Consider the following 68,483-nt stretch of genomic DNA (forward strand, 5'->3'; position numbering starts at 1 on the left):
ATAAAAGCTAAACGTGTATTTAATTTTTGCAGCGCAAGAGAAGTCTCACTGCAAGGGTGGATTTTTAATTTCCTCGGAGTTTGGCTTTAACAGCAGAAGCAACAAAGTACTTCAAATCTTTCTCCCAGCAGCTGAGCTCACCCTCCAAATATTGATTTAACAGCCTTCCAGCCTTGTAATTTTTGATGTAAGAACAGAGCAGAAGCTCTGGCAGCTGGAGCTGATCTGCTGGGAGAATGACTTGAAGAACTTCACCTAAATTACATCGAATACAAGAAAACGACATCACATTTCAATGTGTAAAAGTTAAACCATACAAACATGAAAAGTAAAATAAAATTTTTATTAAATATACTGTATAACTGAAAAGAGCGTAAACCAATATATTTTATTCGTCATCTTCCTCCTCCTCTTCTTCTTCTTCCTCCTCTGCCTCTTCAGCAGCAGCTTCAGCCTCTTCCTGTGCAGCCTTTAGTGCTTGTTCCTCCTCTACAGTGGGGTCCACTGCCTCTGTGATCTCAGGTCCACTAGGGAACTCTGCCTGGGGTGGAGGAGGAGCAGGGGGGCTGTATCCTTCAGGGCTGTATTTCATCCCCCAGCCAATGTAGATGTTTTCAAATTTCCTGTGAAGAACCAATATGGAAAGGCTTCTTTACAGTAAGAGCTGTTAAAATGTGGAATACTCTCTCTTAAGAACTAGTTCTGGCCAGCTCAGTGGATGGTTTCCTAAAGGAAAGTATAACTGGATAATAATTTTTAGAGGCAATAACCATAGGGTTAGTTGATCTAGGGAATATCTGATTGCATCCTGAAGAATCAAGAAGGAATCTCCCCCCCCCCCCCCACTGTAGCAAATTGGTTCATGCTTTCTTGGGGTTTTTTACCTTCCTTTGGATTAACTATAAGTATAGGATAGTGCATATTAAAGTTTTCTATTTGTGTGTGTTTTTTTTAATTGGCTTAAATAGATTAGTGTCCTCTTTAACCTGAATGACTATGTAACAATTAGGCAATTTGATTCCAATTCTACCTGGACACTGAAATATTACAGTAAATAAAGTGCAACACTTTTTTTGTGTGATCTGAGCAGTAACACAGTGTAAGTGCTATGCAGTTTTTATTAATATTGCTCTTTAGACAGATTTCCCTTCCTACCATCTTTTACCTTTAAAAACAAAAAAAAATCTTAATTTTCACTTGGGAGTTTTTGATTTTCCCCTTGGGGGTATTTTTTTAGCCTGATCTGAAGGCTCCAGTGTCAAAGGTAATCCTTTTCATTTTAACCTCTATTCTGGGGCTGGTCCTCAGTGATGCAGAGAACATTGCAGAGGCAATCTGCATAGTTGTGTGACATTACGATGTACCCCAAAAGGCATGTTCATATTGTCCAGTGCTCACAGGACACAGGAAGTGAGTTCAAGGATTCTGGGTGTCATGCAATTTGTAAGAGGAATGGTGCTGGACCACATAGCAGTGAATCTTGGAGGACAGCGCTACAGAGGTGAGCATTGCAGCAACAGCTGCTTTTTTTTTTTTTACAACAGGTGGTGTATCTATTTTTCAAAGGCCAATGTCAGAAATTAGGCAAAATCTATCCTTGTAGTAGGGTCCCCCCTGCACTGCAAGAGTTAGCTACTCATTCAGTATAGGGCTAATATGTGTAAGGAAAAAAAAGAGTAATACTCACCTTGTTCCATGCTCAAGCAGGGTCCCTCCAGCAGAGTGAGGGGTCACATGAAACATCCTCTCTAAGGCGCTCCCAGCCACAGTCACTCTCCTAAACTCTCCCATTCAAAGTAGGGTTAATAGACCTCACTGTATCTAGTGATGGCGATGAGCTGCCTACAGCTCTGAGTGCCAGATGGAGAGGAGAACATCAGTTGATCCAACCAGAGTGGGGGTTAAGGTAAGTAATTCAGTGCCTTCAGCTACCCCTAGACCTAATGAGCATTCAACCCTTGCCATTACACCTCTCCCCCCACCATCACCACCGCAAGGGTAAAGTTTGTGTAATTTCTAGAGTTGGGCTTTAAATGAAAAAAAAAAACCTGGATCTGGGATGACAACACAGTTATATACCTTCTCCTCTATTTTGATTGGCTACTGTTTACTTTCAGTCAGGCACAAGGGCACATTTAGACATTTGAGTGGGTTGTTGAATGAATGACACAATGCTGCTGGAAAGAAACTGCTGTGCAGATACCAAGACCTTATAAGCAAGGTGTCAGTTTAGCAAACATTTTACCAAAGCTGCTTTTCTCTCCAAAAGCAAGTGTTGGGGGAATGTGGTCCCAGGCAGGGGCGGACTGACAACTCATGGGGCCCTTGGGCAATAGGGGATCATGGGGCCCCTGTGTCCTTGCCCAAACTCAAATAAGCCTATGAAAAAGGTACCAGGGGCATCTCATGGGGCCCCCTACTGACCCCGGGCCCTTGGGCAGTGCCTGAGTTTCCAAATGGTCAGTCCGCCCCTAGTACCAGGGCAGATATCACTCATACATTGGTCCTTCCTGCCAACTCTGTATGCCCAGTTACTCTTGGTAACAAGCACCATGGGAGCTTTTAAGCTACATCTGGAATCAACACGAAAGCCCTAGACTGGCAACGCTGGTCATTTTAAGAAGGTTGCAGGATGAGACAACATACTTGGAGCTGGAGATGGTGAAGGCTCCCGGCCACAGATTGGATCGAAGAACTGCAAGAGCATATTGAGGGATGAGAGAAGATGAGGGTGAGGCTGTCCATGGTGGTGTCTGGTTAATTTCTGAAAAAAAAATATTTACCATAAGTCCATTCATGAGAATATGATTAAAGAGTAGAACTATACTGACTGCCATAGAAGATCTGTGTATAAACCTTCATCTAATATCAGCTGAGCATACGTTTTTATGCACACTGCAAACACTTATGGTGGCATATTAATTTCACCAACAGTGTGATGTTGGGAAAAGCAAAATCATGTGATCAATTTTTCCCTCTATAATTTTTAGCCACAGCATGTTTAAAAGGGTCACAGAGTCTCCACAGACAATTAATTATTTCCTCATCCTGTTGCAATTGGCTAGATTAGAAGATTACTATCTTGTGTCTTTTTATAAGGGAACAGTACTGAGAGAAATACAGAGGCTGACACTGTTCTGAAAGTGCTAGCAATCTGGATGTCATGCTGATCCTATGGTTATACTAATATTCCATATAGATATGGGAAAAAAGAATAGCAATATATAATACATCTCATAGGGAAAAGATAAAAAAGTTGTGTATTTTTGTATAACCAAACCCTTCATGTTTAGTTGTTGGACATTTGGCATATTTTCATTCAGTTTAAAGCATACCTGTTCTGTTTTATGCTTTAAATTCTTTAATATACCCAGGGATCCACTATTTTTTCAAAGAACAAAGAAAAAGAAAGAGGAGGGTGCCACCATATTAGTGCAGGTTTATTGCCAAATTTATTGATAAAAGCTTTGACAAAGGGGCGTTACTGTCCTGAAACACAGTGCTACTCCCCCATGAGCATGTCATCAGCAGCCACTACAGAGCTCCAGCCACTTCTCTGTTTCGGTCTGCCTGTCACAGCCCACAGAGACCTAGCAAGCTGTGGTCCAGCTGTGGCTAGCACTTCCTTGCTCCACTCTGTCCCACCAGGCAGCTTCCTTGATGAACTCTGTGGATGAACACCTGCTTCCACACATACAGCAGATTATCTGATCTTAGGAAAGTCACACTGGACCCAGGCTGGACATTTTCATATTTATCACAGTGAGTGTTTATATACAGTACGTGTATTTTTTAGCAATAAACCTACACTTAGATGCTTGTGTCCTCTCTTTCTTTTTCTTTGTTCTTTGAGATTACCAGTAGGATCAATCAAGTTCCTACCCCAGAGAGGTGCTGCAGCTGCTACAATTGTTTTTTCTTCACAATATTAGACTTTTAAGGACTTAATTGCTTGCCAATTAGGGCTAATGCTACCAAGCAGGTAGATCCTATAGCGGGGAGATTTACTAAAACTGGAGAACTCAGAATCTGTGCACCTGTGTATGGTAGCCAATCAAATTCTAACTTCAGCTTGTTCAATTGAGCTTTGACAATAAAACTGGAAGCTGATTGGTTTCTATGCAGAGCTGCACCAGATTTTGCACACACCAGTTTTAGTAAATCACCCCCTATGTGTTTATCCATAAGACAGAGAACACATGTCTAAAGACCAGGACAAGAACGAGGAAGGCATGAAGGATTCCTACAGATCTGTGTTCTGCTTTATATAACTGGTTGTATACAATTACATTCAATGGGAGCATGGCAAGGCTTTGCTAAACTAATGCAGGGGCGGCCTGCATACTCAGAATATCTAAACATGACTAAACCAAACTCTTTTTAACCAAACCTGTTTGTAGAATTAATTTAAAAAAGGGTGTGAAAATTAAAACAGGGCTGGTAGGTAAACTTCACCCATCTAAAATACCTTAAATCTCAGCTCCAAGAAAATTAAAAAAAATCACCCTTGTAGTGGGGCCTCCTGCAGTGTAAGGGTTAAATGCTTGTTTAGTCTAGGGGTAGAGGATTGGGGAGGAATACTTACATTATTCCTCACTCCAACAGGCTCCCTCCAGTGCTGTTACTGGTCCATAAGCAGCTGGTCTGTAAGCTGTGACTGCCTCTAGTCGCACTCCAGCCTCCCAAGCTTACAATACAATGTCCCATTATTGTACATGATGGCACCAAGACTCCACCCACAAACCAGAGCTGTGGCCAGAATAGGACAGTGCTGGAGCCGGGGTGCAACATAAGTAAAGCTTCTTGTACAGCAACCCCTAGGCACAATGAGCAATTACTCTTGCAGTGCATGGGGCCCCACTGCAAGGGTGTCATTTTAAATTTTCTTGGCATTCAACTTTATAATCTCCATAATAAAAATAATAAAAAAACACATAATTTACTTTATCTATATGCCACATTTACAGCATATTATTTTCCGCAAGTCTACAGGTGCCTTTTAAGGACACAAAAGAGCAGTACCAGCATCCTCAGAGAGAGGTGTGAGCAGAGGAGGGCCCACTTCAGGCTCTGGTTCCTCTTCATCCTCTTTCTCTTCTTCCTCCCCCTCTTCTTCTTCCATCTCCTCCTCTGACTTTACAGCCGTGTTATACCAGACACAACGTCCCTATGATAGGGAAACAAGGCATATATGTGAGAGCAAACAACCCGATGGTAGGACCAGGACCTGTGTCTGAAAAGTCACTCCTCTCACCTGTGGTAATATGTGCTGGACATGGTGAACCCAGTTAGACAAGCTGTCCACCAGTTCACTTACTGGAATGCCCTCAAATTCAGAATTCTCTTCGTATGTGTCCCTTACAGCCCCTTCTTCCTCTTCTTCTCCTTCCTCTTCCCCAAACTGGTAAAAACCAAGAGGGCTGACATGGGTTCCCGCGGAGATGCGAGCAATCTGAGCACGCAGGAGGTTAGCCTCTGTTCCTGGGAATGGGGGGTAGGTAATAACTGGAGCTTCAGGTTTTCCTGAGAAGAGATGTCTGATCTGTTGATATAAAGATTAAATAAATATCAGTTGACTGAAAAGTAAAAGAAAGAAAGGGGGGTTAGGTACTGTAGTGTTTTTGAAACATGAACGTTAATGATGGGTATGCTTCTCCCCCATCCTATTTGCACATTACTATGGTAGTATTAGGAGATTATACTCATAAAGAAGTAGGCATGATTGATACAACTATTATCTTGGAACAGTAATGGTGGGCATACAGCTTCAACAAACGATCTCTTCTAATACTTCTATAGTCGACAACTCATTTGATCCATATCAAATGGAAGAGGATTTCAAATCTACAGTTACAATTGTAACTTATGATCGTACTTTATTGATTGCATTTCTGTTTCCAACATGTAATCCCATGAATTGATCAAGTGAACTACAATCATATTCACGAGCAACGTATCTCAGTACCAAAGCACAATGCCAAACAATTATTTTCCACCCTTGCCGATCAACTCAGTTTGCTTGAAGCCATCCCAAATTGAGTCTTTTCCAATCAGAAGGGAAGTTATGGCTACTTGTTTGTTGAGGGATTAAATTTTTTTGTTAAAATTTCACATTTGTTAAATAAAAGAATTAGAACGGTGTGGCGAATGTGACGAAGCATGAGGTGAGCTATGCCACTGGTTCTTTGCAGACTGGTCTCACTTACCTTCACCTTGTCAGAATCTTGTTGCTATGATCTCCAAACTTTTCTACTACTTAAAGTCTGACTCCAGCCCAAATTCTTGGTTTTAGTTTGGACAGAGTGGGGAGTAGTTAAAGTATAACCAAAGGCAAAACTTTTTTTTTAGATTTGGATAGAGTGGAGAGGGATTAGAACGCTTGTCAGTTTTTATTTCAGTCTATGCCCCCATTAAGGAGATTCACCCTCTCTACTTGTCCTGTTTACCATTATCATCGAAAATGTAAAAGTAAAAGAAAATCCCAAATTTTGGGTTGTCCCCAGAAAAGTAATAGAGGGGAACTCTTCCAATGAGGACACTGGTGTCTGGCTCTGGTGGGCTGGTGGGTTCCCAAGAAACTCCCTTAAAATTCAGGGATTTGCTCCTACTCCCTGTTTGGCTATGGGACAGGACGTGAAGGTAAATCTCTGCAATGGGACACAGATGGCAAAAAAAAAACATTTCTCAGGAGTTATAACCCTCCCTTGCTCTATCCAAAATGAAAAAAAAAAAGTTTTGCCTATAGCTCTACTTTAACAATACTGTCAGGTTGGTATCTATGTTTATGACCCCATTAAGGAGATTTTTCCTCATATCTTAACTATGGGACACCTGTACAAATAACACTGGGATGTGGCTATCACCAGAACAGAAGAGCAAGAACATTATCTGAAGGTCTTACACTTCCACAATCTATAAAAAAAGTTTGTTCTGCTTTATGCCCATGTCCCCAATGAAGAGGTTTTCTGTAACTTCCTGTCCTAAAAGGAAATAGACACAGGCGGCAATAAAAAAGACTGACAAGGGCTCCTACCCCATAAAATATAAAATGTTTTAACTGGGATTAGGTTTTAAAATAGAAATTTGGGGGTTATTAAAAAAACAAACATACACACTCACCTCCATGCTGCAGCATCTGTGTGAATAAAGATGAGCTCAGGTGTGTTTGCATCCTAGTTTGAACACACCTGAGCAAGCCCACCAGGAACCTGTTATTGCACTGTGACAATTATAAGCATTTACCACCCCACAGCCCCACATATACAGTATCTCACAGAAGTGAGTCCACCTGTCAGGAATGGACTGGCCAGCAATGGTGGGACTCACCTGCCTTATGAGCTGCAGTACCAGGGCTGGCCAGCGGGTGCTCCCGGCAATCAGAGACTCAACCTTGCAGCCAGTCAAACACTTGAAACTGCTTATGCTGGTGTATTTAAGGGATGGCCACACCTGCAGACTCTGCCTTGGTGTGTGTTTCTCCTGGGCCCTGTATCCTGTTCCTGCTCCCTGTTCCTGTCTGATTCGTTGCTGACCCTGCTCTGATCCCTGGCTTTGTCTGACCATTCTCCTGCTCCTGATCCCTGGCTTGTCTGACCATTCTCCTCTGCCTGACCCTCTGTACCACGCTGCCCGCTACCTGCTGAACCTGGCTTGTGACCCCGACCATTCTCCGCTTGCTTCCCCTGTACCTACCTGCCCGATTGATATTGACCCGGCCTGCCTGACGCCGCTTGCATTGTATGTACTGTCATCTGTGGGTGGTTGGTTTGGTTTGTTTGCACTGTGTTATGTTTTAGTATTGCACTGCGTTTATGTTTGTATTGTTAGTGTTAATAAATTATATTGTTTATAACATATCTGAAGTCTGCGTTTCCCTGCTTCAGTCACACACCTCTGGTCATACCCGGGAGCCCTGACATTACACCAAGGCCAATCCTGACCAGAAGTGGCTGCACAGGGAAGCCATCTTGGTTTGTTGATGGGAAGGATGGATCTTGATGAGGTTGTGTATTTATATCTGCTAGTGTTTGATGACAGAGAGTATGCTTATCAAACTCTGAAGGAGTATACCCGGGATAAACTGCTAGAATGTATATGGCTCGCTGATGTTCTAGTAGATCAGGGCACAGAATTCTCTGAGGTGCAGCCATTGATTCAGATTTGTGCAGAGTTGGTTTCATCTGGTACCCCCGAATGCAGGGATGAATTTTTGCCGCCATTTAGTGCCGACCAGGTAGAGTCCCTGGTATGGTTATTAGAGGATGATGTGGATTGCTTCTTGGAGCATTATGCTGCATGTTCACCACAGATACTAAGAGATTGCATAAACGCAGTGCAGTCTTTGGTCAGACAGGCTTTGTGTAAGCTCAGCTTTGTTCAACCCATACTGCAGACATGGACAGATTTGTTGCACCCAGCCTCAGTCAGCCTACAAAAACCCAGTCCTGCTTCTAATCTATTTCCTCAAAGCTCTATTCCTGCATTCCCAACAGCTCCTCCTGCCCTGCTATCTACCGCATGTCAGTACCCTGTTCCCACTCGCTGCACCTATCCTGCCTTTAACCCTGTAAAAAAGCCCTCTGTAGCAACTGCTCCCTCCCCTGTTCCATCCTCCAGCTCTTCTCTGTCTCCAGCTGCTCCATTCGTTTGCAGACCTGCGTTTACTTGCAGTGCTCCAGTAGTTAAAACCAGAAAAAAGCGAAAATTCTTTCCAACCAATACCATCCTGCCAGTATCCAAACCGGTGAGCCTGCTGTCTGAGAACCTGCCTTCCGTGGTTCAGCCTGGTGCCTCGGCACCCGCACTTCAGCCTGAGGTCTGTACCCAGCCTGATGCCTGTACCCAGCCTGATGCCTGTCTTCAGCCTGATGCCTCTACTCAGCCTGATGCCTCTACTCAGCCTGATGCCTCTACTCAGCCTGATGCCTCTACTCAGCCTGATGCCTCTACTCAGCCTGATGCCTCCACTCAGCCTGATGCCTCTACCCAGCATGATGAACTGATCCAGCCTGATGATCCTATTAGGCCAGTTGACTCGATGCCCGCTGTTGATCCAGATGATCCGGTACCTGATCCGGTGCCCGCTGTCATGCCAATTGACTCAGAGCCCGCTGTCGTACCTGGTGACTCGGTGCCCACTGCCTTGCCAGATGACGCGGTGCCCGCTGGCGAGCCAAATGACCTGATGCCTGGTGACCCAGTGCTCGCTGTCATACCTGGTGACCCGATGCCCGCTGTCGAGCCAGACGATCCAATGCCTGGTGACCCGGTGCCCGCTGTCGTGCCAATTGACTCAGAGCCCACTGTCGTGCCGGGTGACTTGGTGCCCACTGTCTTGCCAGATGACGCGGTGCCCCCTGTTGAGCCAAATGACCTGATGCCTGGTGACCCGATGCCCGCTGTCCAGCCAGACGATCCAATGTCTGACCCAGTGCCCGCGGTCATACCAGTTGACTCGGAGCCCACTGCCTTGCCAGATGACGCGGTGCCCGCTGTCGAGCCAAATGACCTGATGCCTGGTGACCTGATGCCCGCTGTCCAGCCAGACGATCCAATGTCTGACCCAGTGCCAGCGGTCATGCCAGTTGACTCGGAGCCCACTGTCGTGCCTGGTGTCTCGGTGCCCGCCGCTCCGCCTGGGGGCCCGAGACCTGTTGCTCCGCCTGGGGGTCCGGCGCCCGCCGCTCCGCCTGGGGGTCCGGCGCCCGCCGCTCCGCCTGGGGGCCTGAGACCTGTCGCTCCGCCTGGGGGCCTGAGACCTGTCGCTCCGCCTGGGGGCCTGAGACCCATCGCTCCGCCTGGGGGCCTGAGACCTGTCGCTCCGCCTGAGGGTCCGGCGCCCGCCGCTCCGCTTGGGGGCCCGAGACCTGTCGCTCCGCCTGGGGGTCCGGCGCCCGCCGCTCCGCCTGGGGGCCCGAGACCTGTCGCTCTGCCTGGGTGTCCGGCGCCCGCCGCTCCGCCTGGGGGCCCGAGACCTGTCGCTCCGCCTGGGGGTCCGGCGCCCGCCGCTCCGCATGGGGGCCCGAGACCTGTCGCTCCGCCTGGGGGTCCGGCGCCCGCCGCTCCGTCTGGGGGCCCGAGACCTGTCGCTCCGCCTGGGGGTCCGGCGCCCGCCGCTCCGCCTGGGGGTCCGGCGCCCGCCGCTCTGCCTGGGGGCCCGATGCCTGTCGCCCCGCCTGGGGGCCCGATGCCTGTCGCCCCGCCTGGGGGCCCGGTGCCTGTCGCCCCGCCTGGGGGCCCGGTGCCTGCTGCTCCGCCTGGTGGCCCGGTGCCTGCTGCTCCGCCTGGTGGCCCGGTGCCTGCTGCTCCACCTGGTGGCCCGGTGCCTGCTGCTCCGCCTGGTGGCCCGGTGCCTGCTGCTCCGCCTGGTAATCCGATGTGCCTCTGCCCGGAGTCCAGCCCGATGTGCCTCTGCCCGGAGTCCAGCCCGATGTGCCTCTGCCCGGAGTCCAGCCCGATGTGCCTCTGCCCGGAGTCCAGCCCGATGTGCCTCTGCCCGGTGTGCCCCTGCCCGGTGTGCCGCTGCCCGGAGTCCTGCCCGGTGTGCCGCTGCCCGGAGTCCTGCCCGGTGTGCCAGTCTTTGATATCCCGCCAGTTACCAGACCCGGGCGGTGGAACATTTTGCCCAGCTAGGACTGTTTGGAGCGTCCTGAGGCCGCTCCTTGAGGGGGGGTACTGTCAGGAATGGACTGGCCAGCAATGGTGGGACTCACCTGCCTTATGAGCTGCAGTACCAGGGCTGGCCAGCGGGTGCTCCCGGCAATCAGAGACTCAACTTTGCAGCCAGTCAAACACCTGGAACTGATTATACTGGTGTATTTAAGGGATGGCCAGACCTGCAGACTCTGCCTTGGTGTGTGTTTCTCCTGGGCCCTGTATCCTGTTCCTGCTCCCTGTTCCTGTTCCTGTCTGATTCGTTGCTGACCCTGCTCTGATCCCTGGCTTTGTCTGACCATTCTCCTGCTCCTGATCCCTGGCTTGTCTGACCATTCTCCTCTGCCTGACCCTCTGTACCACGCTGCTCGCTACCTGCTGAACCTGGCTTGTGACCCCGACCATTCTCCGCTTGCTCCCCCTGTACCTACCTGCCCGATTGATATTGACCCGGCCTGCCTGACGACGCTTGCATTGTATGTAATGTCATCTGTGGGTGGTTGGTTTGGTTTGTTTGCACTGTGTTATGTTTTAGTATTGCACTGCGTTTATGTTTGTATTGTTAGTGTTAATAAATTATATTGTTTATAACATATCTGAAGTCTGCGTTTCCCTGCGTCAGTCACACACCTCTGGTCATACCCGGGAGCCCTGACACCACCCCTCACATTTTTGTAAATATTTTATTAGATCTTTTCATGTGACAACACTGTAGAAATGATACTTTGCTACAATGTAAAGTAGTGAGTGTGCAGCTTGTATAACAGTGTAAATTTGCTATCCCCTCAAAATAACTCAACACACAGTCATTAATGTCTAAACAGCTGGCAACAAAAGTGAGTACACCCCTAAGTGAAAATGTCCAAATTGGGCCCAATTAGCCATTTTCCTTCCCCGGTGTCATGTGACTCATTAGTGTTACAAGGTCTCAGGTGTGAATGGGGAGCAGGTGTGTTAAATTTGGTGTTATCACTCTCACTCTCTCATACTGGTCACTGGAAGTTCAACATGGCAAAGAACTCTCTGAGGATCTGAAAAAAAGAATTGTTGCTGTACATAAAGATGGCCTAGGCTATAAGAAGATTGCCAAGACCCTGAAACTGAGCTACAGCACGGTGGCCAAGATCAGACAGCGGTTTACCAGGACAGGTTCCATTCAGAACAGGGCTCGCCATGGTCGACCAAAGAAGCTGAGTGCATGTGCTCAGTGTCATATCCAGAGGCTGTCTTTGGGAAATAGACATATGAGTGCTGCCAGCATTGCTGCAGAGGTTGAATGGGTGGGCGGTCAGCCTGTCAGTGTTCAGACCATACTCCGCACACTGCATCAAATTGGTCTGCATGGTTGTCATCCCAGAAGGAAGCCTCTTCTAAAGATGATGCACAAGAAAGCCCGCAAACAGTTTGCTGAAGACAAGCAGACTAAGGACATGGATTACTGGAGCCATGTCCAGTGGTCTGATGAGACCAAGAAAAACGTATTTGGTTCATAAGGTGTCAAGTGTGTGTGGCAGCAACCAGGTGAGGAGTACAAAGACAAGTGTGTCTTGCCTACAATCAAGCATAGTGGTGGGAGTGTCATGGTCTGGGGCTGTATGAGTGCTGCCGGCACTGGGGAGCTACAGATCATTGAGGGAACCATGAATGCCAACATGTACTGTGACATACTGAAGCAGAGCATGATCCCCTCCCTCCGGAGACTGGGCTGCAGGGCAGTATTCCAATATGATAACGATCCCAAACACACCTCCAAGATGACACTGCCTTGCTAACGAAGCTGAGGGTAAAGGTGATGGACTGGCGAAGCATGTCTCCAGACCTAAACCCTATTGAGCATCTATGGGGCATCCTCAAACAGAAGGTGGAGGAGCGCAAGGTCTCTAACATCCACCAGCTCCGTGATGTCATCATGGAGGAGTGGAAGAGGACTCCAGTGGCAACCTGTGAAGCTCTGGTGAACTCCATGCCCAAGAGGGTTAAGCCAATGCTGGAAAATAATGGTGGCCACACAAAATATTGACACTTTGGGTGCAATTTGGCCATTTTCACTTAGGGGTGTACTCACTTTTGTTGCCAGCGGTTTAGACGTTAATGGCTGTGTGTTGAGTTATTTTGAGGGGACAGCAAATTTACACTGTTTTACATTGTAAGTGTCATTTCTTCAGTGCTGTCACATGAAAAGATATAATAAAATATTTACAAAAATGTGAGGTGTGTACTCACTTCCGTGAGATACTGTACATGTTCCCTTGTAAATGTGCATTTGAAGTGTGGGAAATCCCCCTGCTGGGGATCATTGGCCCAGTACAGGTGACAGCTTCCTAGCAGGATCGCTCAGGTGGCTTCACACTAGGATCTGAACATGCCTGAGCTCATTACTACGTGTGGCACAGCAGATGTCCCATGCCAGCTCTAAGACCCAAAACTGACTTACATGACCACAGGTCAGTCAGTTTTTGATCTGCTTGCAGCAGAGATTGGAGACTGTTAGTCACCGCTCTCTGCTTTTCCAGTGCTCACTGGAGAGACAGGCTGGGGAGACAGCAAGCATGGCTGGCTCCGGCAATCAGCCACACACACTGAGTGGCAGAACCAGCTGTCAATCTGCTAGCTGGATGGATACCAAAAATATTGTTGGGATCCGTCCCGTTCTACTCCATCAACTGATAGCAGGCAAGAGCCCCCTAGCAGCTGACTTTGTAGCACAGAAGTACATTAGAAAATACACTCCAGTGAGCCAAAAGGGAAATATATAGCAAAAAAAAGGTTTGAATATACTTCTCAATTACATAGTTGCCATGGCATCATGCATACACAAGATGAGGATTAATGGAGTAATGAAAAATGTCATAACTGAGCTGGGCCTGTCTTCCCTAGGCGTTGCAGCAGAGTGGTAACTACAGCATGAGAGGTGTACATTAAGATACCTTTCTTGCTGCTGTAATCTGTGCAGGGGTTACAAAAGGCAGCCGAATCCATTCCGCACCAGGTTCTGAACACACAAAATAGACATATTTATTGGCTCCCGTGCCATTCTCCTCACGGGGCACCACAGGTGGAGGCCGGTATGTGGATTTGGGGGGCAAATCTTCTGCTTCTTCTTTTTCCTCCTCATCTTCTTCTTCTTCTGCTGCTTTTTCTTCTTCTTCTGCCCCTTCCTCAGCTTCATCGTCTTCACCTTCTCGGAACTGCACCTCTGCCACCAAATAGCTGCCATGAGTACCAAGGATTTTGCCCCAGAATCGGCAGCGTTGCAGTGGACGAGTGTCAATGAGCCGTTTCAAGGCAAGCGATATACGCACTGTTTCATCTCGCCCTAGACTCACACCTCCTTGCTGAAGCAGGTGAGCAAGATCCAGGAGATTGGGGAGAGGAGAGTCCATCTGTCGAAGAAAAAAATATGGGATCTATATTTTAGTAATGATATTATTTGTGGATGTGTTAACCATAAATTCCCTCAGCGGTAAATTGACTAGCTGAATCCTAGAATATTAATGGCAAATGACCAAATACCTACCTTACTTTTAAATTATTGCAATGGTTTTACACAAGTTAAAATGCACATTTTAGGCATGAAGATTAATTAAACCCCAAACAGTATATATTTTCGGAAAGCAGAGACCCTGGAGAATAAAACGTGGTAGTTGTAATTTTTTGTGTCACATGATATTAGTGCTCATGTTTATCAAATGTAAACATTCAGTAAAAGATATATTAAAGATAATTTTAGTGCACACAAACACAATATATCACCGGAATAAAACAGGAGGTTCAGATGAATGAATACATACTAATCATGGCAAGCCTTAAAATTGCATATGCCTGTAAAACAGAGACAAACTTTGGTATACAAAATTGCCTGTAGGCGTTGCTTTAAAAGCTTTGCCAGGTTATCTGCTTAGAATTATCCATGAATGTGGCTGCAGAATTATTCCTCTCACTCTGACTTTAGCGGCGATATGCAGTTTGTGCAACACAATTGTCGTTTACCTACATAGGCTCACCCACCACATATGTTTACATTGGGGCGGAAGCCTTTAAATTTTTTGTTTGTGTTTTTTAATTCTTTGTTTACAATTAACTTAATTGCTATTACATAAGAGGCTAATAGTTCCCTATGTGATATCAAACTGTAATGACAGATTCTCTTTACTGAGACCTCAGGGGTCCACATACCCACTCATAGACATGGCAGGGGCAATCAGGCGGGAAAGGGTTGGTGGGTGGCATTACCTTCGGCAGGCTGTGGAAGTGATTGGGTAGCTTTGCAGCTGCCCATATCACTTCCACATGAAAACCCATCCACCTGCTCTACATATTTAACCACCTCCAGAAGGTTTTACCCCCTTCATGACCAGGCTCTTTTTTGCTATTTAGCACTGTGCTACTTTAACTGGTAATTGCGCGGTCATGCAACACTGTACCAAATCGAAATTTCTATATTTTTTTCACACAAATGGAGCTTTCTTTTGGAGGTATTTGATCACCACTAGGTTTTTTTATTTTTTTTAAATATAAATGTAAAAAGACCAAACAGTTTGGAAGAAAAACAATATTTTTTACTTTCTGTTATAAATTATATCCAATAAAAATAATCTAAAAAAATCTAATTTCTTCATAAACTTAGGCAAAAATGTATTCTGCTACATGTCTTTGGTAAAAAAAAAATTCCAGTAAGTATATATTGATTGGTTTGCATGAAGGCTATGGCGTCTACATATATACTGGAATTTATTTTTATTTTTTTTTATACTACTAATGGCAGTGATCAGCGACTTATAGTGGGACTGTGATAGTACTGTGAGCAATCTGACACTAACTGATAATGAATGGGAACTGACTAACTGCCACTGACATCACCAGTGACATACAGTGATCAGTGATAAAACTATACATTGTCACTGTACTGACACTGGCTGGGAAGGGTTAACATCTCGGGTAATCAACGGGTTAAATGTGTGCCATACTTCAGCTGCTGCAGCAGATGGAAATGTGTTTAAAATCCCTATCTAGCAACCACCATTTATAAACAGTGCTGGTAGACAAGTGTTTAAATTGTATCTCTTTTTTGGGGGGATATACAGTAGTATAGGGTCAACCCTCTGCAGGATTTATTCCTGCCCAACTCCCCACTGGGGCGATCCACCCCTCTATTTATACTGGTGACCTATATTACAGCAAAAGCAGGCCAGGTGAAAAACCATAATTTTAGAGCTTTCCCCAGAACACAGGGTGAGAGGAAATCTTCCAACGGGCACACCTGTTATGGGAAAAACTGTCTAGGGGGAAATTCCATTAACTTCGGGAGATTTTCACTAACTTCCTGTTGGGTGTTTGGCACAGGAAATGAGAAATCTCCCCAATGGTACACAGACAACAAAAAAAAAAGTTTTGGCTATATATATTCTTTAAGGGCTCGTGTCTACTGCTACCATTTGCCTGTGATTTGGTAAGGGATCTGTTGTGGTGCTGCAACTTTTTAAGAGATAAAACGTGCCCAGGAGGTGACATATCACCTCCGAGCTGCTTGTCAAGTGCCACTTACAAGCAAACACTCCCTATCTGCATTTGAGAATATGCAAATTCACATGTGTGTGGTTAATGCAACTCGCGGCACATCACTGCGTACAGCCACCTCTTCTTACGGATCTCAATAGGTGGCTGTATGCAACAGCAGAGGTTCCCAGATATGCCATTATACAGGCTCTTGCATGCTGTACAGCTCTTATATAGTCATGGGCATGAAGCCTTACATACTTCATCAATATCTAATAACCAATATCTAATAATTCACAAACATACATGTTTGTAAACCTTAGTGGAGGCTCTTAAACGTAAACTGATTTTTTGGCTTGCTTTGGTGCTATGTCATTTGCTCACCATCTCTCCATCCCCCTCAGCCTCCTCTCCTTCTCCAGGTCCATGGGTGAAGAGCGCACGGTGGGATTCTGCCTTAATGTAAGTGTGTGGGTCATCTTTCTGGGTGCGCAGTGTGTCAAGTCCTTTGTTCAGCCTGGACCAGTGCAGTTCTGTGCTCAGCTGTTCCAGGATCTCCAGTGGATTAGGTGGGCGCTCTGCCAGGATCCGAGACAGGAGAGCAGAGATGTGATCATATCTGCAATCATTAGGAAAAGACAGACATTAGTAGATTACAACACACTGGCTTCCTTCACCGACCATCACTGGGCCTTATGTCCATTAAATGGATTATAGAACAATATCTGCATTTTCCACAGCAACCAGTCATTCTCCACCTGTCACATTCTGAGTTTTGGCTGAGCAACAAAAGGACACATCTGATTGGTTGTAACACAAATTCCTTTCCTGGATTTGACTTGGAAGAATTACAATTTTTTTAAATTCTGCTTTAACATGTTTGCCAAAGTTTATCAACAGCTGGATTTAGGTCTCGTTCACACCGTATTGGAAAAAAATGCATAGATTTGCCGTGCATAGAATTTTTCGGGCTTGCTCATACTATATGCAGAGATGTGCATTTTTATAACATATGTCTCTGCAAGGACACGAAAAAACAATTGTTTTCCTGTTCACATCACAATGTTGGTCACAAAAAAAAAAAAACACAGAAAAATCACACACCAGTGTTGTGCTGTGAACAGGGCACACAAAAAACTATTGTTTTCTTTTTGCCCTTGCAGACAGGTACAGAAAACCGCATGTCTCTGCACATGGCGTGAACAAGGCCTTACTTGGGTATGACAGAAACCTGCACCATTCAGCTGCACCAAACATTGTAACCATCCAATGCCAATACCTAAACTTCAGAAAAAATTTTTCTCTATGTTGGTCAACTGCTTTAGTAACATGCTTTCTCCTTGCCTTTATCACCAACTCACAATTTGGAATTTAGATTTAAAATTTTGGAATTCAACAATCAGAATTTGGAACTAAGAATTCAGAACTTGGAATTCAACACTCGGAATTTTACATTTGCAACTTAGAATTCGGCAATTGGAACACTGAATTCTGAACCCAGAAATCAGAATTTAGAATTCGGAAACTCAGAATTCAGAACCTGGAACTCAGAATTCGGAACATGGAATTTGATATTCGGAACTTGGAAAGCACATGACTTGGTGTGAACAAGCCTTAATTCTCTTATGAATGTACAATGTGTCAGAATTTGATGTGTAAATGTGGTGATTTGCTGTGGATTTTAAATCTTGTAAAGAGGGACTTACTGAACCTGATGCTCCTATGGGCCTCCCCAAGGTCATGATCTGACCCTATATATGTATATGTATTGTGGCCGTGCGGTACCCTGCCAGGGTCTAAATGAGGATTATAACCCAGGATTCTCATCCAGGCAGGTTGAGTGGCTCCAGGGGGTTTGCCCAGGGGTGTATTTACCACAAGGCAAACAAGGCACTTGCTTAGGGAAGCATTTTTCAGGAGGGCAGCACCTCCCCCCAGAAGAAGGTATACATGAGCCATGGGAACTAGATGGGATCCAAGAGAGGCTGTCTGATGGTATATATAGAGCCTGACTTTCATTCCTGGGGATGTCTGGAGCTCTTGCATGCTCTTGAGACTATGCTGCAGACCTTCTGGCAATGGCATATATTGATGTACCATCCTGGAGGAGCTGGACTGCCTGTGCAACCTCTGTAGAGTCTAGGTATCGCCTCATGCTACCAGTAGTGACACTGACCCTAGCAAAATGCAAAACTAGTGAAAAACAGTCAGAGAAAATTAGTAGGGAAAAAAATGTCAGTGGCCTCCACCTGTAAAACCATTCCTGTTTTGGCGGTTGCAAGATTTGAAAAAGGCGTTACACAGAGAAACTGATTAACAACCCCCTCTGCTACTTAACTGACCTGATCAATATCCCAGGAGTTTAGTTGACTTGATGCTATACTCTGATTAAAAAGAGTACCTTTAATTTTTTTGAGCAGTATAAATATATATATTTCTAACTCAGAACAGGAAATTTGGAGCTCAGAATTTGGAATTTCAAACTCGAAACTTGGAATTTCAACCTCATAATTTCAAATTCGGAACTCGGGATTTGGAATTCGGACCTCGGAATTTGGAACTTGGAATATGGAATTCAGAACTTGGAATGGAACTCAGAATTCAGAACTTGGAATTTGGAACTCTGAATTAGGAACTTGGAATTAATTCCTGTATGTAAGGGGCTTACTGAACCTGATGTTCTCCTGGGCCCCCCAAGGTCATGATCTGGCTGTGTATTTATGTATGTGTGTGTGTATATATATATATATTGCATATCTGTCTCACTTAAATGATGCATATCATCAAACAAAATTTAATATTACACAAAGAACACCCAAGTAAAAACAAAATGCAGTTTTTAAATGATGATTTCATTTATTAAGGAAAGTCTGTCTAAACTCAGAACATAACATTTGAAACTCTGAATTTGGAATTTGGTACTTGGAATTTCGAACTCAGAATTTGGAACTCAGAATTCAGAACTTGGAATTCGGAGCTCGGAATATGGAATTCGGAATTTGGAACTCAGAAACTCGGAATTCCGAAACTCAGAACTCGGAATTCAGAAACTCAGAACTCGGAAATTCAAATTCGGAACTCGGAATTTAGAACTTGGAATTTAGAATTCAGGATTTGGACCATGGAACTCAGAACTCGGAATTTAGAACATGGAATTCAGAATCTGAAACTCAGAATTTGGAATTCATAACATAGAATTTGACATTTAGAATTCGGAATTCAGAACTCGGAAACTCAGAATTTGGGAACTCGGAATTCAGAAACTCGGAACTCAGAATTTGGAAGCTCGGAATTTGGAAACTCGGAACTCAGAATTCGGATATTCCGAATCTGGAATTTAGAACTTGGAATTTAGAATTCGGGATTTGGACTATGGAACTCAGAACTCAAAACTCGAAATTTGAAACTTGGAATTCGGAATCTGAAACTCAGAATTTGGAATTCATAACATGGAATTTGAAATTTAGAATTCGGAATTCAGAACTCGGAATTTGGAATTCAGAACTTGGAATTTGGAGCTCAAAATTTGGAACATAAAATTTAAAATTCAGAATTTGGATTTCGGAACATGGATTTTGGAACTCAGAACACAGAGTTTGGAATTTGGAATTCAGAACTCAGAAAGCACATGGTTTGTGCATGTTCCTGCAATGCACTGGTGTGAACAAAGCCTTAATTCTGTTATGAATGTACATGTCAGAAAATGAGTAAATGTGGTGATTTGCTGTGGATTTTAATTCCTCTATATGAGGGGCTTACTGAACCCGATGTTCTCCTGGGTCCCCCCAAGGCCAGATCATGACCTTGGAGGGCCCAGGAGAACATCGGGTTCAGTAAGCCCCTCATATGAAGGAATTAAAATCCACAGCAAATCACCACATTTACACATCATTTTCTTACATGTACATATATATATATATATATATATATAAAATATATTTTAATATTTGATATTTGTCTCACTTAAATGATTCAGATCATCAAACAAAATTTAATATTACACAAAGATAACCCAAGTAAAAACAAAATGCAGTTTTTAAATGATGATTTCATTTATTAAGGAAAAAAACGTCCTGGCCCTATGGAACTTTGAATTCAGAATTCCGAACTCAAAATTTCTAATTCAGAACATGGAATTTGGAGCTTGGAATTTGGAGCTCTGAATTTGGAATTCAGAACTGGAAGCTGAATCGAGATCTGAAAAAGCAAAAGAAATTCAAGAACAGATGAGAAACAAAGTAATTGACATGTATCAGTCTGAAAAGGGTTACAAAGTCATTTCTAAGGTTTTGGGACTCCAGCTTTTTATGCATGTTTGCAACACTTTTTGCTGTTTTTTGTACAACAGCATAGGGCAATCTATGTGTTTGAATGTGCTGCCCTACATGCGACAAACATGCCAAAAGATGCTCCAGGAGATTCAGACTCTGAGCTTTGTGTGTCAGCCAGCTACGTTTGGGGTTTCATTTACATTTAATAACACCGTGCGTGCAATGTGCTTTTTAAGCGTTCCAGGAAGGTATGTGGAAACATGCATTTCTGCGTTCGTTCCCAGAATGTATTGCTGTGAATGGGACCTAAAAAAAGTTTTGTCTTTGGATATTCTGTAGTTTAGCTTCTTTCAATAAAGACAGACTTTATTACACCAGGATTATCTTTGGATGTGATCTGTACATTCTGGATGTTTTTATTGTACAATTTCTGTAATGATCATACTCAGTGCCCATGTGTCATTGATGATTAGGACAGCTTGGCCTCCCCCCCCCCCCGGGGCCCCATCCCCCGTCCATACTCACAGGCTGACCCCATTCGGGCCGGCTTGCTGTAGGTAGGCTTTGGCGTTGTGGATGTGCAGCTCCTGGGGATCCGGAGCGATCTCGGTCTTACTCTCCGACATTTCTCAACGATCCTGGTCCCGGCGTCCCCCGCACAGTCTGATTACACTTCCTCTGTGCGTCTCTTGCTGCTAGGCAACTACGCCGTTGCTAGGTGATCGAGAGACACTCCAGGTCACGTGTCCAAAGCCCCACACACGGTGCACGCTGGGAGGTGTACATTTTCACCCCGTTCAGCGTAAACCGGACTAAATAGGCGAGCCTTCTGGTGTATCGAATATATCCATACGGGAGATGTCATATTACTGTTACATTGCAACAAATCGACCGCAACTGCGGCAGTGTGCGTTTCTGCCGTCAGGTGGCGCTGGTTCACCAATTGAATCTCCGAGTCACCTGCAGTACTTTAGACCGACAGCAGGTGGCGCTGATGTCCGTATCTGTAAGCTGCAGTGAGGAAGTTGAGGTTACCATTGCTGAGCTTTCCTTTTTAAAAATACCAGTTCCCGGGTTGTCATGACAATCTAATGGCTTTAGTACTTTCTAAGAGGCTATTCACACCACTGCACATAATAATGTGCACACTGGTATACAGGTAACCACATGCTGATGTGCGCTGCAATGCGTTTCTAATATGCCTTGCAGGGCTTTCTTTAACCATTTCAATACCGTGCAATTTTACACCTTCCTGCCCAGGCCATTTTTCAGGTTTCAGCTCTCTCACACTTTGAATGACAATTGCGCAGTCATACAACATTGTACCCAAACTAAAATTTTATCATTTTCTTCACACAACTAGAGCTTTCTTTTGGTGGTATTTAATCACCGCTGGGGTTTTTATTTTTTGCTAAATTAACAAAAAAAGACCAAAAATTTTGAAAAAAAAACACATTTTTCTTTGTTTCTGTTATAAAAGTTTACAAATAAATAATTGTTCTTCATAAATTTAGGCCGAGATGTATTCTGCTACATGTCTTTGGTGAAAATAACCCAAATTAGGATGTATTTTTTAGTTTGTAGGAAAGTTATAGAGTTCACAAACTATGGTATAGATCTGAATATTGATCAATCCTGAAGTACTGACAGCCAATCTAATTTCTTGAGGTCCAAGAATGTCAGAACAGTACAGATATCCCACAAATGACCCCTTTTTGCAGAGTAGACAGTCCGACGTACTTCATAAGAGGCATGGCGAGTTTTTTGAAGTTGTATTTTTATGTCATAACTTTTCGGAAAATTAAAAAATTAAAAAAATTATTTTCACAATTTTTTTTTTTACATACTGTCACCAGTGCAATACAGCGTCATCATATAACTGGCATGGCGGTTAACAGGGACACTGACTGGTGACAGTATGAAAAAAAAAAAAATATATATATATTTTTAATTTTTTTTTATTTTTTTATTATATTTAATTTTTTTTTACATTTTTTTAAAGATTTTTTTTTCATATTTTACTATGACCAAAGTAGTACAATGTTACCATAGTAACACTGTACTACTTTGGGGAAGTGATCAGTATTTTTTTTTTTTTTTTTTACACAATTTGCTTATAGCAAAGAATTACTTTGCTATAAGCAAGCATTTACCTGAATGAAATCGATTCATTCAGCTTTTTTTTTTTTTTTTTTGTGCTTAGCTGTGATTTGGTCACAGCTAATCACATGACATGTGCATGTGATTAGCTGTGACCATTCACAGCTAGGCACTAGTATTCAATGGATGGCATCATGAATGAAGCCATCCATTGTATACAACTGTCATGTGACCTGCTGTGATTGGTCACAGCAGGTCACATGGTACCAGCAACGGGAGCCGGTACTCGGATCTGTCATGGGCCGTGTCCGAGGTGCACGGCCCGTGACAGATCCCGCTGCTGCACCGCTCTGCATTACTGCAAATGGCGCATGTGCGGGAGCATGCCAAATGGCGTGCACCCGGAATGAAGAGGCACATCTGAAGCCGCCAAACGGCCATTGGCTGGGCGGCTAATGGTTAACCACTTGTCCTCCTGAGGATTTGCCCCCCTTCCTGACCAGGACATTCTTTGCGGTACGGCACTGCGTTACTTTGACAATTGCACAGTCGTGCAACGCCGCACCCAAATTAAATTTATGTCCTTTTTTCCCCACGAATTGAGCTTTCTTTCAGTGGTATTTGATCGCCTGTGCGGTTTTTATTTTGTGCGCTACAAAAAAAAGACCAACAATTTTGAGGAAAAAATGTATTTTTGACTTTTTGTTATTAAACATGTCCAGTAAAAAAAAAAAGAAAAAATCAAATTTTGTCATAAATTTATTCTGCGACATGTCTTTGCTAATAAAAATCCCAATACGTGTAAATTCATTGGTTTACGTGAAAGTTATAGTGTTTACAAATGGCGCTATATATACTGGGATTTTTAATTTTTATTTTATTTTTACTAGTAATGGCAGCAATCAGTGACCTATAGTGGGACTGCGGCGGACATTCTGACACTGGAGGGAAGTGACTTGGTGTCTTTCGGTGGTATTTGATCAACTGTGCGGTTTTTATTTTTTGTGCTATAAACAAAAAAAAGACCGACAATTTTGAGAAAAAAAATATTTTTGCCTTTTTGCTATTAAACATGTCCAGTAAATAATAAAAAAAAAAATATTTTGTCATAAATGTAGGCCAAAATGTATTCTGCTACATGTCTTTGCTAAAGAAAAAATACCAATACATGTAAATGAATTGGTTTACGTGAAAGTTATAGCGCTCACAAATGGTGGTATAAATACTGACGGTTTTTTATTCTTATTAGTAATGGCGGTGATCAGTGACTTTTAGCGGGACTGCGGCGGACATTCTGAAACTGGGCGGAACAGACTTGGTGTTACTGACGTCCCCAGTGACACCAATACAGTGATCAGTGCTAAAAAAAAAAAGCACTGACACTGTACTAATGGCACTGGGCAGGAAGGGGTTAACATGAGGGGCAATCAAAGGGTTAACTGTGTGCTGGGTGTTTTACTAGGGGTGTCTGTGTGCTTCACTGTAATCACATTGCTTTGCATGTCTGTCCTGTGAACAGCCATTCAAAGCAGTGTGCCCGAGCTGACAGGGAAGAGAACTGTTAGTAAACAAAACAGTTCTTTTCCCCGTCGGATATCCTCAGAAATCACCGGGTGCCGGCGAGTAATCACTGGGCGGGACCCGGTGATTGACAGCCACAGCTGCAAATTGCGGTGCAGGTAGTGCGCCCCCTACCTAGAAATGCGAAATGTCATGTGGAATGGTTCGAACCACATCCAATCCGCATATATGTGAACCGGCACTTAGCGGCTGTCAACTTATAGTTCTTAATGAAATACCACGGTGCTATGGAGCACTGTGGTAGTTCATTGATTCTTCCTGTTAATATATCTACTTGCCTGTGCATCCCATACAGGCAAACGGATATACTGACAGGTCTGTAGGAGACCTGCATGGCACCTGCGATCTGCTGATTGCTGGTTCAATGCTTTACAGGCTCCTGCAACAAAAAAATTATAAATGCACATTTTTTTATATGCAAATAATATGTGCATTTTTTATTTTTTAGCAAAAGGTAAACTTATCCTTTAAGCCTAGTTTTCACACATCCTTTTCATTTCCATTAGAAAGGGATATATGATGGATCTCATTAGAAAATCTCTTGTAATTAGTATTCTTCAAATTAATGTTATTGTAGCATTTAATGGCAATATCTGAACTTGATAAAGGTCAGTTTGTGTCCCTATAATTGTTGCTGGGAGTTACAGGCCAGTGTGCTAACACACAGCTTGCCCATATCTCCCGTGTTCAGTTGTGCATCCATGCCCCCTCCTAGCTCTTGTTAGTAAGGGGGAGAGCTTATTTACACACACACAGTTGAAGATTCCTATCTGCAGCTTACATCACACATAGTGAGTGTGGATAGTGGGATTATATTACAGCAGGTGGGCAGTGAGTGGTCTTACTTCCCAGCTCTATGTTCAATGTTAGCCAGCCCACCTGTGGCACGTAATCCTGCCCACCTGCCAACTTGCTGTGTGGCATTATCCAGTACATCGCCTGCCCACTGAACATGATGTAAACCACAGACAGGGAACTTCTCCACTGTGTATGTAATCAAAAAACTCCAGGTACAGATATTTTATACATTCCAAAAAAGTTGGGACGCTATGTAAAATCTACATAAAAATAAAATGCAATGACTTACAAATCTCATAAACCCATATTTTATTCACAATAGAAAACATATTGGCACTTACCTTGGTTGGAGGCCACGTTCATGAGAGGACTTCCCTTGTGGCTGGTCAGGTGACTGCCACGGTCAAGGATGTAGTCAAGGTACACCAGGATCATATACAGTGAAACAGTAGTGTGGTCAGGAGGCAGGCTGGGGTCAGGACCAGGGAAGCAGGCAGAGCGAGGTCCAGTAGCAAGATGGGTCAGTACCAGGAGATCAGTCAGAGAATAGAGGCAAGCCGAGGTCAGCATCAAGAGATCAGGCAAAGAATAGTTGAAGGCATGCCGAGGTCAGAATCCAGAAACCACAGAGCAAGGTAAGGAACAAGATAGGTCAGCAATGGAAGATCAGTCAGTACAAACAGGAACACAGGAATATGGATTACAGGAAGCTGAAGAACATCCAGTGATTAGTACACAGCGGAGTCTCCTTTAAATAGGCAGCTTGGCACCAATGCGCAAGGGTGTGCGCTCTGATGCGTGTTGGCGCACAGAAATGCGCCTACGTGTCGGTGCATGCTGGATATTAGCCTGGGCTTGTCTGTATACTGGTACACATGCATGAGCATTAGCTGCATGGGAATGAGCGGTAGCTGCACGAGAATAAGCATTAGCTATAGCAGAATTAGCATTAGCTGTAGAAGAATTAGCGTTAGTTGTACTTGTTTCCTGACACATATCAAATGTTTTCACTGAGAAAAAGTGACATTTTAAGTAAAAATAGAGTAATTTTGAAATTAATAGCTTCAATACATCTAAAAAACGTTGGGACAGAGCCATATTTACCACAATGTAGCATCCCCTCTTCTTTTAATGACACTCTGTAAACAACAGGGAACTGAAGAGATCAGTTGCTGAAGTTTTGGGGAGGGAGGTTGTCCTAATCTTGCCTGATATAGGATTCTAACTGCTCAACAGTGCTGGGTCTTCTTTGTCATATTATTAATTTCAAGATGCACCAAATATCTTCGATTGGTGAAAAGTCTGGAATGTTGGCAGGTCAGTTATATCAGTAGTAAACTCTGCTGTTTATCTTATCTCAGGTACAGCTTATGTGTAGGTACAGTGAATATCTCCTTGCACCATTTGGGAGATATTTATATGTATAGCAGCTAGTGATATCACAGCCCGCGTGTGCACTGAGCTCTCAATGGATGGCATGCCATCCATTGAGAGAGAGGTGCCACGAACATGACTCTTGTGTGTATGCGCAGGAGTGATGTCATCGCGTCTTGTCCATCCAAACAACCGGAGCCCTCAAACCTTGAAGGAAGACCATGTGAAAACAGAAACTCTGTCAGAGGTGACAGCGCGCTGCTGGATAGATCTGTTTTCTAGGTACGTTTTTCATAATGTGCTAGAATGCGGTTCATACTAGAACTTTATGAAATGAGCCTGCAGGGGGACCATTTTTTTTGTAACATAGTTTACTACCACTTTAAGCACCCAGACTCTTCTACTTCAAAGCCATGCTGTTGTCATAGATGCAATATGTGGTTTAGCATTGTCCTGCTGAAATATGCAAGGCCTTCCCTGAAAAAGACATTGTCTGAATGGGAGCATATGCTGCTCTAATATCTCTAATTACCGCTAATATGCTCTAATACCTGGACATATCTTTCAACATTGATGGTGCCTTTCCAGATGTACAAACTGCCCATTCCATACGCATTAATACACCCCCATACTATCAGAGATGCAGGTTTTTGAACTGAAGAAGATTTCCTCTTTATTCCAGAGGACGTGGTACCCATGGTTGCCAAAAAGAATATAACATTTTCGATTTGTCTGCCCACAGAACAGTTTTCCACTTTTTTGAATGAGCTTTGAATGAGCTTTGGTCCAGAGAAGACAGCTATGTTTCTGGATCATGTGCAGATACGGCGTCTTCTTTGCATGATAGAGATTTACCTTACATTTTTCGATGGCACAGAGAACTGTGTTCACAGACAGTGATTTCTGGAAGTATTCCTGAGCCCATCCAGTGATGTCCATCACAGAATCATTCCTGTTTTAATACAGTGCTGTCTGAGGGCCCGAAGATCTCAGGCACCTGATATTGTCCCTTGCACACTTCAGATTCTTCAAAATCTTTCAATGATATTATGTACTGTAGATGCTGATATATTTAAAGTCTTTGCAATTTTACATTGAGTAACATTATTCTGAAATTGTGTAAATATTTTTAGAAGCACCTTTTCACAGATTGGTGAACCTCTTTCCATCTTTACTTCTGAGACACTGACTCACTAAGATGCTCTTTTTATACCCAGTCATGTTACTGACCTGATGCCAGTTAACCGAACTAGTTCTAAAATGTTCTTCCAGCTCTTCTGTGTTAAAACCACTTACTTTGCCAGCTTTTTGTTGCCCTGCGCTTACTCTTTAGAGCCGTGTTTGCTGCCATCAATTTCAAAGCTACTTTATATTTCTTAAAATGTTACATTTTCTCAATTTAAACATTTGATATGTTTTCTATCTTCTATTGTAATTAAACTTTAGGTTTATGAGATTTGCAAATCATTGCATTCTTTTTTTTCTGTAGATTTTACACAGCATCCCAACTTTTTTGGAATTGGGGTTGTGGAAATTAAAACGAAAATAAATGTATGAGGTCAAAATAAATGTATAACAGATGAATATGTCCCTAGGGGGCGTTATCCCAAACTGATATTAGCGACAAACCACAGAATGTGTATAGGACTATATGCTCCTCCCCCATGAAGTATCCAGTAACAGTACGTACAAAATAGCATCACTTAAAAATTTATTGTGCTGTTATTATACATAATCATTAAAAATATATTCCCAAAAAGACAATGTGGCATAGATATTCCTGTTTACAATAAGAAGTATGTATAGTAAACAACCATAGAAAGCTTAACATTCAATATCTTGCTCAGTTTAGGTGTTTTGCGGTACTTCCTGAGGATAGCTTTCCTATGCACATTGGTGACACATAAGGATACATGTACAAAAAAAACCCTTCATTATCAATTTAGGTACATCTACATAAATAGCAACAAAAAAAAAATGGATCCTGGAATGGGAGATACTGTATGTGTCCCCTTTGGGTTTTGGTCTCTTTAAGGGGGATGATAAGAGTCATTTTTGGAGTAGTCAGGGATTCTCATCTATACAGGATAAGGAGTTCCATGGTGATCTGGTTACCAGGAGAAAACCTTTTTACATTTTCTTCAGAATTGATAAATCCTGATATGGGACCCTGAATTCGGAGGCTCAGAGAGATTTTGGGTGGGAAGCCTCTTGTGAGAGAGGGATGAAAATGGCAGGAAACAGTCAGCAGGTGTCCATGAGGTGTGAGGTGAAGCAGGACATGCTTGTGAGTAAGAGCCAGGGGCGTCCCTAGGCAGGTGCAAGGAGTGCGCACCGCACCGGGTGACACCTTTTAAATGGTGTGACACCGGACCCCTTCCACCAGGGGCAGACTGACCATTCGGGCACTGCCCGAGGGCCCGGGGTCACTACAGGGCCCCATGATAGGCTCAGTCTGTATGTGTCTCTTCTGAAATAAGCAAGCATTGAGGGGACGGACAGTGAGGCAGGCACTTCAGACACCTCTCCTCCTCGGAGTTTCAGCAGAGGGGCGGGTCCACATCCCTGTCACGGGTGCTAAAGTCGGAGAGCTGGAGGGGCGGGCAGAGTATGCAGCAGGTCAGTGTGTAATCCCTGGACCCTGGTGACAGCACTGCAGTTTCATGTAGTAGGTAGGGGGGAGGGGAGAAAGAGGGCAGAGAGAGAGAAGAGAGAGAAGGCAGAGAGAGAGAGGGGCTTGCTTTAAAAGTTACTTTTTTGTGGAGCTCGTGGAGAGATCAGTTAATCCCGTATAGGTTGCAGGCTGATGATCTCCGCAGGATGGATCGGATCTGTGGATTGGGGAGGATAATGGATCGGACTCCGATCCATCATGCTCAATCTGCAGATCCGATCCATCATGCGGGGATCGTCGGAGGGGGAGTCACCAAGTGTTACCGCACCGAGTGGCACCAACCCTAGGGACGCCACTGGTAAGAGCTGTATGCTGTGTTTCCTGATTGGACGAGGTGGAGAGCCAAGGTGGAGGGGGAAGACATTAGGCTCCTCAACTTGTCCAACTAGGGAACACTTTGCATTAATTCAGAAAATGCAAAGTGTTCTTTGAATGGGGTCCAGGCCGAGTGGCCAGCCTTCTGTGTTAAGGATTCAGCATGGCAGCCACTCTAGGAACCAGTAGAAACTGGAAATCACTGGAGTAGCGATGTCTAGTTCTGTGATTTCCAGCTCCCAGGGGAATTGGTGAGATATAGTATATGTATAATTACATTGTTCCAAGCTGGAAAAAATGTAACTACATGTAAAATATCTATACCTGGAATACTTCTTTAGGCCTGGCCCCTTACTAAACAGACATGCCCCCCACTGTGGTTAAAAGGGATGAGGCTATGCTGTCATGTGCCAGGCAAATAAAAGATTTAAAAAAAGGTATTTTGAGATATGGAATTTGAGATTTGAGATTCTGAGATATGGAATTCTATTTGCCATATTGCAATGGCCTTTTGAAGCAGTGTGTTCACAAACACCTTAAGCTGGCTGTTAAGGCAATATAACAATGACGTTAAAACAGCCCTCTCCAGAGCATTCCTTATCTGTCAATTTATAAGAAGTCAAGAAACATTGGAGATTTCGAATTAGGCTACTGAATTGAACTGAACTGCTGAAACATTTGCATAGTCTTTTATCTGGACAAAGGTGGTGAAAGTATCTAATGTTTTCTTCAAGAAGGTAAGACTAAACTGATCACATAATATACCATGTTTGGGTGTAAGTGTAATTATTGGCAACATTTAAAAAAAATCAATATATATTGATGTCTGTACAATCATTAACTGAATAGTTATTCCGTCCAATTTGTTAAAGTCCTAATGCCATTTTTACGGCAGTAGTTTCCTTTAGAAGTACCTGCACCAAATGACTGTCATGGGCAAAAAATACTGCTGCCAAATTAAGAACCTTTCACGATGGTAGCATAAAAATATTGACAGACCTGAAATGATTGTTGCCCAGTCTGGCCAATTTCATGTCTGTATTAACAGTAGACAACCCCAACTGACTAATGGACCAATCAGAATATGCTGTTCATTTGATAGTCTTTCCTACAAAATGAGCTGTCCTGGAAGTCATCTGCCATTTTCATTCACACAGTGTATCTCCAGGAAAAACCTTTTCTGCTTGCTTTGGATTGAGAGAGGAATGATTAGACCTTATGTCAAGTCTTTATTGCTGTCTAAATCTTAAATGGGGAGATTCACCAAACTACTCACATAACAGAGACTGAAGGGAAATCCAAAATGTTGGTGTGGGGGTTTTGACAGGTACCCGCATCCACTTCCTGCTCAGTTCCCCATGACGAAGTGAGCTGGAAGTTTGGACCCCATCCTTCCTTCTGCAATCTTCTGGAACATTTGACAGGTCCCAGAAGACTGCCGGACCAATCTGGATGCACAGCACGACACGTGCTTGCACAGTGGGCACCCGGCTGTGAAGCTGTAAGCTGTCACAGCCTGGTTCCCATAGCTGAGATGCCTGTGGCGGGGAGAGAAGAGGGAAAGAAGGGACAGCGTGGATGAGCACGTCGCTGGACCCTGGGACAGGTAACTGTGTGTTTATTAAAAGTCAGCAGCTACAGTTTTTGTAGCTGCTGACTTTTAATAAACACAAAAATGACTGGAACTCCTCTTTAAGAGGAAACAATAAAATATTTTAACTCCAGTATGGTGATGGGTATCACAAGTGCCAAAGTCTGCTACGCATGATCTCCATTTTTGCCTCGATAATACTTTTCTGTTCTTGGTAAAACCTTTAGCAAACCACAGTTTCAGCATTCCCCATTTTGTTGTGGTTGTTTAGGGATGCTGAAGAGTCTCTGCAAAATTTGTGGTAAGCAGCCACAGATGGTGTTTAGAGAAGGACAAGAAAATGATGTCCAAATGTAATAGAAAGTTAATTTGTAATAAGGGAGGCATATAACCCGTGTCAGATTATTTTGTGCCATCTGTGTCCCATTGGGGAGATTGCCCTTCATTGCCTGTCCTATAGCCAAAACAAAGCTCACCAGAACTAGTGTCACCATTGGAAAATTTCTCTTCTGTTACTTTTCTGGGGACAACCCAAAAATGTGGGGTTTTCTTTTAATTTCACTTTTAATGATAATGGTAAACAGGACAAACAGAGAGGGTGGATTTCCCTAATGGGGGCACAGAAAGCAATAAAAACCTATTAGGTGTTCCAATCCATCTCCACTTTTTACAAAATAAAAAAAAGTATTGCCTTTCGTTAAAGTTTAAATTTTACATGTGCTACCAGCAATGAGGTCTGGGCATGCCCAAAACTGAGTCAGGAGAACTAGGATACCCTTATTCGGCTAAACTTCATCAGGTTGGGACATAAGTTAGATTTAAATCTAATTCTGTCTATAGGGCAGCATGGAATAGATTCCATAATCCTCCCCAGAATACACCAGGACTGCATCTCCTATATTAAACAAACTTTCAGCCGCATTCCAATTTGACGTGTACCGAGTTAGATTGGTTGTAAACCTCAGACATGAAATATGAACAAAGCATTTTCTTCAGTTTTACTGACACCAAGGGAAAAATGATGACAAGGAAGGTCCCCTGCTTTTTAGAGCTGAGAGATCCAGTGTAATTTCTACACGTTGAATGGATGTAGCGGACAGACTCTGTAGATAAACAGGTACAACTTATGTAGGAGGATTTGTTTCATCTCTGTGTATCACCTGAGGACAGTCATTTCACTGGGAATATGTAAAGATTTACAATCACTTTCACTGCATACCTAATTAAACCCAATTTCAGTCCGCTGGCACCTAGATTGTGGTCCTGTGAACTAGAAAATGTTTGTAAGGGGTGAAGCTAAACATGTCACTGTCACGTATTCATAAAAGTTTACCTTCTGTTTACAAAAAAACACGTAAATGTCCAGAACACAAAGAGCTTAATTATATACCATTAAATTACCTTAGGCATGGGAGGAAAGCTTGTAGCTTTGTTTGACTGTTGCTTCCTGATGAATATTTGTGTCACTGAAGCCTTTGATGACTTTATTGCTGTACCATAACATGATGATCATTAAGTAGTCACCATAACTATACTACATAAACAAAAGCTTCTCCCAAATCATCTGCAAGTCATCAAAGTCTAAACTGTAGAAAGACATTTGTATATAATGAAGTGGACAGGGAGAAGGTACGGTACAGAATCAAGTTTAGAGGATGCTTCCTACACAAAGTTTTTTGATGGTCGTTTTGTGTCTTCTTCCTCTACCATCATGAAAAGGTTCTTACAAAAGAAGTAAGTGTGCATGATGTTCTAATGTTAAGTGACTTCAGGTAACATGATGTTTGCTCAAACATCGGATAACGTGCAGGAGAGGTTTCTGGTCTTTGATCCACATCCCTGCATTTTAATAAAAATCTCCCAAGGTGGCAATCCTTTTTACAGAGTTTCTTTGCCATTTGTTTATGGTAAAAGTTTCATATGGACCCACTTAATAGTAAACTTTGTTCTAGTAAATATATATATATATATATATATATATATACACACACTGAATATATATATATATATATATATATATTTTTTTTTTTAAATGATATTCTGTTTTCTTTTCCAATCTTATACATATTTGTAAAATGCTGGTACCATAAGCTTTGCCTAATATTTATCTGCTTTTATTAACATGTTATTACAGTGAAATGTATTTTCCCATAAGATTTCTTTGATTTATAAAATGTTCTCAAGCTTTTTGAAGCTTTCAGCTATCTGTTGGCTTTTTGTGTTTTGCACACTTTGATTTCTCTGCTTGCCAATGTATCATTTTACTAACTGAAGAAAACCCGACTACAAATTTTTTAAAAGCCTTTTAAATCTGGCAAAAGTAAAAGTGCTAGATTTTGGCTGCATTTGTTTTTACAAATAAAACTTCATAAATATGTATGTTTTTAATCCAGTTATGAAGGAACATGCTGTATGCTTCATAGACATCTACAGTATGTTATGATTCATGACAAGTTTTAAAATCAAAAGTTCACCTTTTAGTCCAAGAATGAAAAATATTGTATAAGACGTGCTGAAAATGATTTGGTTATACACAGCCAAAGGTGCCAGCACATACCTTCACTATATTCTAGAGTGCTTAGGAACCTCAATAACCTCAATAAAAATATTGACTTCAGCTAATAAGATGACACTTAAGCCCTCCACCCCTCTGATGGTCTGTTAATGTGATCCTTGCAAACCAATAGGTTTGGGTGCTTTAATTGCAAACTAGCAGAAGATAGTTTTTCTTCAATAACATTTTTCATTACTTTCTTATAGTGAACCTATGCCCAGGCTATGAACATTCAAGTATTTACATATTCTTAAGAAGCAGTAAAGATGCTTTAAAACAATGCCTCAATGACCTCTTGTAATTCCACTTTTGCATCCAAATTGAGATAACACCTGCTTTATATTCATTACATGTGTTCATTTGCATGGCATAACATAAAAAAGTATTTTAAAATTGCTGCTTACTTTTTAAAATGCTCTTTTCTGAAAAATCCAGGACCAAATGTTCTTTAAATCCTGTTTAGTTCTCCCTAGTTATCTAATATTTAAGAGGGATCAGGAGAGTTTTCTTTGCTATAATTAACTCTGTCTTTACTGTGCTGGCATATTTCATTATCAGTTGTTAACTAGATGTGCAGGACTGTCTGTCCTAACAAGGACTTACAGTGTAAGTAAAGGCAATTTTTTTTATTTGGGATAGAGTAGACAGGGTTTAGAACTCCTGTCAGTTTTTATTGCTGTCTGTGCCCCCATTAGGGAGGTTCACCCTTTTTATTGGTCCCGTTTCTTGTTATTATTGAAAGTAAAAATAAAATAAATTCCAAAATTTTGGGTTGACGTCAGAACAGGTGGGAAAATCTTCCAATGGGGATGCTAGTTCTGGTGACCCTGATGACACCCTGGGATTACCTCACCTTTGAGGGATTTTTCCTCACTTCCTGTTTTGGCTATGGGACAGGAAGTGAAGGGAAATCCTAGCAATGGAACACAGTTGGCAACCCCCCCCCAAAAAACACACTGACAGGGGTTATAACCAGGGGCGGACTGACCATTGGGGCACTCGGGCACTGCCCGAGGGCCTGGGGTCAGTAGGGGGCCCCATGAGATGCCCCTGGCACATTTCATAGGCTTTTTCATAGCCTTTTTGGGTGTGGGTGAGGACACAGGGGCCCCATGATCTTTTATTGCCCAGGGGCCCCATGAGTTGTCAGTCCGCCCCTGGTTATAACCCTCCCTTATTCTATCCAAAATGAAAAAAAAAAAAAAGTTTTATCTTTAGTGATATTTTAAAGATCTCAAGATATTGGGGGAATTTATTTAAATTGGACCAGGCAGAATCTGGGGCAGCTTTGCATGGTAGCCAATCAGCTTCTAATTTCAGCTAACTTTCTCAGTTAACCTTTGAAAATGAAAACTAGTGGCTGCCATGCACAGCTGCTCCAGTTTTAGTACAAAATCCCTTTACAGTATGTTAATGCGTTGTCTTTGAATCTTGCCCCCCAGCCTGTCCCTTATACTGTATTGCCATCTTTTCAAAGCAAAAGAATCTGCCCATAGTTACATTTATCTGCAAATGGGGCAATGCACTTTCACAGGAGAAGCACTGTTGTTGGGTTTTAGTTGGTTTCTTAGCAGCTCAGGTCACCCCGCTCCCTTTAACAGCTTGACTTGAGTGCTTCTGCTGTGAAAATTGAGAATTAATTCACAGTGTTTTCAGCAACAGGGATCAGCGAGTGCTTATATTAAGCATATCTAATGCTTGTTAAAGCATATCTATGATCAAAATGTAAATTCATATACTGTATTCTTTTTCACATTGTATTTCAGTTATTTCAAATATTAATCTGAATAATCTTAAAGTTTGGAAACTTACTTTGTGAAGATTCCAAACATACGCTTTCTAGAATTCTGTGACACGTATTCACTATGCATTGTGAGTAGGCACATGTATGTCACACATTTCACAGAGCCTGCCTTCTGAACTACAGAGTTGCTGAGAGGAGCAGGAAGCAAGGTGCCATGGGATATGCAGTCCTTAGAAATTTAAAGTAAACAACAGAGGAGAATCTTCAAATCATTCAGGGAATCCAGGAATTGTGGAAAGAGATGACCAGCAGACAGGCATAACATAGAAGGAGATTTTTCAAATGTAGCGCTTTTTTAGGGGGGCAGTGGTAAGGATGAATGGCCCTCCTCAAACAGGATTTTGCACTAAACCTATAGTGTAGTTAAATAAGTGAACCAGAACCTGGAAGAATGGGTTTGATATGAAAATTTGGCAGTGCCTCTACCCAGTACAGGGCCTTTGTGAACAGAGGGGATTCCCTTCCTAAGAGATTAACCAGTTATCTAATCAAAGTAATTGGAAGCATAACACACAGTTAATGTGTAAGGTAAAGTCTACAGGCTTGGAAAAATCCATATGTAAACGGATAGAAAACTGGCTAAAAGATCGTATTCAAAGAGTAGTGGTTAATGATTCATACTCTGAATGGTCTAGGGTTGTTCATTGTTGGGATCCTTACTTCTTAATATATTTATAAACCATATAGGGTCTGGGATTAAGAATACTGTCTCAATCTTTGCAGATGATACCAAGCTGTGCAGTGGAATAACGTCCTTACAGGATGTCTCCAATTTACAAGCCGACCTCAATATACTATTTAATTGGGCAACTATGTGTCAAATGAGGTTTAATGTTGATAAATGTAAGGTTATGCACTTGGGGGCTAAGAATATGCACGTATCATACATACTAGGGGGGGTACAACTGGGGGAATCAATGGTGGAGAAGCATCTGGGGGTTCTGGTAGATCACAAGCTTAATAATGGCATGCAATGCCAAGCTGCGGTTTCTAAAGCGAGCAAAATCCTCTCTTGTATTAAAAGAGGTATAGACTCCAGAGAGAGAGAGAGATATCATATTACCCCTGTACAAATCATTAGTATTACCTCATCTAGAATATGCAGTTCAGTTTTGGGCACCAATTCACAAAAATAACATTGGGGAACTGGAGAAAGTACAAAGAAGGGCAACCAAACTGATACGAGGCATGGAGGAGCTCAGCTATGAGGAAAGATTAGAGAAACTGAATTTATTCTCTCTTGAGAAGAGGAGATTAGGGGGGATATGGTCAACATGTATAAATACATCAGTGGTTCATATAGTGAACTCGGTGTAGAGCTATTCACCCTGAGATCATCACAGAGGACAAGGGGGCACTCTTTACATCTGGAGGAAAAGAAATTTAATCTCCAGAGAAAGGTTTCTTCACAATGAGAGCTGTGAAAATGTGGAATAGACTCCCTCAAGAGTTGGTTCTGGCCAGCTAAGTGGATTGCTTTACAAAAGGCCTGGATTCTTTCTTAGATACACAGAATATAACTGGATACTAACATTTATAGGTAAAGTTGATCCAGGGAATATCTGATTGCCTCTCGGGGGATCAGGAAGGAATTTTTTTCCCTGCAGGAGCAAATTGGATCATGCTTTGGTGGGGTTTATTTGCCTTCCTCTGGATCAACTGTGGGTATAGGATTATAACTTTTATTTTTTAATGGTTGAACTGGATGGAATTTTGTCTTTTTTCAGCCAGACTAACTATGTAACTATACAGAAACTACTGCAAACAGCATATATCATTAAAGTGGTTGTAGAGACTCAAGGCTTTTTATCGTCTTGCATTCTATGCATGAAGGTAAAAAACCTTCTGTGTGCAACATAAACCCCAGGCCCTCCTAATACTCACCTAAGCCCCCTCTCGATCCAACGATGTGCACTGGAGTCTCGGCCATCCTGGGACTCCCTCGCCTCATTGGCTGAGAAAGACGCAAGAGCCACTGACTCCCACTGCTGTCAATCACAGCCAGTGAGCCAATGAGAAGAGAGAGGGGGCAGGACCAAGCTGCGGCTCCATGTGCAAATGGACCCATGGAGCAGAGGGTGCCCCCATAGCAAGTTGCTTGCTGTGAGGGCACCCAACAGGAAGGAGGGGTCAGGAGAGCCTGAGGGGGGACCTGTGAAGAGGAGGATTCAGGCTGCTCTGTGCAAAACCACTACATACAACAGGTAAGTATAGACATATTTGTTATTTTTTTCTTAAAGCAAAAACAAGCCTTTAGAATCTCTTTAACCATAAGTATATACTGTAGATGCACACCAGTAAGGAGATATAACAAGCTTTATATAAGAAAAGGTTAATAAAAGTACATACATCCAATGTAAAAATGGGTACTATCAGCAAAGGGCCCAATAGGCGTCCTGGTGGAATTGTGCACATATACACAAGTATATATAGTTAATAATAGAGGTTCCTCTAGATAAATGTTCCAGCCAAGTCCAGTTGCAGGGGCCCCTGGAGATGATGTGGCATCTCTCTTTGCATCAAAGACCTGAAAACAAGATCTGCAGTCATGGGGAGATCATCTAGCTGCGCGTTGCTCTCTCCCTAATGGCTTTTAATCTGACATGCAATCGGACCTCTAAGCTAATGATCCTAAAGTAGCCATCAGAAGGCTAACTTGGCTCTAGCTTATATTGGTTATCAAGCTCTAAGCTATAACTAGCTATAGAATCCCAAACCAGGGGGGACAGGGTCAACTAGAATAACAAGAACTGCATATAAATAATATACTGCAAAAAACAGGTTCACCTACCAATATACTGTAAGGTGACCACTACATGTACAGTACCATAGACCTAGATATTTGGCCCTGTGCTTGTGAAATACCTGATAACAAGGACAAGGCTGAGATACTCTGTCACAAGAATTTGGATATACAGTAAACTCAGCAGCTGCAGTTAAAATCTTAGGAATATTTGTATATTAGTCCCTTCTGGCTTGGGGTTTAGCAGCATGGACAGGACATGTGGTTGAGAATTCCCCTTTCTCTACACTTCCTCCTTCTGGGGTTTCAAATCCAACAACCCAGGGACAGGAAATTCATACATAATATTTTTACAGTAATTTACAAATTCAGACAGTTGAGAGCAGCAGATCCATATACAAATAAGTTTATATTGGATTGTCAAATATAACTTTTGTTTGTATTGCTGATAGAATGCTGATGTTATATTATGAAAGTGTATGCTGTGACTATAGAACTACTTTAGGAATATTTAAATATTAGCATTTTTCATTTGATTTTTAAATATTTTTTTATATGATATATTGTATATAAATATTTAATAGTTACACTTTTGGGGACATAAAGGGGTTAATTTACTAAAGCTGAAGAGTGCAAAATTAGGCTAGCTTCTGCATAGAAACCAATCATCTTCTAACCTCAGCTTGTTCAATTAAGCTTTGGTAATAAACCTGGAAGCTGATTGGTTTCTATGCAGAAGTGAGCCTGATTTTGCACTCTCCAACTTTAGTAAATAAACCCCAAGGTGTCACACAAGAGTTTGGTAGTCCAGGATTTCACTTTGCTAGTAGTTTATGGCTGAGATATGACTCTAGACCAGCTGTCTCCAAACTTTCTAAACAAAGGGCCAAATTACTGTTCGCCAGATTTAAGGTGGGGCAGACTGTTGCCAGTGGGAGTAGAAAACATCTCAGTATCAGGGGGAGTAGACAATGCCTAAGGCTTGGTTTTCATTAGGAGTAGGAAAATTATATACAGTATAGCCTGTGGTCAGTAGGAGAAGAGATAGTGCCGCACCATTGGTATTGGTGGGAGAAGTAGTGCTGATCGTTGATATCAGGGGAAGGAATAGCATCCCATCAATAGTGTCAGTGGAAGGAATAGTGCCCCATCCCTGGTGTTCATGAAAGGAATAGTACCCCATCATTGGTGACAGTGTGAGGAGAAGTACCTCATTATTGGTGACAGTGTGAGGAGTAGTGCTCCACTGTTGATGTCAGTGGGAGGAATAGTCCTCCATTGTTGGTGTCAATGGGAGGAATAGTGCCCCATTGTTGGCGTCAATCGGAGGAATAGTGCCCCATTGTTGATGTCAGTGGAAGGGATAGTGCCCAATCATTGGTGTCAGTTTAAGGAATGGTTCCCCATCATTGGTGTCAGTGAAAGGTATTGTACCTTGTATTAGTGGAAGATATAGCGCCCCAAGGGTCAGATAAAGGCAAGCAAATGGCCACATCTGGACTGCAGGCTACAGTTTGGAGACCACTGCTCTAGCCCCAAAAGCCATATCTTTGGTTACACAAAAAGTTGATAGAGGAGTATGAATGATTTAAAACCCAAATTCCACAAAAGTTGGGATTGGGCCATGTGTACCACAGTGTAGCATCCCTTCTTCTTTTAACAATACTCTATGAATGTCTGGGAACTGAATATACCAGTTGCTGGAATTTTGGGAGAGAAATGTCCGATTTTTGCCTGAGCATATGCTGCTCAAAAATCTGGATATACTGTACCTTTTAGCACTAATGGTGCCTTTCCAGATGTGCAATCTGCCCATACTAATGCACCCCCATACCATCAGAGATGCAGGCTTTTAAACCGAGCACTGATAACCAGCCAGAAGGTTCTTCTCCTCTTTAGTCCAGAGAATCAGGAGCCCATGGTTGCCAAATAAGAATGTCAAATTTTGATTTGTCTGACCACGGAACAGTTTTCCACTTTGCAACAGACCATTTTAAATTAGCTTTGACCCAGAGAAGAAGTCAGCATTTGTAGATCATATTCAGATATGGCTTCTTTGCATGATAGAGCTTTAGTTTGCATTTTAGAACAGCACAGCTATTTTCACAGACAGTAATTTTTAGAAGTATTCCTGGTCCCATGCAGTAATATCCATCATAGAAATGTGCCTGTTTTTATTGCAGTGCTGTTTGAGGGCCTGAAGATCACAGGCATCCAATATTGCATTTCGGCCTTGTCCCCTGCGCACAGACATTTCTCCAGATTCTCAGAAACTTTTTTTGATATGTGCTGTAGATGTTGATATATTTAAAGTGTTCGCAATTTTATATGGAGGAACATTATTTTGAACTTACAACCTCACTCTCTAAAATACCCAGTCATGATACTGATCTGTCGCCAATTACCCTAATTAGTTGCAAAATGTTCTTCCAGCTCTTTCTTGTTAGTACCACTTACTTTGCCAGCTTTTTTCCCCTGTCCTAACTTTTTTCAGACCTGTTGCTGCCATCGATTTCAAAATTACCTTATTTTTTTTTTTTTAAGGATTTCATTATGGTAAATTTTCTCAGTTTAAACATTTTTTGTTTTGTATTGTGAATAAGATCTAGGTTTATGAGATTTGCAAAAGCCAAAATTGGCCAAAGTAGTTGATGCTTTCCTAACTTTAATTTCTAATATATGTTTTACCCTTATATATATATACTGTACATTCACATAGCTTCTTACTTTTCCCTATTCAGCATAAGTGGAATTGAACAAAAATAAAAAAGAGAAAACAATCTTTCCAGCAACCAATGCACTGCTCCATCCATGAACTTTTTGTGAACCAACTTCTGGTAGACTATAGGGACATATTCGTGTTGGAGTAATTCCAGCAGCGATTTGGTCTGCCAACAAAGGGTTTCCATAGGAATAATTAGAAGAAAAAGTGGTTGTATAATTGAAAAAATGAGGAAGGCACAACAGTTATGTTACAGGTAGAATTGCTATGATAGCATAACATAAGCATAACATAACTCTGTATGCACACAGTCAGAAAGATAATACACAACCCTCCAACTTTCTTTTGGTAGTATGATGGTTTAGGTATGAGATTACTCTCTATTAGCCCCCAAGCAATATACAAAAAATGGCCCACAAGAATTATGGTTTAACAGACAAATGCTACAATATAATTACAAACATAAAGAAGTTCTTCAGTCATGTCTTTAAAAATTAAAAGCAGCTACAAACTCACTTGTGTAAAGTTCCAGCACCGTCCTCACCTGAGCCGGCTTCTTCACCAGTCTTAGGTCCCTAGTGCTAGCATGTTAACTGTGAGCAGCCGGCTGTGACTGCTTGAGGCTTCACAGACGGCTACCCACTGAGCATGCGTGAACCGCACTGAGTTTTGTGGATGGTCCTGCATCCTTCTGGGACCTGTGACATGTCGCAAAAGGTTGTCGGCAGGGAGGGGGGAGAAGAACTTCCATTTGAATTACTTAGGCAATCTGAGCAGAATAGGAAGAGGGTACCTGTCAAAACTAGGTATTCGCTTCTCCCCTCCCCTTTTGTTCCAAAAATGGCAGAGGAGGGAAGATGAGGAGGAAGAAAGGAACTTTCCCTATTGGGTGAATTTATTCTTTAATGTTTAATTGTATTTAAAAATACATTTCCAAAAAAGTCAATAAAGTAGTATTTTGCTTTTCAGAAACAGCACTACTGAATCTAATGTTGTCTTTGTTTATTTCTTTTCAGATTAAGCTCAGCAATGAAACCATTTTGTAATCAGAACTTGATCATACTAGTCCCAGTTCTTTTCTTTGTGATCTTCTTTATCTGGTCATGGCAAAGAGCAGGATTTTCCATGGTCTTTGAATGTAAACAAAGAGACATTATGCACTCAACAGCAGAAAAACTTCCAAATGACTCTCCAGTCTCAGTCCAAAATAAAGAGAAAGATCTCCTTGTTCTTGTCTGGGTTTGGCCTTTTGGGGAACCTTTTCCGCTAAATACTTGTCAAAGTGTTTACGGCATCTCTGGTTGCAAACTGACCTCGGACCGAAGCCTCTACAACATGGCTGATGCTGTGGTCATGCACCACGTAGACATCATGTATGACAAAAATTCTTTGCCTCAGGATCCAAGACCTCATTACCAGCGCTGGGTTTGGTTCAACATGGAACCCCCTTTAATTATTAAAAATCTCCACTTCTTAGACAATATGTTCAATATGACCATGACATTCCGCCAGGACTCTGATGTTTATAGACCTTATGGCCGTACTGAAGCATTGAGAGAGCCTCAAAGCTTTACTATCCCAGTAAAGTCTAAATTGGTTGCTTGGGTGGTCAGTAAGTGGTATCCAGGCGTACGGCGCAATGAGTATTATAAGGAGCTGAATAAGTACATTCCAATTGATGTTTATGGAAAGAGCCACATGAAGTTATCTTGGGATGATTTCTATACAACCGTCTCTCAGTACAAGTTTTACCTTGCGTTTGAAAATTCCATTTATAAGGATTATATAACTGAGAAGCTGTGGTCAAATGCTTTTGACTCTTGGGCTGTACCTGTCGTGTTAGGGACAACTAGGAAAAACTATGAGAGATTTCTTCCTGGGGAGGCTTTCATTCACGTTGATGATTTTCCAAGTGCAAAGGACCTTGCAGACTACCTTATTCAGTTGGACAATGATGATGAAAGATACAAGAATTACTTCAACTGGAGATCATTGTATCGCGTAAGAAGGGAAACTGGGTGGGACAATCACTATTGCAAAGCATGTAGGGCATTAAGGCAAGCTCCAGATTACCAAGTCATTCCTAGTTTGGAAAAGTGGTTCTTAGAGGGCACTAATGTATAAAAAAAAATAGCCTAAGAAAATTAGAATGCATTCACACAGACTCTGTTATGGGGAAACTACTGCAGGCACAGTCAAAGTTCCAATACTGCTGAGCAGTGTCAGAGCTTGCTGCTAAGTCTTGACACCCACATTTCTATTGTCCCATCGCTTTTATGGGCATGTCGGTGGTCAATAGGATTTTGTGAGGGGAAGGAAAACTTGGCCAAGATTTGCCACTTAATAAAACAGTGAAGTTTTGCTTGTCAGAACTGCCTGATATACAGCTATGATAAAAGGGTTTGGGAGGCCGCAGAAGGGTATTTGTAGACACCCCTACGTGCCTGCACTTTATATCTACTCAGGTTTGTTACGCCTCCACCTTTCATGTTCTCAGCTGTTTTAAATGATCATTTAATGAAATCTATAAATTAACTGAGGTATTATAGGCTTTGCTGTAAAGTAAAGGGAACCTGTGGCTTTTGGTAGGGTTTTGAATTGTCAGTGGGATTTTACTGCAGATTATTTACAGTCATGGCCAAAAATATTGGCACCCCTGCATTTCTGTCAGATAATGCACCACTTGCCCAGAAAATTGTGGCAATTACAAATCTTTAAGCTTTCCCATGTTTATTTCTTTTGTTTGTATTGGTATGATGCAAAAAAGTGGAGAAACAAAAAGCCAAATCTTACACATTCCACGCAAAAGCACAAAAATGGACTGGAATAAATTATTGGAATCCCCAATTTAATATTTGGTAGCACACCGCTTGGAAAAAATAACTGAAATCAATTGCTTCCTGTAACCATCAATGAGTTTCTTACACATCTACTGGAATTTTAGACCACTCTTTTTTCGCCAACTGCTCCAGGTCTCTCAAATTGGAAGGGTTCCTTTTCCCAACTGCTCTTTTGAGATCTCTCTGCATGTGCTCTATGGGATTAAAATCTGGACTCATTGCTGGCCAGTTCATTACTCTTCAGAACTTTGTCTTAAACCATTTCTGGGTGCTTTTTGACGTGTGCATTGGTTCATTGTCCCATGACCTCTAACAGAGACCCAACTTTCTGACACTGGGCCCTTCATTGCACCCCAGAATTATTTGGTAGTCTTCAGATTTCATAATGTCATACACAAGGTCAAGACATTCAGTGCCTGTAGCAGCAAAGCAACCCCAAAACATCAGTGAACCTCTACCATGTTTGAAAATAGGGACTGTATTTTTTACTTAAAAGGCCCCATTTCTTTTTCTGAAAACAGTAGCATGATGGGCTTTACCAAGCTGTAATTTTGTTTTGTCTGTCCACAGCACATTCTCTCAAAAAGATTTAGGCTTCCCTAGGTACGTTTTGGCAAACTCCAATCTGGCTTTTTATGTTTCTGTGTTAGCAGTGGGGTCCACCAGGGTCTCCCACCATAGTGTCCTTTTTCATTCAGATGGCGACATATAGTGCGAGCTGACAGAGTTGTAGCCTGTACCTGAAGGTCAGCTTGAATTTGTCTGGATGTTGATTGAGATTTTTTTAACCATCATTCGGATAAACCTTCTTTTCAATCTTTGATCAATTTTTCTTTTTTGTCCACGTCCAGGAAGATTAGCTACAGTGCTATGGGCTGTAAACTTTTTGACAATGTTTCGCACAGTGGACACAGGAACATTAAGATCTGTTTATTGATTTAATTACAAATTAAAGGAGTGGAGATGTATCTGTTACTAGTCCGCCATAATGAAAAAATTATGGTGCTTATATCCCAATTATCAGAGCATTGAAGGGCATACATTTTTTAGAAACAGGGACTTTTCAAGCTCTATAATTCGACAACAAATATTATAAAATTACATTTGATTGAATTCAATCTTTAAATATCCATAGAAAAACTCTTTTTACATGACATAAGAGTATGGTATCAGCAAGTAAAATTGTCAGAGGAAAGAGCTTTGGCTATATTCAAGAAATGTAACCCCGACGCATTTGAATTTGTGTAGTTCATACTTTTAATCTTCTTCAGGGGGAGTATTAGAATACAGGAAAAACTTCCATAAAACAATAAAAGTATTGATAATACAACATATAGTGCTATTTTCTCATAAGCCATTCATTTTCTTGTCAAATCCATACTTAACTTACATAACCATATGTCGGTTAAAAGCAAAAACTTTGCTAGTAATCCTCTGGTGTCACGTGAGCAAAAGGACCTTCTAGTGAACCCTCTGAACAGATGAAGGCCAGTAAATGGATTTATAAAGACACTTGTTATTTACAATGTATATATAAACCAAGATTTTAATACATATAAATATAAGGGAGACACCTACATTTAAACGGGTAATAGTAAGCAATAGTAGGCCATGGTGAACTAAAAATGATTAGGCAATTAGGCAGACAGGATTCAGCAGAATGTTTACACCTGATATGGATAGTCCTTTAGGAAATGATAAAATGTATATTTTTGCTAATCACCAGTGCACACTGAGTATCCTGGAGGCTGTTTTGGATCTGAACGGAGATGGATGTTTGATGTCCATTGTTTCCTCTCTTACGGTTGTGAACGTATAGGTCAAATAGATCTTTGTTAGGTTATACCTATATATCCTTCTACAGCATTTAACAGATGATATCTGATGCCCATTATATCCTCTGCAACTGTTTTGGACGTGTAGGCCAATTAAGATCTTTTTTAGGTCATTTTCTCCTAGCTTCGTGAGCTTTCACATCCAGGACTGCCTTGGCGGTAGAAATTTCCTAAAAAAATCTTCCCTGAAGAAGCCTGTGAGGGCGAAACATGTAGGGAGTAACTACATTTACCTAACCAAGTTTGAATCTCAGTTGATATTCTTAGAATTAAAATGTTTTTATGTTTCTGTATTTTTTCCTTTCTTGTGTTTTTTACCAAAATATGAAATAAAAATGATATAACTTTTAATGTGTGGTATTCATGTCTATGCATCCTGAAAGTCCCATCTTCTCTATTGAATATTTGCAATTTTAAGGGATGTGGTGCAATAATCATATCGGGTCACTCGCTCGCCACTTCACTGTTTTGATAAAATGTATATACACAATCACTAAAAATCAAAGGGCATCATATTAATTACCAATAAGGTTAGCATGAGGAAATTGTATACTATATGACCCTGACTAATCCAAAGTAATATAAAATGCTACCTGAAAAACAGGCGGTTGGTCTATGGATTGAAAATTGTACATCAAAGAATATACTAGGTAATATTCCAACACATGTTCATATACAGTATCAGGGATCACTGTACAAATATGATACTAACTATTCCAAAAAGAAAACCACTAGCTGAGACACAGGCAGATGATGTGTAGATAGAAAACTGAACATCAAAGAGTATGGTACAAACAGTTCCAACACCTGTTCATGTATCAGGGACCAATGTAAAGGATCTCCAACTTAATTTGAGACACACCAACTAAATGCAAAAAAATACAGTCAGTGTGTCAAACTGTCCAAACCCATAATCACAAAACAATATCAAACAATAAGTCCTTTTCTTCAAGTATACCTACATTATATGCAGAATGCCAGAGTGTCAGTTCGCCATGACCAAATCGTCCACATCAAAGATCAGAATAAGCAGCTCCCCCTATATAGGTTTGAGCTTCAACAATAGCCACACCTTGGTCAAATTAACTTCCCATTACTAAAGGTCACTTATCATTAAGCCAGCACCTGACATGGGGAGGGAATCTCCCACCTCACCAAAGATGTCCTCTACTAACTTCCAGGCCACCGTGACGTCACTTCCGGCGCATATGCTGTGTCACGATGTCATGTCTGGTAAGGTGCAGTCAACGCCGGCATGTGTGGATGTCCCACTGTTGCATGGCAACCAGGTCTCCATACAAAAAGGGCACACTGATGGAACTGCACAGCCCAATGTCTGTGTAAAGGATGGCAGATACACAGAACATATTGAAGGGCCAGGGGGATCAAAAAGACCCCAACTCTACAGGAAACCCGTGTGTGGGGGCTACACATGTTTGATGCATCACAGCAACACCTATGGGACAGGCAAAGAAGACACATAATAACAAAAAACAATTCCACAATAGTAACAAATTGCAAAAAATTCAAATAAGAATAATTGGGACTATTCAAAACAAGGAATCACAATTGTACAAATTACAGGAGCAGCACAAACTTGGAATGCAATTATTTCTTACAATTTTGGGAAGGTGCCAATAATTATGTCCAGTCCATTTTTGCGTTTTTGCATGGAATATGTCAGATTTGGCTTTTTTTCCCCACTTTTTTGTGTCATACCAATACAACCAAAAGAAATAAACATGAACATGTCTAAACATTTGTAATTGTAACCATTTTCTGGGTAAAGTGGCGCATTATTTGACAGAAATGCAGGGGTGCCAATATCTTTGGCCATGATTGTATTACAGATCATTAATGTCCAGAGGGACTGATGACCCTATAACATTTGATAAAAAGACCAGAACTGCTATGGTCATGCTGTGGCAACCCTTTCCCACTTCACTGACCCCCAGCTGGAAACTTAATCTTGCTTTAAAGAGGAATTCTCCTTGGAGAGCAGCCACATAAATAAATGTAAAGAATATCTAAAGTTCTAGGATAATACTAATTTAACAATGATGAAGGAATCCAGATATATCACATTTGGTTGTACTTGGAGTCATACAGCCAAATTCGTTTTGGAAAGAGAGGGGAAGATGTAGTACGTATGTAAATTGATTTTCTTGCCCGTGTCCCCATTGTAAAGATCCTATCATTTCTAGTCTTTTAGGTATGATATAGAACAGGAAGTGGTGATAAATATTCCCAATCAGTACAAAGACAACAATAAAAACACAGGAGTCAGGAATGGTTTCGAACTGTTGATTGCTTTTGTTTTCCCAGTTGAGGGGATTCCCTAAATTCCTGTCCAGGTATTGGGGGTCATAAAGAACAGGAAATCGAAATCATCTCTTTAAAGGATAAGTTCAGCTTTTGGGAAAAATTAATAAATGCACATATTTGTGCAGAGAAAATGCTCTTTTATTTCCCAAAGTAGCCTGCAAGGCATCAGTGGATCAGGGGTGCAAAGTCAGGCTCCTGCAGACATGTCCCCCAGCTTTCTTGTTTATACCTCTGTACAGTCTTTCTGTTTGAAAGCTAGAGTCAGTGGACTAGAAGAGTGCTCATCACTTCCTTTGCAGTCCATTGAAAACTACAAGCCACTGCCATGGCAGCAGATGGGACTTGTAGTCTCTTCATGGAAATGGATGACATAGCTGTATGGGCGGAGCCCCGCACAGCTATGTCATTTTTTGAATGTGACAACAGATGTGAGGGAGAGGAACCACTGACAACTATCACAGGGTAGAGGGAATCGGGGGGGGGGGGGAGGGGTACGGGTGCTGGAGCATGTTACACATTAAACCTTAAATATGGGTGTAACATGCTCCAAAAGTGAGCCTTTAATAAAAATGTTTCTTCATTTAATTCAAAATAAAAAGCAATTTTGAAGGCTTGAAGTTGGTTTACTTTTAAAATAAATAAAAGTTAAACAATCATATTTAGAGGTTGTCATTGGCACATCTCATATGTCATTGATAAAAGAGTCTGGCATTTATAAAATGCTTGTCAACAACTGAAATTTATATCTTTGGATATCTGTTGTATTTAGATTGGAACTGTTTTTCCTGATCATGTTGAAGTATGTTAAAATGTATAGTTTAAAAAAAACATTTGAGATAATGGTTGAAGTTGAATTTTAATCTGCTTATATTTTACCTTCCCTGCCCACCCTCATTAAACTGCTAATTAAACTTTTGAATAAAACCTGTTTTCATTACATAACTTATTTTAGCCCCAGTGATGTCATCACCAGGTCTCTGCTTATTCAGACTATCCTTGCACCACTTATTCAGGCTACACTTGTAACTTTTTAAAAAGTGAATGGCAGTAGGAAGATGATCTATGTGGGACAACCACTATGGTGTTTGGGGGTTGCTTAGCTTATTTGTAGTGTTTCCCAGTGAGTTCAGTGCTCTTTAGAAATGCAGTTTTACGAAATGGTTGACCCATTTCCTAAAGAGAAAGAAAAAAAGTCCATACATGTAGGTAGCCCATGCAGGGTTTCAACCATCATTGGAAATGTCAAAACAAACAACCTCAGCCTCCTGGCTGACTCTTGTAGCATGGCTGCTTCATGCCTCAAGCCTAGGCCTTAAGTCTGTCCCACAGACCAACTCACACAGCCGCTTAGACTCTGCTCTCTCACAGCTTACATTCAGTTCCTGCTCTGTGCAGACTTGAGCACCCCTGGCTGCTCCCTTGAAACCACATGGACTCCTTGGGAGGGGTGGAGACAAGGACACTAGTCCCAAGTCTCCTAAAAACCCAGTCCACATCTGCACCATAAGTATGTAGGTTGTCTGTAAAACCACAACATAAATTTAAGATCTCCTCCCTCCCAGATCTCTAGGAAATCTCTGGGCTGCAGGTCCCAAACCTGGCTTTACCAACCACTGAGAAAACTGAAAAACTAGATTCTTCCAAATGAAACCAGCACTGGAGCCCCTCAACCTGCCTAGTTGAGAATCCCGGATGACATAAAAGCTTTTAAAGACCATGACAGGGCACAGCACTGTTACACCACAAACAGCCAAAAGATAAAGACTGGAAACACATTCATACCTGCAATAAAATGTGGTAACACCTGATCCTCGTTGTGATGCCATTCTTATGGAATGGAACCCAAACACACCTTGCCAGTGTACCTCAATGTGATTTTTGTGTGTAGGGTGCTGCATTTGCTTTGTTAAAAGGAGCAAACACTACTGCAGAAGCACCATGATTTTTAACACCTCATTATACCTGATCCAGTATTGTAGTCAAAGAAGTAAATACTGACCCTAATGACACCTGAACAAAGACAGAGTCAGCCTTCTGGAAGTAGTAAGGAAGATGAAGTCAATATCTTCAGAAGTACTGTGGCCTTTCTGACATCTAAAAAATAGAGAGTTACATGTTGCTTTTATACTAATAGACTTTTAAATGAAAATTCATATGAAAATTCTAAGAACATTTGAATGTCCTTCAAAAGATTTTGTTTGTTATTAGCAATTGATTTTGAAACAAGTGGACTTTACCACATATACTGAACGCAGATTTGATCCCACTAAGGATTATAATAATATAAGAATAATGAATGTTCTTACTACAAAAAATATCAAGCAAATTATTTTAGTGTATATTTAACTTTACACATTATTTAGCATGCATACACCTAATATTAAAACCACAAAACTACTTCAGTCTAACTACTATCTGTTAAGAATGCTAAGGCACAATTATAATAATTAGCTAAGTACAGATCACCGGGAGCAGTGGCGACAAACAAGATGTTAAAGAAAAACCTTCAGAGGGATGCTAAACTCCCTAGGAAACATAGAATATCCTCATGTGAAATTATCTATTGAGGGAAATGAAGTCAAAATCATAAACTATCAAAGGGGCTTGCCATTCAGCAAGTTGTAATACTTAGCTACTGGTTTACCTATATTTCATGAGAAGCAGCCATTTGTGTATATCTAAGTCCTCTGGTAATAGTTTTATTACCTATTGATTTCATTATTTTTCCACTTCCTGCCATAGGGTGACAACGCAATATTCTGCAATAAAAGCACACAGCAAATTTGCCAGCTCATGAACAGGGCAGACCTAGATGGGGATGTAGTTTTGAATGAACTTTAGGTACAAGATAAACAAATTAAAGCCCAACTCCAGCTAACTCTTTTTAACCAGTTACAGAAGCTGTTTTTATTTTTGGTGAAAAGGTTTAGGTCACATGAATAAAAGCTGACCATTGCATGCGCCCCCATCAAGGTTATATGGTTTGGAACTTTTGGTTGAATGCTTGGTTTGTTACAGGAAGTAAAAAATAACAGATCTACTGGCAGGATCAGCAGGTAAAACTACATTCAAGAGGGACATATCTGCATCATACTGTATATATAATTTTTGATTTTGCTCATGGTTGCACTGTAACAAAGATAGAAAATCTTTAGTTTTAGCAATGTAACTGTCATTTTACAATCTCATTGGGCTCACTGAAAATAACTGTCACTGTTTAGAAAAAAATGGATCTTTATCCTGGTTTTAACATTGTAAACTATATAGGCTATATTGCATCAAATCATATTTGTAATTGTTCTTGCAACAGCCTCCAAAAATAAACTTTTATGTACCTAAAGAAATATAAAGACTACCGCTGGTCATACACTGTAAGGGGCTGAAAGAGAGAAATCTATAAATTCCCTCTTTAATGCATGGCTGCAGTCACTGTTTGGCCAAGAATTTTCTGCCCAGAGCCTTGGATTTTCATGGTTCTAATTTTAGATGGCTCATTTTCAACAAACTGAAATTTGCTCCATGTATGGCCTGCTTAAAGGATAAGTTCACCTTTTGAAACAACAAAAAATAAAAATTTCCAGCTCTAATTTACCAAGCAGCCTGCAAACAAACCAAATTAACCTGTCTAACAGTATGCGTTAAAAACAGGGGTTTAGTTAGCACACATTTGCAAATAGATGAATAAGCTACAGAGCCTCGTCACGGCACCCCAGTATTCTGTAGTTCCTGACTCTCCAATTTTAAGAGCCCCCATAGTAGAGGCACATGTATTTAATGGATAGAGTTAACCTTATTACTATTCAATGGCAAGTGCTCACTAAATAGTATGACAACACGACTGTGCTGACCAATGAGGAGTGCTTCTTTCTGCTGGGACACCTTACTGAAAGAAGAAGCCTCAGATGCTTTTCTCATTGGTCAATATTGTCATGTGGCAGTGCGCACCAATGAGCGTTTACCATTGCAAGCATTTGGTGTGTATTGCAATGTACAGTGTATGGACCACTACACCAACAGCATGGGGCACCACAGTCCTATATGCAACGAGATCCAGAGGGATGGCCAAGATATTTGGAGTTTGTTCACCTTTTCATTTTTCCTGAAAAGGTGAACTTACTCTTTAAGGAACTTCACACAAGCTTCATTTAAACCTCATATAAAGTCTAAATGCCCTGCCCAAATTTGCAGCTTCATTTTGTCTCAGTTAACTTGACAATAAACCTGTGACTAATTTGCCTACCTAAACCATTCTTACATTACTTATTTAAAAACATAGAAGGCTTTTGTTTGGTACACTTTAAAAATATATGTCCTAGTTACGGGCATTTGTTTATTTTATGCAAAATTGAATTTTTAAAAATGTTTCAAAATAACTGATTTTACATAATGTATGGCACCAGGACAGCTGCAGCCTTCTGGCTTTAGCTGTCACTGTGCATCTGTCTGAGTGGGGCACAGTGACACCTGAAGCTGGCAGATGTGTTTGTGCTGTCGTCAGAAATAGGTAATCTTTTATAATTCACAGTTTGGCTGAAAAAATAGGTTTTCTGTCAGTTTATTTTGAATATTTATTTGTTAATAGACGTCAGACATGGTTTATTCTTAGAATATAACACCTTTACAAAAGATAGAAATGCCTTAAATTGCTTCTCTTGGGATATGTCATAGTGCTTTTTCACTACACCCACTACTACCTATAGCAAGAAAGAAGCAAGGCACACATCCCCACTCCAGCTCTTTAATCATGCTCCAGGTACCCTGGATTGTTTAGTGACCTACCAAAGGGTAACAGTATCACACCATGTGGAGATGCACACAATTTGGTAATAATAAGCATAATAAGTATATTAATCAAAGCTCAGATTATTCCATTTATAGCCAATGCATTATGGGGGCCAAACACATTCCCCCTTCATCAGAGCTACCAAAAAAACAAATACAAAGGTCATAAATCTAAAAATAATATTACATACATATAGAAAATGATAATACAAATCAAAATATAATGAATATAAAGTCAAAGGGGATATACTCACTTGTATGTAATATATGATTCCTGTAAACTGCTGTTTACAGGAATCATCATATATCATCATCATATCATCATGTATATCATCATATATGATATACAAATGCAGATATTACGTACAAATGAGTATATGCCCTTTACATTTTATATTTTTTTTAATCTGTATTATCGTTTTATAAATATATATATATATATATATATATATCCTTTTATCTTTAGATTTATGACCTTTGTATTTGTACTTGTTTTGTAGCCCTGGTGAAGGGGAAGTATGTTTGGCCTATGAAACACATTGGTCCTATTCCACTATAAATCAATTTTATCATTAAATTATCGTGGACTCTTGGATGTTTGTTTGGTGCTCTCATTGGATTGTAGATGTGTGGATTCTCAACTCTGGGTCCCTCACCTTTTTCCTGAGTGTGTCCCGCCTTTTATGGAGAGCTGCTGAACCAGAGTTAATGAGCCTAATGAGAATTTCAGTGACACTTTGAAATCCAGCGCCCTGTTTGTTCTTGTGTTTGGACTATTCTATTTACAGTGACTGAGTAGACATATTAGCTTAAATGGAGCCTGGTAAAGGCAGCCCCCAATATATTTCCATGTTATAAATATGTGTCCCCATTAACGGCTAACACTATATAGTTGATGCCTTACCTTAAGCTATCATGCTAGTAGACAAGTTTCCAACTGCTAAATGAATGTTAATTCAGCTTATAGATGGACTTCCAACAAGGCATGACAAGTGTCAGTGATTCAGACAAAAAGGGGATCAATTCATCCCCAAAGCTGATCCTGTGCATAAATAAAATGACAGAGTCAATTAGGGTTGTATATTTAAAAATTGCCCTATTTAGGGATAGTACATATATTGACTGCAATATTCACCTTCACATGCATTAGATCAGAGGGGGGCATTGGTGTTTCTTTTATGTACAAATAATTATTAATGGACTGGGTGCCTCTAATTCAAGCCCACATTAACATATACTGTAGTTTATTTAGTGGTGGCTCTGACTAGGTGTTTGGCATCCTGAAAATTGACCAAGCATACTCCTGGGTGTCACTATAGCAACCAGGAGCTAGATGGCCATAGAAGTTCAGGAGCCACAGAGAAAAAGCAAGAGAGAGAGAGAAGGGCCGCACAGTAATGATCTAGTGAAGAAAGGCAGGTTTGGTAGGTTCCTACATGCAGTCTGAGCTAGAATAAAACTTACTGGGTTTGGGGCTGATCTGTAGTCTAAGGCTAGGTTCAGGCTACTGCAATCCGATCTTGATCAGACATTGAGTGTGAATATGTAGTGCAACTTGGATGCTACTTTGAAGTGGTTTGCATATTCTATGTGGCAAAAATTGTGCTGGAATCGCACCGTTGTAGTATAGAAACCTTTTCCGAAATCATGCCATGCTGAAATGCATTGATGTAAATGAGCACCATTGAAAACAATGTGATTTCCTTTGTCATGTGATTTTGTGTGACTCATCCAAAGTTGCAGCTGAAATCAAACTAGTGTGAATGGTACCTAAAGTTGAATGTATTGGGGTTGATCTGAGGTCTGCGTCTGAACGTGAAAGCACTGGAGCTAATCTGAGGTGTGAAGGACCAGGAATTGGGTCTGATCTGAGGTCTGAGTTTGCAGGAATTCAGGCTGATGTGAGGTGTAAAGGTGTAGGAATTGGGGCTGATGTGAGGTCTGAGAGTAAAAGCATTGAGGATGATGTGATGTCTAAAGGTGTTGGAACTGGAGACGATCTGAGGTGTGGCGGTATATAAATTGGAGTTCACCTGAGGTCTAAAGGTGCAGAAATTGGGATTGACCAGAGATTTGCAGGTGAAGGCATTGGTGCTGATCTGAGGTCTGAAGGTACAGGAATTGGGTTTGATCTGAGGTCTGAAGGTGCAGGAATTTGGGATGATCTAAGCTGTGCAAGTGTAGGAATTGGAACTGATCTGAGGTCTGAAGGTGCAGAAATTCTGGCTGATCTGAGGTTTAAAAGTGTAGGAATTAAAGCTGATCTGTGCTGTGAAGGTGCATACATTGGACCTCATAGGAGGTTTGAAGGTGCATGAATTGGAGCTGACCTGAGATCTTAAACTGCAGAAATTACAGTTGATCATAAGTCTCAAGGTGCAGGAATTGGGGCTCATATGAGGTTTGAAAATGCAAGAATTGGGGCTGCTCTGACAATCGAAAGTGCTGGAAATGTGGCTTACCTGATATCTGAAAGTGCAGAAATTCGGGCTGATCTGATGTCTGATGGTGCAAGAATTGGGTCAAACATGAGGTATAAGAGTGCAAAAATTCAGGCTGATCTGAGATATAAAGGTGTAGAAATTTTAACTTATCTGAGGTCTAAAGCTGCAGGAATTGGGGTTGATCTGAGACCTGCAGGCACAGGCATTGATGCTGATCTGATGTCTGATGGTTCAGGAATTGGGGCTAATCTGAGGTCTGGGGGGCATGAATTTGGGTTGATCTGAGGTGTGAACATGTAGGAATTGGGACTGATCTGATGTCTGAAGGTGCAGATATTGGTGCTGATCTAATGTCTGAAAGCAAAGGAATTTGGTTTAATCCTAGATTTGAAAGGGTAGGAATTCTGGCTGATCTGAGATCTGAAGGTACAGGAACTGGGGCTGATCTGAGGTATGAAGGTGATGGAATTGGAGCTGACCTGAGGTCTGAAGGTGCAGAAATTTCAGCTGATCAGAGGTGTCAAAATGCAGAAATTGTGGCTCATCTGAGGTCTGAAGATGTAGGAACTGGGGCTGATATGACACTCGAAAGAGTAGGAATTGGGGTAGATCTGTCTGAAAGTGCAGGAATGGGGCTCATCTGAGTTCTGAAGGTACAAGAATTGGGGCTTATCTTAGGTCTGAAAGTGCAGGAATCGGGGCTGATTTAAAGTCTAAAGGTGTGGGACTTGGGGCTGTAAGGTCTGAAGATGCAGGAACTGGGGCTGATCTGAAGTCTGAAGGAGCAGGAATTGGGACTGACCAGAGACCTGCAAGTGCACGAATTGGGGCTGATCTGAGGTTTGAAGGTTCAGGAAATGAGGCTCTAATGTGTGAAGGTGCAAGAATTTGCATTGCTATGTGTTCTGAAAGTGTAGGAAATGGGCTGATAGGAGATATGAAACTGCAGGAATTGGGACTGATCTGTGGTCTGAAAGTTAAGGAATTTGGGCTGATCTGAAACTTGAAGGTCCAGGACTTGATGTTCGAAGGTGTGAAGGTGCAGGAATTGGGGCTGATCTGAGGTCTGAAGGTGCAGGGCTTGAGGTTCTAAGTTGCAAAGGTGCAGGAATTTAGGCTTATCTGACGTTTGAAGGAGCAAGAATTGTTACAGATCTAAAGTCTATAGGTGAATGCATTGAAGCTAATCTGAAGTCTAAATATAGACATACTGTAAGTTGTGTGTGTACCAGTAAATGTAACAATAATTAATGATTTTAACTTGCCATTATCTGTACAATTATGAGAACAAAAATTAAAAACAAATATATAATAATAGTGCACTCTTGTTCACAGGCAGGCCGATTGCCTAATGCTTGTAAAAATGACATCTAATGTGAAAATAGTTGCTGACCCCTGGTTAATATTTTTTATAATTGCTTATGATACTCTTTATTTATCAAAGTATTTCAAAGAAGTACACGCATGAAATAGACATAGGAACTAGCTTTTTATTTGTCTACATTTCAAAATTTTCTGGTTTTATTGATAATCTAGAAATACATTGTGCCCCAGTGTACAGAAGAATATTCCACCCTATAATTATTGTAACTGTGAAAGCCACTCATGCCATCTCCACAGTCTGGTGCTCCAGTAAGCGCTGGAGGGGCAGAGCACAGGGTGGTGATTGTCACCACTGTGTGTTCAGAGTGGACCCGAGAACTGAGCGATCAGTGTTCTTTGATCTCTCAGTTCTCTGTGTAGAGCCAGTGGGGGACAGCAGCCATTTAAGTGAATATAAATATTTTTTTTTTAAAACCCACACTCATCTTTTAAACAAAACCTGGGGGCACTGAACAGTAAACTAAGTGGCTCTTAAACTTCTTAGAGATTGTTTGGAGTACCTTGGGACTTCTGAAACCTGGGATGCTCTGTTATTCAAATACCATCCTAGTCACTATAGCCTTGGGCTTTGCCCTTCTCCTCATTTCAGGTGCCTTACTGTTTTATCATGGTTAAGTGACAGTTCACATATTTTTTGTTTTTTGAGATGTGCAAAGAAGGATTACATAAACACTTGTAGGTAAAACAAAACTGTATATAACAACATATTTTATTAAATAGTAACAGATAATGCTAACAAATGTAATCATATTTGAAAATGTAAAAAGGATACTTAGTTATAGATGCCTTTTGCCAAAGAGTCACGACCACTTCTATGGTGGATTGGCAAGATGATCAGAGACAGACACATACTTATTGCTGTTCTGTTGAGAGACTAACTTATTCCAAGTTTTGGCTGTGGTATATAGAGGAGTAGTTGGCAGGACTGACCTATTGTAAACCCTAAATAGCAGTATTACCCTATAAGGAAAATTGCCAACATTCTTGAAATGGTTTGATCATTTGGTCAGATTTTAATGACATTCCTATAGTATGAAGGCAGCTAAGGTAACCAGGCTTAAAATGAATTCTTAGATATTGGTGAGCCAATAAAAATAATAATAATGAGGAAATATGAAATTTCCCCATCAATTACTATTGGCCCATATCTTTGAACTGTGGTCTCACTGGACAGCATAAAGTTGCAGGAGGAGGAAGTGGGTAAGCTAGAGCCTGCCATTATAATAGCTTGGTTGGCATTCACATATCAATTGCTCTAGTTTTTAGAGAGCGAGGAGGCTCTAGAAGAAAGCAGCTATGTAATGTAATCACCTTTTTAGTTACTATTATGTGCCCACAAGTGCATGTTAGGTTCCTCCCACATGACAGTTAATCAATGCCAAAGAAAAAAATGGAAGGATAAAATATAGTGCAAAATTAACATATATACACAAATGTGTATGAACACGTGTTGCATTTATGATTTTTTTTTTTCAGTATTTGGTATGTGCAGATGAATCAGTAACTTTAAAAGTTTGCTTTAAGAAATTCCTGCATGTCAGAAAACAAAAAAGATGTAACTAATAATTGCTTATATAGAAAGCAATATGTAATTCTTGGCTATGTCTATTATTATTTTATAGATAGAATGCCATCGCAACGATAACATGATTGACTATTTTGCCACATTGCTGAAGAAGCATAAAAAAACATGCGAAATGTGTTGACCAATGTAGTGGTGAAAATAGTTACTGTATGTTATATATAGTAAGTGGTTTTATGGTTGCATACAGTATATGAACAGGCTGTAATATACACTGCATATAACAAGCAATTTTGTACACACTGGAACAATATGTTACATATTTTTGTAATTTTTCTGCAACTGCCTGGTCTTCATTGGTATTCCGGGTAATATCACTTGCCTGCTACGACAACCTATATTTGGCATGTCCTTTGCTGTTTCAGTGTCCTCCTTGTTAGCCAAAACCATTCTTGTGGTTTTAGCCTTTCATGCCACTAAACCAGGTAGCCAGCTGAGAAGATTCATAGGACAAAAGTTTCCATATTTTCTTGTTGGGCTCTCATCTTTTCTTCAAGGTCTTATCTGTGCCATGTGGCTAAGAACGGGTCCACCAATGCCAGTACATGATTTCTACTCACACCCACATCATAGAATGTGAAGAACAACTTGGCTTATATGTAATGTTGGCATTCATTGGTTGTCTGGCCATGGGATGTTTGGTGATTGCTGTTCTAGCCAGGAACTTGCCCAGTGCTTATAATGAAGCAAAATACATGACATTTAGCATGTTGGTCTTCTTTAGTGTCTGGCTTACCTTCATACCAACTTACACCAGCACAAAGGGAAAGTACACTACAGCTGTAGAGTTATTTGCTATTCTGGTATCTGGAGCTGGGGTTCTGGCCTGCATATTCTTTCTCAAATTGTATATCATATACTGTAAACCAAATAAAACCAGGACTAGTTATATAACATTTGAGAACCGAAGAGTGTCCAGAAAACCTATTAGTCAGGAGCCACAATAGAATTGCTATTAGGCAATCTACCCAAAAGTGCTGATTACCGGTTGTAGACATTGGGCATGCAAAGCATGTCCAAAAATATTTAATTGAAGTATACAAGTTGAATATAGGTGCTACTGCCCCTGTCCCTATATTTGCCAGTAATTTCCATGGCACAAAGGATAGCCGAGAACTGGTGTGTAAATACAGCAGCTATTAGTACTGCTGCAGTTAAAAAATAAACCTTTCGTTTAAAAACACTATTCATACATGATTCAGAGATACAAAGTAACTTAATTGTTATTTTTGTATTTACTTAGTTCCTTTCATCTGCAGATCAAAAGGGTGAGTTTTGATATGCATATGAAACCTGTTAAAGCAACCTGACAAGTAAAAAAGAAAGCTTTTCTTTTAAATAAAATGTCTTCCGATTAGACCCTTTATTAACCCTAGATTTAACCTAGTCAGCCTAATTAACTCCCCCCCCCCCTTAGCTTTTTGTTTCCCTGTTTTTTTTACTATTTATTTTTGTTTTTCTAAATTATTATTTATTTTTTTAAGTGTTTAATGTTTTCTTAGTGTTACTTAAAAATAAAATGATTTTTGCAAAACTATATCACCAAAATAAAGCTTTGTTTGTCATAAAAAATAAATATGAAATACTTTGTTATTTTAAATTATACCCAAAACCAAACAAATGTATTATTACTAGGGATGAGTGTAAGCTTAGGTCTTAACACAAGTTTGGACTGAACCTTGGCTGTTTGAGTGTTCCGAGAATTGCCTGAACCTTTACCCATTTGGCAGGAGCCGAACATTATGTATAATAGCAATACCGATATAATACACTGTTCAAAAAAATGAAGGGAACACTTTGAAAACACATCGGATCTCAATAGGGAAAAATATCATGTTACATATCTATACTGATATGGACTGGGTAATGTGTTAGAAATGTAAGGATGCCCCATCGTTTGATGGAAACAAAAATTATCAACCTACAGAGGACTGAATTCAAAGACATCAAAATCAGAGTGAAAAAATGATGCAGCAGGCTAGTCCATTTTGCTGAAATTTCATTGCAGCAACTCAAAATGGTACTCAGTAGTTTGTATGGCCCCCACGTGCTTGTATACATGTCTGACAACATCGGGGCATGCTCCTAATGAGACGACGGATGGTGTCCTGGGGTATTTCCTCCCAGATCTGGACCAGGGCATCACTGAGCTCCTGGACAGTCTGAGGTGCAACCTGGTGGCGTTGGATGGACCAAAACATTATATCCCAGAGGTGTTATATTGGATTTAGGTCAGGCAAGAGTGGGGGTCATTCAATATTATCAACTCCTTCATCCTCCAGGAACTGTCTGCAAACTCTCGCCACATGAGGCCAGGCATTGTTGTGCACCAGGAGAAACCCACTGAAATCTCCCTATTGAGCCAGAGATGACAAAAAAAACAAAAACTAACAGCAGTTTTACTCCCCAAATCCATGTTTTGGTTTTACATAGGCTTTAACTAAGTATCCCACAATCTTCTGAGCCCGACTGAAACCAGCCACAATCTTGAAAGCCTCTTGAAATAGTTCTGCACTTTGTAGCCGTTCCTACCTCTCTCTGGAGTTTATGCCTCGCCTGTTTTTTCATGACTACCTGGGCCCACCTCCTTCTTTTTACATCAGTTCCTACATGGCACAAGTAAGGCTGCCATACACAGCTAGTATTTCAGCCAATTCCAATTAATTAAGTCCAAATTCAAACTGTGGGTGGCCCGTGGCTAACACAGGTCCTTTTACACATGCTGGCCCATAGGAATGCATGGACCTTCTGATCAGGTCTGCCTGAAAAACTGACAGGCAAACCTGATTGGAATGCCCGTTTGAAAGGAACCTTAAAGTGGTATGTTACGTATAGGTGGAACATGGTGTGCTTTGTTCACACTGACCTTACAGCCTCATCAGCAATGTTATGACTTCTGCTTCATTCATAATAATACTAGTGTATTACCTCTAAAATTTACAGTTCACTCAAGGGAATTCATTAGTTTACAAATTATTGTGCAGCGTGAAGAAACTGAGATTTGCTTTTATCACATACTGTACATGTAGGGCAAGTACAGCTTCCACAAATCTTATCCAAACCTGCGTGTCTGCTCCAGTCTGAATATAAACTAGAATGCATGGTCTGTTGTGCATGCCCATCATTACAGGAATGAGTTCTCTCCCTTGTCCATAAATGTGCAGATTTGTGGATGTGGGAGAGGGCTCATTTCTGTGATAATGGGGGCACGCTCAACAGACCATGCGTCCAAGTTTATATTCAGAACTGTGTAGATTGTTCAGGCTTCTACTTTGTTGGCCAGGCTTTGCAGAAGATCTGCTTGGCCTATAAGCTTATCATTTAAATGTCAATTTCTGTACAATGCACCATAAATTGTAAACTACTGTAATGGGACCCCTTGACTTCACTGTAAATTTTATTATAAAGGTGAACTTACTCTTTAAAACACAACAAAGAAAGCAAAGCTAAACCCTTCACAAATGCCATGGATGGAGTGCAGACTTGGGAACTCAAGCACAGAGGTCTTGTTACCATAGTCCCAATGATATACAAGAAACTGCTAGATAATTAGAGGATTTTGTGCTCTTAATTCAGCTGTCTCTGTTAGGGTCTGACATACCACAGCGCCCCTCCAAAGTTTTACTTACCTTCCCTGTGCTCATCGGCAGCTAGATGGAGATGACCATCACTAATGTACAACTGAAAGAAGATGAGCTTTTAAGAGACAAACTTTAATGTAAACCTGATGTCTATGGTTTATGTACTCAAAGTTGTTATTAGGTACCTTACAATACAGTATTTTCTCTATAGAGTCTTTAACCACTTAAAGATCGCGGTGGCTGTCCTAACACAGGGAGGGGGTATTGCACACCCAAGCAGGTGCGTAGCTCTCCCCCCGGTAATTGGGACCCGGCGGTAATGTGATTGATATGCGATTACATGATCACAATGTTAGTAAAGCTGTTATGAATCGATCTGATTCATAACAGCTTTGCTTCTCTTCCCAGTGAGCAGTGATTGGCCCGAAGCTCTCACATGCACATCACAGCACCCTGTACCATGTGATCAGCTAGATCACATGGATCAGCAGATCACTGTATTTTGAAATGTCATGAAATTAACCCATTCATGACAGTTAAAAGCAAGTAAAATCTTTATTGCTCCTGCAATGCAAAGTGTAAAAAAAAAAATCCCTAATCACCCACCCCAGAGTAATACAATGTTACTATGGTAACATTGTACTACTCTGATTAAAGTATTTAATAAAATATTGGGAACTTTTTTCTTACAGCTTTTGTTTAACTACTTACCAACCGCTCGCCCGCAATGTGGTTGTCTGCATGCAGCCTGTGATGGATGCAGGTGCAATAACAAAGGGAGACTGTGTGCAGGTTGGGTGTTGGCTCCTGGCTGAAGTCTAAAGCCAGCCATACATGGATTGAAATTCAGCTGGCTCAGCAGCGACCAGATGACTTTCAATCCATGTACGAGCACCCTGGTTGTCCACAAATTGATCTACGAGCCTGTCTGTTTTCTCTTGAATGATTAGCGCCGCTGGCTAAAGCCTCCAGCCAGCAGAACACAATAGCGTTATGGCTGTGTTGAAGGGGAATCAAGCAACTTTACATATTCTATGGCCTGCCTTAGAGTAGAAACGAAAGGCAAATATTTTTTCAGTTGTTCAAAAACAATGGGATTAAGCTCCTGAAAGAGGGCCCTTTGGCCCTCTAAGATAGCAAAAATAACTTTCTGTGCAGAAAGAATGTCAGAAATCGTAAAAACAATAAGCTCAGACTTGTTTTACTTGTTCTAATAGAAAGAAGCAAGTATGCCTTGCAGTGATTACAAGACACAACTAAACAACTCAAAGTGCCGTATTCACTGACTTGGAAATATATCCCATTATCTCCCTCTCCAGAAAGAAAACCTTAAGTGCTCCTGCTTTGTGAATTATTGAGAAGTCGAGAGCCTCTGAAAGTTTTCTCATCTCTGTTTTAGCTACTTTCTAACACAACAGCAGCTGCAGGCCACACGGTTGCTGCCAAGGGGTGATTTTAAGGTCCATGCACACTGGGCATTTACCCCTGGAGCATGAGGCTGTGGTATTTAGATGTAGGCAGAGGGCACAGGTGCCCCGTCAAGCCCCACTACCAGCTGCCTGTCAAAGTCTAAGATTGGCTGACAGTCGCTGTGCCGAAGGCCGAATGCTCGGAATACAGACTCCTTGCATTTTGGGTGTTTGTCCCTGGGCAAAAAACAATAGAGAACCACCTGCGCTACCCTGAATACACTATTATTCTAGGAATGGGTTGCCGCTGTCACCTGGCTATACACCTGGATAGAATGGGATCAAAATTATAACAAAATTGGTGCTGCGCTCCCACACTGATACTTATATAAATAATTAAAACAAAAATGAGGTTTCAATTATACCCCTAGTGAATCCTCCTCTGTGTAATTATCCCAAACTCAATCCTTCATATTTTTATACAATCTTATGCAGTGATGTTTGATAAACCATATGAAATAAAATAAAAATGTGCAAAACGCACAAAAACACAATGCATAAACCCACTTGTGTCCCTAAACAGGGTGAAATCACAAACGTATTAAACAACACGTGATAAACCACTTGGCATAAATAAATGCCCAAAGGTGAGGTGGAAATCTTTTAACAATGAGATCCCTCTGATGCTTTGGAAGCTCCCTGCAGACCATGGTTTTTGCTATAGAATGTGACTAAAAAATGTCAGGAAAAACCTACTAGAACAGGCGAACTTTAGTTGGGGTTAAGCAGAGGCACTTTAAATGATGTGGAGTACTGACTCCTGTTTAACATGATTTTGAATGTGATTGCTTAATTCTGAACACAGCTACATTCCCAGTTATAAGAGGGTGTGCACACTTATGCAACCATATTATTTTAGTTTTTATGTTTACTTCCCCCCCCCTAAAAGATTTGTTTGTTTTTCAACTGAGTTGTACAGTTTATAGGTCACATTAAAGGTATAAAAAGTTCTGAAATGATTTATCTTTGTCTAATTTTTTTACATCACAGAAACCTGACATTTTAACAGGGGTGTGTAGACTTTTTATATCCTCTGTAGCTGGAATTATATTAAAATAATTGCCTGGTACACATTCTAAATCTATAACAAAGTTTGTTGTTAATTATAGTGTATTGAGAAACAGTAGTGACTGCACTTACCCATCAATGATTTACAAAAGTGCTTTCCTTGACAAAAACATGAAAACATCAGACAATAATGTGTTCTATTACACACCATTAAATGTCATTATTCATGGGATGCTTGTGTCTTTGTATGACCTTTGATACCTACTGAATGTTTCTGTGTCACTCTAAAGTCTTTGATGACTGTGTATAATCACATTCCCACACCAATTCTACAGAGACGCTTCTTCCAAGGCGTCTGCAAATCATTCTTCTCAAACTGTATTGATGCCTTCACACTATCTCCTGGTGGCCCTTTCAGGTCTCGTTCACAGGGGTGTACTCAAAGCGGAGTTCCACTCACCCTGTCAAAAAATAAAAGTCAGCAGCTACAAAAACTGTAGCTGCTGACTTTTAAAAAACAGCCACTTACCTGTCCCTCGGTGTGTCCCCTGCAGCCCGTTTCACCAGCCGTCCTGTATTCCAGGAGGCCGGCATCCTCAGTGTGGGCAACTGGCTGTGATAGCTTGCGGCTTCATAGCCAGGTACCCACTGCGCATGTGCGAGTAGCGCTGCGCTTCATGAATGGTCCTGTAGTCTTCTGGGACCTGTCAAGTTTCCCAAAACATTACAGGGAGGGAAGACACCTTCCGTTTCAGATCGCCTAGGTAATCGGACCGGAAGTGGGAGCAGGTACCTGTCAAATTCGGGTACCCGCTCCCCCCTGCCCCCCAAAGGTGCGAATCCTTAATGGGGAGAGGAGGAGCAGTCCTTAAAGTGGAACTTCCCCTTTTGGGTGGAGCTCCGCTTTAAGTGTACATCTGTGCAAAGGGTCTGCATGGGATGCACAGGTGATCCGTACATCTGTGTGCAGGCAGTCCCATTCATGTCTACTGGGATGCAGTGGCTGCACGGCCACAGCCACTTGTTCCAATTTGATAGTCGGGTAGATGCAGGTGCATGTCCCCGAATGTAGACAGCGTGCATTCAGTGACCTGCACAACTGTCAAATTAGGACCAGAACCTCTGTCCGTGCAGCCGTTGCTTGCTAATAGTCATGAAAGGGGAAACACAACCTCATAAAGTCAATAATAATAACACACAAATCAATAAATGTGTATCTTCATATTTGCATTCATATATGCACCAAAGATCATAATTTGGAGAAGAACTTTGGTGCAATATACACTCAACGGCCACATTATTAGGTACACCTTGCTAATGCCAAGAAAATATCCCCCACACCATTACAGCACCACCACCAGCCTGAACCATTGATACAAGGCAGGATGGATCCATGCTTTCATGTTATTTACATCAAATTATGACCCAACCATCTGAATGTCGCAGCTGAAATTGAATGCCCATTCTCCTCTGACCTCTGACATCAACAAGTCATTTTTGTCCACACAACTGCCACTCACTGGATATTTTCTCTTTTTTGGACCATTCTTTGCAAACGCTAGAAATGGTTGTGCGTGAAAATCCCAGTAGACCAGCCTGTCTGCCACCAACAACCATGACACATTTAAAGTCACTTAAATCCCCTTTCTTCCCCATTCTGATGCTCAGTTTGAACTTCAGCAAGTCATCTTCACCACATCTAGATGCCTAAATGCATTGAGTTGCTGCCATGTGATTGGCTGAATAACCATAACCAATTGTGTTACCAAGCAATTGAACAGTTGTACTTAATAAAGTGGCCGATGAGTGCAAGTTGTGATTAACACTCCGAAGACACATTTTGGTGATCTATGGACATTGAAAATTATTATTTTTTTGTGCATAATGAATGCAGATATGAAGATACACATTTATTGATTGGTTTGTTACTATTATTGACTTTATGAGGTTGCTCTACACTTATTCACATGTATATTAATATGGTTGATGTATGAACGCATGACAGTGATCTAGCAGAAACACACTGTTTTTTCACATCTATATATTGGTAGCATGGATGATATTTTGGTTTTGCTGACTTGAATAGGTACTGCCTGCACAGAACATCTGTATGCCTAGGTACACTCATGTGAGCAAGGCCTTATGCCCAGGAGGTGGCTTAGCTTCTCTATCTTGTGACCACTGTGATTGGCTCTCACAGTGGTCAAATGATCAGTCCTGTTCCAAGACCAAATGCCACCACCATGAAGTCAACAGAATTTTACAGACATTTACTGGCAATATAGTGGATAGGAAGAGGGCCTGATACATAGCTTGAAGGATGTCCCTTGCACAAAGAACATTGATGACTATATCATGTTTCTGCCTCCACTGCTGGCTTCAAAGTTTCTTCCACAAGATATATAATAAAACAGTTATATGGCATTCAGTAGGCTGGGGTGGCAGATCGGGTAATAAATGGCTAATGGTCCCATAAAGCAAAAGTCCTATAAAGTTAAAATCATGTAGTATGTGTAGAGGTCACTAAAAATCCACTATAGCTCCACTATAGTATGGCTGCAGCTCCCTGGAAGAGGACTGGATACAATACCCTTGATCTGTAACAAAAGAAGAAACACAGGATGCACCAGCACCAAAGTGTAGATTAATAAAATCCAAAGGAAATGAATATAAAAAATGCACTCACATTTAATAGGCAGATATTTAATAAGAAGATGATCTCCTTATTAAATGTGAGTGCATTTCTTATATTCGTTTCCTTTGGATTTTATCAATCTACACTTAGGTGCTGGTGCTTCCTGAGCTTCTTTTCTTCCACAAGATATATGTACACTTTACAGTATGTCCACTATATAAGACCTGACCATTATACTTACCTACATGGCCAGATGTACAGTGGCGAAAATACCTATTTGATCCCCTGCAGATTTTGCACGTTTTTCCCACTGTATATGGACAATCTTCTAAATGATTCAATTCAATTGTTTCCAGTTAAGAGTACTGTTAATGCTACAGAACACAAAGGCACTTTAAATTGTGAGCTTCCACACTTCTGGCAAAAGTTTAGGGAAGGCCCTTTTCTAAGCCTGCATGATTCTGCCTGTGTGCACAAAAGCTCCATATACAACATTGGTTTGGAGGTCAAATGTGAGAAAGGTCATTCAACATCAGTAGGTGTTCTCACAAATGCTCTTTTGGCTGATTTGTAATAACCTCCCACTCTTCGCATCTTAAAGGATAAGTTCACCTTTGGGAACATGTTACATGTTCCACCCATTTGTAGGGTGGACAATGTAACATGTTCCCATAGCTGCAGCTATGCCCACCACCCTCTGACAGATAGCACGGGGAGAAGTTTCCCTGTACCATCTGTCAGATATGAAAACGTTTGGCCATGCGGGGCTCCGCCCACAGGGCCGCATCACTCATTCACAGAGTTTTGTGAATGAGTGCCTACGAGTCCTGGCAGCCTTAGCAGCTATGGGCTTGTAATTTTCAATGAACTACCACGATGCAGTGGAGCACCAATGTAGTTAATTGAAACTTCCTGTCAGAACATCTGCTTGACCGTATGGCAATCAGATATTCTGAAAGATCTGCAGGAGACCTGCATGGCATCAGCGATCTACTGATCGCTGGTGCAATGCTTTCCAAGCTCCTGCAGACAAAAATAATAAATGCACATGTGTTACCTGAAAAAAAATGTGTATTTAGTATCTCTGTCAAAAAAGGTGAACTTAAAATTTAACCTCCCAGCAGTGCAGTTTAAAACCCCCCACCCCAATCATAGGGGGTGCTGAGCATGAGGGTGTAAATACTTCTAACCTCTGCACTATGTACTGTATGTTACAAATTTCTGACCTGTATATTCTTTCTGTTTACTTCAATGTACATTACTTGTACTCCTGACCCCTGCACTCTCTACATTACTTGTACTCCTGACCCCTGCACTCTCTACATTACATTCACCCTTAACCACTGCACTCTGTGCATTACTTTTACCCCTGCACTTTGTACATTACCTGAACCTCTGACCCCTGCACTTTGAAGATTACCTGAACCTCTGACCCCTGCACTTTGTACATTACCTGAACCTCTGACCCCTGCACTTTGTACATTACCTGAACCTCTGACCCCTGCACTTTGAAGATTACATGAACCTCTGACCCCTGCACTTTGTACATTACCTGAACCTCTGACCCCTGCACTTTGTACATTACCTGAACCTCTGACCCCTTGCACTTTGAAGATTACCTGAACCTCTGACCCCTGCACTTTGAAGATTACCTGAACCTCTGACCCCTGCACTTTGTACATTACCTGAACCTCTGACCCCTTGCACTTTGAAGATTACCTGAACCTCTGACCCCTGCACTTTGTACATTACCTGAACCTCTGACCCCTGCACTTTGTACATTACCTGAACCTCTGACCCCTTGCACTTTGAAGATTACCTGAACCTCTGACCCCTGCACTTTGAAGATTACCTGAACCTCTGACCCCTGCACTTTGTACATTACCTGAACCTCTGACCCCTTGCACTTTGAAGATTACCTGA

The 68,483-nt window shown here is 41.4% G+C and overlaps 2 protein-coding genes across 2 annotated transcripts; one reads left to right on the plus strand and one right to left on the minus strand.

Annotated features, from left to right (window-relative positions):
* Nucleotides 1-324: 324 nt before the first annotated feature.
* Nucleotides 325-21,125, minus strand: RSPH6A (radial spoke head 6 homolog A). The gene is made up of 7 exons (XM_089651996.1): nucleotides 20,946-21,125; nucleotides 16,534-16,768; nucleotides 13,581-14,036; nucleotides 5,255-5,542; nucleotides 5,023-5,167; nucleotides 2,647-2,764; nucleotides 325-623 (listed from the first exon to the last, which is right to left on the minus strand). Exons 1-7 carry the CDS (start codon nucleotides 21,044-21,046, stop codon nucleotides 389-391), a joined length of 1,578 nt encoding a protein of 525 aa, XP_089508122.1. The 5' UTR covers nucleotides 21,047-21,125; the 3' UTR covers nucleotides 325-388.
* Nucleotides 21,126-32,481: 11,356 nt separating this feature from the next.
* Nucleotides 32,482-45,702, plus strand: LOC149447875 (3-galactosyl-N-acetylglucosaminide 4-alpha-L-fucosyltransferase FUT3-like). Its single transcript, XM_089651997.1, has 2 exons — nucleotides 32,482-32,587; nucleotides 41,693-45,702. The coding sequence occupies exons 1-2, from the start codon at nucleotides 32,565-32,567 to the stop codon at nucleotides 42,798-42,800; spliced, it is 1,131 nt and encodes a 376-aa protein (XP_089508123.1). The 5' UTR covers nucleotides 32,482-32,564; the 3' UTR covers nucleotides 42,801-45,702.
* Nucleotides 45,703-68,483: the final 22,781 nt, after the last annotated feature.

This window comes from Staurois parvus, unplaced genomic scaffold (assembly GCF_062004578.1).
Source record: "Staurois parvus isolate SC_StPar_1 unplaced genomic scaffold, SC_StPar_1.0 ptg000668l, whole genome shotgun sequence".
Classification (NCBI taxonomy): Eukaryota; Metazoa; Chordata; class Amphibia; order Anura; family Ranidae; genus Staurois; species Staurois parvus.

Bases quoted from the DNA above. Each gene is read 5' to 3' on its own strand.
- RSPH6A (XM_089651996.1), bottom strand. From the start codon at position 21,046: ATGTCGGAGAGTAAGACCGAGATCGCTCCGGATCCCCAGGAGCTGCAC. The intron at 5,543-13,580 runs GTATCTTAATGT...TTATATCAACAG, and splicing joins AGATTACAGCAGCAAGAAAG to ATCAGACATCTCTTCTCAGG. The intron at 2,765-5,022 runs GTACTGCTCTTT...TTTTTTTTTCAG, and splicing joins ACCTCTCTCTGAGGATGCTG to AAATTAACCAGACACCACCA.
- LOC149447875 (XM_089651997.1), top strand. From the start codon at position 32,565: ATGAAAAGGTTCTTACAAAAGAA. The intron at 32,588-41,692 runs GTAAGTGTGCAT...ATTTCTTTTCAG, and splicing joins AAAAGGTTCTTACAAAAGAA to ATTAAGCTCAGCAATGAAAC.